General features: G+C 32.5%; 1 protein-coding gene and 2 long non-coding RNA genes across 4 annotated transcripts; 2 read left to right on the top strand and 1 right to left on the bottom strand.

Moving 5' to 3' along the window:
* Positions 1–18,655: 18,655 nt before the first annotated feature.
* On the bottom strand, positions 18,656–20,089 carry LOC138338680 (zinc finger protein ZAT9-like). Its single transcript, XM_069289755.1, has one exon. It carries the CDS (start codon positions 20,087–20,089, stop codon positions 18,656–18,658), a length of 1,434 nt encoding a protein of 477 aa, XP_069145856.1.
* A 7,479-nt stretch (positions 20,090–27,568) lies between these two features.
* LOC138339101 (uncharacterized) lies at positions 27,569–38,178 on the top strand. Of its 2 annotated transcripts, none has more exons than XR_011212153.1 (3): positions 27,569–27,655; positions 27,866–27,992; positions 38,065–38,178. It is a non-coding gene; the product is annotated as an uncharacterized lncRNA (long non-coding RNA). The 2 variants fall into 2 exon arrangements; XR_011212152.1 differs by lacking the exons at positions 27,569–27,655; positions 27,866–27,992 and adding exons at positions 37,647–37,769; positions 37,871–37,963.
* Positions 38,179–38,427: 249 nt separating this feature from the next.
* Positions 38,428–40,008, top strand: LOC138339102 (uncharacterized). The gene is made up of 2 exons (XR_011212154.1): positions 38,428–38,790; positions 39,919–40,008. It is a non-coding gene; the product is annotated as an uncharacterized lncRNA (long non-coding RNA).
* The last annotated feature ends 32,081 nt before the right edge of the window (positions 40,009–72,089 follow it).

The raw sequence follows: 72,089 nt of genomic DNA on the forward strand, positions 1-72,089 counted from the left end.
ATAATCCATTCTAATTTTCACTTCCTTATCATTAAGAAATTCTCCGATGTATTCACAAATAAAACTTCTGGGTGCAGTATAATTTGATGACCTCAAACCCCATCTTATCAATTGGTTTTTAAATCCTTGAAATGGTACCGAAGACCATGTTGTCTAACCCTATTTTTGAAAGATGGAGGACATTTGCAATATAGACCACTCTTGCGAACAGAAAATTTTTCTTTAAACATAGAGATTCTTGGGTTTAACGGAAACTCGCCTCCGTTCTTAGAAGCACAAGATCACTGATCAATATCCGAGCATCTTATTGTGCAACTGCAGCCTTAAGGCCTAATGAAATAATACCAATAGAGATACTACATGTTCGTAATGTATATGAAGGGTGGGGGTCTCTTATCCTATATTTCATTGATAGCGATGATTGATACATTCTTCTTCCCTTTCGAGACATCACAATTCATAACAAACTTTGTCAGTATAGTACATTTTAGTGCCTTGAAAACATTTTTACAAATACGATTGATATTGACTAACTGCGTTATTTCTGGTTGGCCAAGATTCCTCTAAAGTTCAAACTTGAAACCGTAATTTCCAGTTAGACATCATTCTTGCAAACACTTATTTACAATATACAACCCATAGTAAATCTATTTTCCATCTATCTTTTCACCATTAACTCTTGGACAGCCATAATGTAAGACCCCAAAAATGAATTAGGGTGTATAGAGCCTAACATGTTTGTCCTAAGGGTCTAAGGTCCTAAAATGGTTTATAATATGGTATTGAGGCAGTTTGTAAAGTTTGAGGTGATTTGGAAGTCAAACGTCAAGGGACGACCAATACGCTCGACGACTAGTCGCCAAAGGGGCCTTAGGTGCTTTTATGTGTTTACAAGTGTTTCATAGACTTATGTAGTCTTAAAATGTGTTATAATGATGTCTATAGAAAGTATATGGAGTTTCATGAAGTTTGGATGTCAAACATCCAAGAACGTCTTCAAAATGTGTTATAAAATCCATCCTTGAACCCTCTTCCATTCAAGGAGTCATTTCCAAAAGATTTCAAAAAGGGTTTCCAAATTCTATTTTCTTCTATCTTTGATGTTAAGCATGGGACTTCTTGTAAAAGTGCTTTAATGATTCAAATGTGTTTATTCTAGTATGAATTGATGATTTTACTGTCAAAACCCTAATGAACTCATGTTTATGCATATTTCAAACTTCTAGCTTAAGAAATAGGTTAAATGAGCATGTTTGTGTAGGGTATGAACTTTTATTTTCTTGTGTAGTTATTATGATTTAGCTACTTCCCTAAGGGGCCTTATTATTATGAAATATTGATAAAATGGTTATAGGTGCTGATGGCTTGTTAGAATGGTGAATTGTTTATCTTGTGTAATTCTTACGATAAATTGCTCTTGAGTGGTATGGTCCACCTTCTTGGTGGCAATTTATATTTGACGAACTTGTTATTACTTATTATGTAGTGTGAGTGTTGCTTTGAAGGACAAATATGTGAATGAAGTGATATTGAAGATAACTCTTGTCTTGTATTTTGTGAAGTTGAATTGCACGTTTGGCTTAGATTATGCCTAAGCGAAGTATACGACTTTGTGAGTATTTAAAGTGTGTGAATTGATGAATGTAGATCTAAAGCATGTATACAAGCAAATGTGAACGAAATGATGCTTATACAAGATATGCTCACAAGTATACACACACACACTTGAATAAATGTATGAATCTAAGTTGAGCAAATAGAGGAGTTTTGAGGTGGACACTCTTCGTGAGTTGAGATGAAGCGTTTAGTAGCAACCTTACTATATCCTAAGAGCTTTCTATGATAGGTCGGAGGATGAATGCCCTTCGTGAGTTGTGATGTGGTGTTCACTAGTTATCCTTAGCCTATAGTATATAATGTTTAAAATCTGTGTGGGTTATGTCTAGCACCAAGAGGATATGAAGAAGAGGTGGTTACACTTTTTGAGTTGAGATGTTTTATTCCAATGTACATTTTGAGATGAGTACTCCTCGCTAGTAGAGAATGAGTTACTTAGTATCAATCTCCGTATCCCTTAACTATGTGCCCGCATAGGTGTAGCTATTGGTAAAGCCATGTAAAAGCTAAAAAGAATGACCTTACTTTAGGCAAGTGAGGATCCCTCATCTGATAGGTTTTAATGTCAGGATTCCATGTCTAGCTTTCATGGTGTATGTTGGTTAAGATAACCTCCCACAAAAGTAATTAATGTGCTAAGTATTCTAAATGAATGTCCTACTTAGGGTAGGTAGTGAAATGGGACGCTACTTATCCATTACACTAGGCAGGTATTCCGAAAAGGGAGCCTTGGTGAGTCTTATTTGAATTGAATGAACTAAGTCTTCAAAAAAAACGTACTACTTAGGGTAGGTGGTGGTATGAGATGCTATGGGATGCTATCTATCTGTCCATTGCACTAGGTAGGACCTTCCGAAAGGGGAGTATTGGTGCTAAGTCTTCTAAAAGAGTGAACTACTTAGGGTAGGTGGTGGTATGGGACGCCATCTACTCATTGCACTAAGTAGGAATTCTGAAAGGGAATTCTTGGTATGTTGTTGGGTGTTCTTTTATTGTATTGCCATTGAGTGGGTGCTTCTTCTCCCGAGGTGAGTATGCAAAAAAAAAAGAGGTAGTCTTGAGTGTTGCTTTGGTGTGTATTGAAGGAGGCATATGCGTACTTCCTTCATGTACTACCTTAGTGAGTCTTAGGATGACCTTAGATAGGGAAACTCCGACGGAAATTGTGCTTATTTCCTCATTGGCAATGCTTTGGAAGTTCACCATTTTGGAGTCTTTTAGTTCACTTTAATGTTTTAGTTCACTATAAAAATTGGAAAGTTACTGTAAAAAATGCTTTCTTTTGCAAAAATCATGCAAACTCTTCTCTAAGTGTTAAATAATGTCTCTTATATTGTTTTAATCCTATATTCATGAATGTATACTTAATTGGCATGAAAATGTGTTTTCACTAACATGTCCCTTTTTTCATGTTTTTGCATATGCTATACTTAGTAAATTGTTTTGTACTAACCCCATACTTTTCTATACACTATAAGTATAGGTTGGAAGATTTTAAAGTTTTGAAGGTGAAGCTTGGGAAAGTTCCTCTAAAGACAAAGTATGTCCTCATATATTCGAGAGCATAGTTCTTTTGTTAGTTTCTTATTTAAAGATTTATTATGTATTTCTTTTAATGTAAAAGGGTTGTGTCCCTAAGATATATGTCATGTCTTTAAGTTGGCTTGTGGCGAAGAGATTTTTTAAGTATTTATGCAAGATTTCCTTTTATTAATTTATTCGTGAAAAGTTTTAATTTTGCACTACTTTCATGTCTTATGTTAATGAACGACAGTTAAAGGGCTTGTACAAGACAACAAATGGTCAAGTACATCCGATCACAAAACGAGGGTTCTCCCTAACTTCTAGGGGATGCTTTCAGGTCGTGATAAACTTGGTAGTTTAGGTTCTAAAAGTCTCAGAAGCCACATCTAGTAGTATCTTTGTCATTAGTGTGAGTCACGAAACATCCATGGAGAAGAGGCTATAAGATGATAGAAGTTTCACTATCTTCTTTATTCTAATGTCGTGCTTTAGAGTTGAGTCATATAAGGTGTCTTTTCTTAACCTCTTCTTTTTGTGTTTATAGGACATGAATACGAGTACATCAACCGCTATTAGGGAGGATGGAGGTGTAGATAATGAGATGATACCTCCCTGCGTTGTCCAAGTTCCTATTGTTGGCCTAAAGGAAGAGAATTAGGAGGTTCCCCTTTAAGGACCTCACAAGCGTCCGGAACCGCCAGAGCCTCAAGTGCCTCCTATGCCTCAAGCTCATTTTGTTGAGGGTGATATGACTAATGCGGAGTTGAGGGCTGCCCTAATGAACTTGACCCAACTCATGACGGCTAAAGCTCATACAAAAGTAAATTGTACTGTTAACTTGTCACTGAATAGACACGTGGATTGAAAATAAATATTAGTGAACATGTGTAGCACTTAAAAAATTTAGACCATCTTTTATGATACCTGCATTTCACAAGTGGATTCCTTTTTTTTTTTTTGGTGACACACTTCAATTCACAAATTCTTCTTAGTTGCAATTCTCTGTATTCATCTCTCTCAAACAGAATTTTTTCCCCTTTGATGGCGTGAAGAAGGTAGATTACGGGATCTCTCTGCTTGCAGTTTTTTCGATGAAATTTATGCATATGTTGAATTTTATACTTGTACGAGCATGTTTAATTCGGAGTAGAATTAATGTTTGGTGCTTTAGTTCCAAGCTTGATATAAAACAAGAGAAGTTTATCTTTATGCAATTTTTTAATTGTTATTGGCTGGTGTTAAAAGAATCAGTTTGTAACAATTATTAAGCTTTATTATTCTTGAGGTGATTAATTAAATTATACTAGCTAATAAAGATATATTGTCCTTTCTGTTATAGCATTTTGATATTCATTGATAAAGTCATTATTTTATTTTATTTTTTAAAAAGATTGCCTTAAACTACAAAGATTTGCCTAACATGATTTTGAAATGCCAAGTCAATTGCAAAACATAAGATTTCTCACGTCTTTTTTTAGTCTCAAAACTTGTGGCGAACTAAATTGCTAAGAGAGGATTACTCCTAATTGTAACAATACTCTAATTTACAAGGAAAGACATGATCCATACAAGCATATTATGACTTCGATTTCTATGTCAAAATACTATGAAATTTAATCAATTTGAATATTACTTTCAATTGGACTAGAACAATATTGAGCATAATATATTTACATATTTGAATCAAAATCTAGATTCCTCGAAAACTGAAGTTCAATTTTTGGGGTTATCTAATTTTGAGTAGTTTCCATCTTTTATGTACTCGAGTGACTTTCTTCTTTTATATATTTAAGAAATTCACTGGTTATCTAATTTTGAATTATTTTTAGCGATAATAAATATTGACATTAACAAAGAGTGCTAAAATTTTTATCGGCATTAGTTAAAGTGTCATTAATTAAAATCGATACCATTTAAGATTTTAGGGACATATATAAAAAGTATTGATTGTCGCTAAAAATACATATTTAGCAGCAATTAATAAGAATTAATTGTCTCTAACAATACATATTTAGCAGTAATTAATAAGAATTAATTGTTGCTAATCATCATGTAAAATATCTGGTGATCTCAAATATGGTCATTTGATTTTTGTCCATTTACAAGATGCATTTGTTAGAATACTCAAATATGGTCATTTGATTGCTGTCCATTTAGAAGATGCGTTTAATTAGAATACGGAAAAAAATTACGAACAAAATTTGGAAAGGTAAGTACCACAATTATGTTGTAAAAATAGTAATTATGTTCACGTTATAGCCTATGCTTCACATTAGATCTTATAAAATTAGTTACTTAATATTGTTCTATGATTAAATTGATTTCTAAATTTCTATGAGCTCACTCCTGTCTGCAAAAATCCAAGAAACTCTTCCAACTTAACTTTGAATAGGTTGGCTCATTGTTGACACTTCATATTACAAAACACATTTCTTTCCTTTGATAGTACCTTTAATAACAAGGTTTACAACACTCTATGTAAATTTCACAAGTCCTTATACTCCACCTTATTGACAGGTAGCTCTAGGTCTAAAAGTGGATAGACAACTCCTGTTCTAATAAAACATGAAGAAATGTGGACACTAAGGAAACTAGAGAACAATACAAAAGTTTAAACACATGTAAAATCAAGTTGCATTCCTTACAATTACTAGATGAAAAAAATTGTTAGGCTACAAATGATATTATGCTGTATGTGTTTAATTTCATGGTGATTTGATTTTATTATGATGGAGTCCGGAGATGGGATAGCTCCAGATTTGATAAAATTCTCAATAGAAATCATAGGTTTCTCGGTAAGGCAATAACTAAAGAAATATACTGAAAGGGTCGTGATATTGGGTGTGTTTGGTATGAAGGAAAATGTTGTTCTAGAAAATGTTTTCCTGAAAAATAAATAAATAATTAACTTATCTTCTCATGTTTGGTTGAAGTCGAAAATATTTCTTAAAAACAAACTTAATTTTTTTTTGGGAGGGAGAGGGGCTGGTAGTGGGAGGGGGTCGGGGGGGGGGGGGGAAGGAGGGCTATGGGTGAAAAAAATTAAAATTTGAGATTGAAAAATATTTTGTAAAAACAAAATTAATTTTTTTGGTAGGGTGGGGTGGGGGCTTTTGGGGTGATAGGGGGTTGGGGTAGGGGGGAGGGTGGAGGCTAGGGGTGACAAAATAAAAATTTGAAGTTGAAAATATTTTTTAGAAATAAACTTAATTTTTTTTTGTTGGGAGAGGGGGTGGGGGTTGGGGTTGTAAGGGGGTGGATGATAAGTCAAGCGTAGGGGAAAAAAAAGAAATTTTGAAGTTTGAAAATGTTTTTTTAAAAACAAATTACTTTTTTTTGGGGGGGGGGGGGTGGTGTTCCGGCGATGGTGGTGGGGTCCGGGATCGAGGTGAAAAAATAAAGTTTTGAAATTGAAAATATTTTTTAGAAATTGATGTGTTTTTTTAAAAAAAAAATGTAATTTGAAGTTGGAATATAGTTTTGGAAAATGTTTTTCTTAACTTTTGAAAAAAGTCATTTTCCTAAATTTTGAGGAAATGGGTTGATTTTGAAAACATTTTCCAACACTTTTGTTCCAACCAAACATGAGGAAATTGGAAAATATTTTCCAGAAAATGTTTTTCGTCATACCAAACACACCCATTATATTTACAAATTCTGTCAATCTTTCAAAAATTATTTCTCATGTATTAAAATTGAAATTATTTCTCATATATTGCGATTATTATAGATAAGACGTGTTGTGCGAGTTCTTTAACAATGTGAATTTCGTATCATACATTATATCTCTATTTGAGTAGCCTTTATGTATTAACTTTTGTTTCTTGTCAATTACTACTTCCACCTTCATTTTGTCCCTTTATGACAAAAGGTTATACATTAAATAAAGGAAAAATCATCAAAAATACTCGTAAGCTATGTGAAAGGAATAAAAATGTCTTTCGTTTATAGTTTGACTCAAAAATATCTTTATCGTCAATACTTTGGCTAAATTTCCTTAAACTATGCGAAAAGAACAAAAAAGTGCTTCGTTTATAGTTTGATCCAAAAATTCTCTTGTCATCAATATTTTGGTCTAAAATTGTCATTATTGTTATTTAGTAGGTCAAAAACCTCATTTTTCAAATAAATGTATTGTTATTTTCTTTTGACACATTTTTTTCAATTAATGTTTTTAAAAATATAAGTTAATGTTTATCTTACTTTAGTTCAGAAAAAATAAAAAATGAAAATATTTTTTATTGTTATGTAAATTATAGATATACTATAATGTTATATATATGACATATATTATCTATCGAAAGTGTACATGAAATTATTCTATTTTAATTGATAAAATGAGATAAAGTAGAAGAAAAATATTTCCTACACTTTTATTTGTTAAGTTATTTCAAAAGAAAGAAAATAAGAATAGTATTACTTAATAATATTTTAATTAGGAGGAAGATTGTCTTTTTTTTTAAAAAAAAATACATTTATTCAGAAAAAGGGCATTTTTTAGCCATTTTGTATACTAAATTATTGACCATTTCCCCTTAAATAATATTTAAGATTTCAAAATATATAAATTGTTGGGCTTTGTGCCCCGTGCAATGCAAGGGCCTCCCTTCTAGTATATATATATATATATATATATATATACCCTAAATTATATTTCCCTCCGGTAATTGTGCAAAGCGCCAAAATATTTCATCTGATTAGAAAATAAAAAAGAAAAAAACCATTTTCCATAAAACCCTTTTTCAACCAAAGCACACTTTTATCTTAGTCATCATGATCATTTTATTTGAGGTAGAACTTCTGGTGAAGAAATCTCTCTAGTGAAGCTCGTTTGTCTTCTTGGGCATTGATATCTTTTACTTCAGTTGAAGCTCCACTGGTCTTACAACAACAATTTATGGGTATAAAGGTGAATAATTTTGATGTATTCTCTGCTGCTTCATGATTTCCAAGTCCCCCATTGAATGATTTTCGAGAAATTTTAAAGAGTACTACATTGGTTTGTCTTAAATCTACGTTATTTGCTCTATTCTAGGTGTACCATATAATATATTTGTCGATTATAGTTTGTATTTACTGTTTGGTGTTGATGTGACAACTCTTAAGCAAAAGTCTTTGAGAGAGTGAATTTCAATTTCATAAGAGAAATTTCAATTTTTAGTTGATTGTTTTCCTCAAAATCAAGCATAGGACATATTTCAGGCAAAAAATAAGTCTAAGATACTTGTCTTCTTTTTCTATACAATAAACTGAATATAATGGACTTATCAGATTTGAAAAACTCAAGTTGCAAATTCACGGATTGTCCGAATTTTGTTTGTTTTCACAATCAGGTCATTCTATAAACTTAGGGTTAATCTCGCTAACTAGGTCCAGTTTTACTTCATTTGGTACACCTCCCCATTTTCACCAATAATATGCTCAGCTATCGCGATATACTCTACTTCTTTCTCTTCTGTCTATTTATCACCTTCTGATGCACACAACTCTAAGAGCTATGGCCACAGAAATAAATTTTTCTTTTTTGAAAAATAAATAGAGTCTTTTGGCAATCGAGATTGTCCTCACAATCAATATCCAAATTTAAAGGGCAAAATTTGTTAATCTATGTTGAACAGAGACGGATGAGACAATGTATAAGTTATTACTACAAGTGTTTTACTTGAATGGGACAATCTCTTACTTATTAAGTGTCACGATCCGAAAGCATCCCTAAAAGTTAGGAGGAACCCTCGTTTCGTGTCTGCGCATACTTGACCTTTTGGGGTCTTGTAAAGACCTTCAACAAGCATTCATTACATATAACATGAAAAGTAGTGCGGAGTAAAAACTTTTCACGAATAAATTAATAAAAAGGAAATCTTTCATAAATACTTAACAAATCTTATCGTCACAAGCCAAACGTAAGACACGACATATAATATCTTAGGGACAAGACCCTTTACATTGAAATTAAATACATATTAAGTCTTAATAATATAGCTAGAAAACAATTGACTATGTCCTCGGATATATGAGGACTTACCAATTCTTGAGAGAGTGAATTTCCCAAGCTTCGCCTTCGAATCTTCCAAAAAGTCTTCAACCTATACTTATAAGGTATAGAAAAGTATGGGGTTAGTACAAATAATGTACTTAGTATGACATATGCAAAAACATGCGAAAAGGGACATTTTAGTAAAATAATTTTTCGTGCAATTTAAGTAAAATATTCAAGAATATAGAAGCAAAACATCATAAGAACCATTACTTAACACCTAGATAAGAGATTCCATAATTTAAAACCAAAAGGGACCATTTACAGTAACTTTCAAAACTTTACAGTAAACTCTAACCCATATTACAGTGAACAAATTTGAACTTTAACAATGAATCATTTAAGGCACTCACAATGAATTATCCTATCCTAAATGAGTAAACTTCCATGACCAAGCGAAAGAGAAAGTGAACTCATTTTTCGTAAGAGTTTTCTTACCTCGGGATTATCCTAAGACAAACTAAGGTAAGACATGAAGGAAGTATGCATATGCCTCCTTCAATACATACCAAAGCAACCCTAAGGACTACTCCTTTCGGCTTACTCAATTCGGGAGAAACAATCCCCTCAATCAATGGCAAGACATTAAAAGACACCCAACAAACCACAAAAGTCTTCCCTTTCGGAATGACTACTTAGTGCAATGAGTAGATAGCATCCCATACCACCAACTACCCTAAGTAGTACATTCTTTTAGAAGGTTTGACACCAAGTCTTCCCGTTCGGAAGGTCCTACCTAGTGCAATGAGTAGATAGCGTCACATACCACCACCCACCCTAAGTAGTACGTTCTTTCAGAAGACTTAGTTAAATCAATTCTTTTGTGGAGGGTTAGCTTAACCGACATTGACCATGATAGTTAGGCATGGAATCCCGACATTAACCCCTATCAGACACTTGTGTAGAGTAAGGTCATTCTTTTTAGCTTTTACATGGATTTTCCAATGGCTACACCTATGCGGGCACATAGTTAAGGGATAAGGAGATTTCTACTAAGTAATCATTCTCTACTCACGAGGAGTACTCATCTCAAGAGGTACATTGGAATAAAACATTTGAACTCACCAAGTGTAATCACCAATTCTTCATATACTCTCGGTGCTAGACATAACCCCCACAGATTCTAAACACTTTAAACTATACGTTAAGGATTGCTAGTGAACACCACATCTCAACTCACAAAGGGCATTCATCCTCCGATCTATCTTTGAAAGCTCTTAGGATGTAACGAGGTTGCTACTAAATACTTCGTCTCAACTCATGAAGAGTGTCCACCTCAAAACTCCTCTATTTGCTAAATTTAACTTCATACATTCATTTAAATGTGTGTGAGTACTCGTGAGCACATCTTGCATACAAATATCATTTCATTAACATTAGCTTCTATACATGCTTTAGTCCTACATTCATCAATTTACAGACTTTACATGCTTCACAAGTCATATACTTTACCTAGGCATAATTTAAACCAAACATGCGATTCAACTTCTCAAAATACAAGACAAGACTTATCTTCAATATCACTTGATTTCATATACGAGGCCTTCAAAGCCATACTCACAAAACATAGTAAGAAATATCAATTTCATCAAATAAACATCGCCACCACGAATGTGGACTATACCAATCAAGAGCAATTTACAATAAGAACTATGCAATATGAAAAATTCACCATTTAACAAAGCCATTATAAATTATAATCAATTTCTCAAAATTTCATTATAATAAGTCCCTTAGGGCAGTATCTAAACCAATATGGAAACATAAGAAAACCAAAGTTCATATCTTACCCAAACATGCTCATTTAACCCATCTCTTAACCTAAAAGTTTGAAATATGCATATACATGAGTTCTTAGGTTTTTAACATCAAAATAATCAATTCATACAAGAATAAACGCATTTAAACTATTAGAATACTTTTAAAAGAAGACCCAAACTTAAAATCAACGATAGAAGGAATTTGAGTTTGAAAACCCTTTTTGAAATCCTTTGGAAAAGGCTCCTTGAATGGAAGAGGGTTCAAGGATGGATACCATACCTCAAAGGGAAGGAAACCCACTAATTTTGGTAAAGATACATGTACAGACAATCCCTCCTTGCCTTCCTTGAGTCTTAGCTTCAATGGTGACTTTGGGAGAGCTTTCTTTTGAGAGAGAGTTTGAGTATTTGAAGTAAGGGGTCTTGTCTAGGTCTAGGGTTTAAAACAAACTTAATATAACTTAAAAACACTAAAAGTATTGACCTAGGGTTAAAAAAGACTTGGGGTGAATTTACATAAAACACCCCAAGTTGGCAGCAACTTTTCACAGCTTTTCGAAGTGGCCAATCGACGACCCAAGCTACTGGGTGTCGATGATTCCACGGCCCGTGCTGCTGGGCATCGATGGAACAAGGCTGGTTCAAGGGAGGGCTGGACCTTTCACCAAGTATGAACGACGGCCCCAGTCGACAGGGCGTCGATGGGCCCACGCTCAGTAGACTGCTCTGTGTTTTGGGCAGTGTTCTTGGTTGTCTTGTCCGATTCTTGGGCCCTTCATCTAGGGCCCCTTGCGGGTCCTAGGTGGGCGCGTGACCGGATGTTAAACCCCTTAACTAAGTCGTTTAGGTATTAGTAATACCTCACATACATATATTTAGTAATACTTGTACAATACAGAAGCATGTCTCTTTGTATCGAACCAAACCACGGAAGAACACTCCACCAAAGCTTACATACATATATTTAGTAATACTTGTACAACATGTACAACACAAGGGGCATTATAAAAAAAATATATCAACTTCATCGAAGCCCACATACGTATATTTAGTAATACTTGTACAATACAGGGCATGTCTCTGTGTATCGAACCAAACCACGGAAGAACACGGATATTTGCATAATAACAAGGGTGAACGAGTAGATCCCTTTTTTAAAATAATAAGGGTAAAGGATTTTAAAATAACAAGGTTGAAGGAGCAGACAGAGTGCTAGTTTTAATTTAGTTCCTTTCTCGCATACATCTATCACTGCTTCATCAATTGATTTTTCAGCCAGCATTAGCTTCTCCAAGCTACTACTATTTCATTAGTGACAATAGTGATTTTTTGTCACAACACAAACATTTTCTTCAATATGATGCAAAATGGTGAAATGTTCCTTCTATTTACAAAATAATAAAAAATGTTGTTTGAAAAATAGATGATACATTTTATACATATATCATATCAACGGAATGTTCCACTAGTTATAGCAAATAGTTGAAGTAGAGATGCCATGATATTTCACTAATATAGCAAATCTAAGAAATATAAAATGTATAGTGATCGATCACTCAAACTGGACTCTATAAAGTGGTGAATTCATCTATGAAATGGCCATTCATCATTGACCTATATTACATTCAAATTGCTCAATCCATACTAATATTATATCATGCTATTTTGCATTCACATTACTTTCAAATGAATGTGAAACACATTCTTTAGGATTTGTGAGACTGTGAAGTTTGTTGGTGTTCACCTTGTTTTGAACGTGATTCGAAACTCCTATTTCCCAAATTCGTTCTTCTCCCAAAATCCTCGGCGTTAGTTGCAGGCACAATACAAAACATCTAAAATCCTCAATGTTAGCCCCGAGGATCATTCAACACTCCCTCCTCTTTATATGAAGTCGTGGTTGTTAGAGTATACTTTAAGGGAGGTTAGTCTTTGCTGCATTGGTTCTTTTATCTCTCCCTCCTAAGCATAGCTATTTTTATGAGGATTTCTCCACCTCCCTTTTGTTTTAAATTAGGTGATTGCCTTATGTTTTACTGAGTTTATTCAAAAATTTCTCTTTTGTAAATAGACTTGATTTCTTATCACATTTGAAAAGTATTGTTCTTTCATCTAAACAACCTATGGCTGAGCAATCTCAAATGCTCTTATTGGAAGGAGCTTTCCAATTAGCTTTACCTACTCTTCCCGAAGTATTGACTGATAATAAACTACACGTTATAATTAGAATATTCAGAAATCAGAATACATTGTTTTACCCATTCAGAAAGAGAACTCCAAATATTTGTAGGACATATATTGTAGAGACAAAAGGTGAAGATTTATATAAAAGAATTTTACAGGGTGATTAAGACGTGGCAAATCAGATGATGCGATGCTATAAGATGTAGATTCTGGAATCTGGAAGAGTAGTGGAGAAAGTCACATGATGTTGGTGAGCGATTGTCAAGATTTGCTAAAGGCATTTGAGGAAGCTGTTACTCGTGGAGGAAATAGAAGCGGCAATTATTTTATTTTAATCTAATGAGAGATTTCATAAATCCACATATTACAAAGCATAATACTTGTTCATAATGAGGAGAAAGGGACAGTTGTGAACAAATGCTTCATTACTTCAGTAGCCTTTAAACCTTTCAATGATACCTTTATCTCTGGTGAATTTTTTTTGAAATGAAACTTTGTTGCGACTTTTGATCAACGATAGCTAGGTTATAAGTCGCAATCGATTCTATGATTGAATAGCAGAAGTGCTACTTAGTAGTAGAAATTCAGAGAGACAGACAGGGGACTCTTTCATACTTGTAGTTCATGTAAATTAAAAAGTTGCTTACAAATTTGAGACACCATATGGTCAAGATCTGAATAGGAATTATTTGATGGATTTACAACATGTATAATAATTTCTAAGCGGACAGCCTATAGATTTGAATTTCATCAAAGCATGAAGGTCAAGTATTTTCAAATTTTTAGTAGTGTGTCAAAAATAGCAATTAAATGGATCAACGATTAATCAAGTGAAGTCAACATACTTTCAGAATAAGAATCACAAGACAAAAACCTGAAATGTTGTTGTCAAAGAAAAATGACGTAGGAAGAAGACCTATGTGTCTTCCCATAAGAAGCGGCTGCTATCTTCCAGCCATCTTGATCAAGTGATTCCATCGGAACCATCCAAAGAGCCAAAACAGTCCCAGTAGTAGTTGCAAATGTCAAAATAAACAAGAAAGAAACTGATTAGGAAATGGAAAAAAATAAAGCTTTTGATGAGAGAAACTACATGTAACAATCCAACCCCTCGGATTAAGTATTAGCACTCCATTGCTTGATTTAAAACTTCCAGTAGGTTTATACAATGTTTTGGGATATGCTGGGAAGGTCGATTTGGGATTCGAGGGGTTCAGGGTGTGAAATATGATAAAGTTGATTTTTGCAATATCATATAGATTATTCTAGTATATTTTCTAGAATAGTCTAGTGTAGAATCTAGAATTGTTATCTTTAAGTTATATCTAGATATTCTAGAGTAGAAGATAAAGATCACTAAAATTTTCTTTGTAGAAGTATCTAGAAGAATATCTAAAACCATCCATGAACAAGTATAAATATGGGTGGTCTTGTACATTTGTAATAAACCAAAAAGTCTTCTTCTATACCAAAGTTCTTCTATCCAATATACTCTCTCCCTTCTAGCTTCCTCTTCCTTAGTTGAATCTTTCGATCTTAGTTAACGATCTTGGGTTAGCAGAAGGCTTCCCAAATTATACTTTTCTTCTGTTATTCACTACATGGTATCAGAGACATAGTCATAGATTGGCTAGTGGGATTTATTTCAAGATCGGATTGGTGTAGATTCAACTAGTTTGTCTATATGGATTTTAGAGGCAATGTTAATGGATTGGGTATGGAGTTGTTGAATTAGTCAAATTACAAAGTATGAAAAACATGTATGAAATCATATATTGTAGGAGAGGATTTGTGGGATATTGTTAACGGGAATGACACAAGTCTTCCTGCTGACGGACCAAAATATAACAGTGTATACAAGAAGTGGAAGCAAGTTAATGCGAAGGAGGAGTTCATTCTAAAGAGGACAATCTCCTCCAATTTATTTGATCACATTGTAAAGTATAAATAAGCTCACAAGATATGGAGGACCCTCGATCACTTGTTCAACAAAAAGATTGAAGCTCGACTGCAGATATTGGAGAATGAATTGGCCAACACCACTCAACGTAATCTTTCTATTTTCGAGTATTTTTTGAAGATTAAGAACTTATGCTCTGAGATATCTTTGTTGAATCCGAAAGAGGCTATTCCGGAAGCACGAATAAGAAGAATACTAATTCATGAATTAAACGTGAATACATTCCATTTGTGACGTCGATTCAAGGATGGGCTTAACAACCAACCTTGGAGGAATTTGAAAATTTATTATCGTCACAGGAATTACTAGCCAAGCAGTTGGCTAGTATATTTGTCAAAGAAGAAGAAAATGCTCTGGTAGCCAACAAGAGGAACTTTAAAGGAAAAACAAGAAATATGCTACACTCTCGATCCTCAGATGGATCACTCTCACCTAGATAGAAGGAAGTCTTCTAACTATTATGGTAAGAAGCCTCTCAGATGTTATCGTTGTGGAGAAATAGGGCATACAAAAAGATATTATTGAGCCAAAGAGAGCAATATGGCTCAAAAAGTTGTTGAAGAAGAAGAAGACTGGGCTCGAGCAATAGATGCTATGGTTTCCATCAACCTTGAAGAAAACCTGATCGAGGATTCAGAACGTAATACAGTCGATTACATGGAGAAGCAAGACAATGATGTCATCGATATGAAGCAACAAAAACTTGAAGATGTTCATAATGGGGATATGGTAGCTTTTATCAAATAAATCAAGGAAATAGATTCTGAACAAATGTCTGGAGCTATGTATGTTGATGGTGACCTTTATGGAGAAAGTATTGAGGAAGATGTATGGGAAGTTGAAGTCTCTGATTAATCGTCAGCCATATCAAGGTTAGTCATTGGCTTAGATCAAATATTAGAAGTAAATGGAGAAAATGTTAATCAAATAGATGGAGTAGCCAACCTTGAAGGCCAAATTTAAGGCGAAGCGATAGATGATATAACTTTCGAAACTTCTAAACATGATAAACAAGTAATTGAAGAGCTCGAAAGGGAATTTGATGGTGCATCCTACTATGGTGTTGAGGCTTCACAAGAAATAGATGACAATATCATCCTGACTCAGATGAAGGTGCTAATACTAATGAAATCTCTCAATATTATGGAATTGCATTGGAAGAAACATGTTCCAAAATTTTAAGCATCAGAGTTCCAAACTTGTACAACATAGATGTCTCTCCAGATAGTACAAATGTAAGGAAGTTAAGAAAAAGGGGGAGTCTAGGAACTCAGCGACGAGATAATTCACATGGCTCCTTCGATGATAAAAAATATTTATCATTTGAAGAAGGAAAAGGAGTATGGAAGAAAATGTTGAGATTTTCGCTAAGACATGGCTCAATCTTCGTTTGAGTTCTTCCACAACAAGTGTGGGGTAGTTTCCAAAAGTCACTTTAAGGGGGAGTGAAAAATGATAAAATTGATTTTTGGAATATCATAGATTATTCTAGTATAGTTTCTAGAATAGTCTAGTGTTGAATCTAGAATAGTTATCTTCAAAAAATATCTAGATATTATAGGGTAGAAGATAAAGATCACTAGAATTTTCGTTATAGAAGTATCTAGAAGAATTTCTAGAACCATCCATGAACAAGTATAAATATGGGTTGTCTTGTACATTTGTAATCAACCCAAATCAATAGTATTCTTCTATACCAAAGCTCTTCTATCCAAAATACTTTTTCTCCCTTCTATCTTCCTCTTCCTAAGTTGAATCTTCCGATCTTAGTTAACAATCTTGGGCTAGCAGAAGGATTGCTGAATTATACTTTTCTTTTGCTATTCTATACAGGGGGTGTTTCGGCACACTTTGAATAGATTTTGCTAGTGCAGATTTTCTACTGATACAGCATGCATCGTGATCCTAGGTAGTACAGATTTAGCTAGTCCTAGAATCTTGGAACAAATTTAGATAGTATAGATTTAGCTAGGGTAGATTTTGGTCTAGCCTTTTCCGCTCCTGTCAATGAAGGTCTAAGCTTTTGGTCAATCAATCCAATCTGATTTACAAGTTATGGATTAGTCTAGCGCTCCGGTTATAGATATTTCCGATAAACAACAAATAATTCTATTACTTGAAAGGGAATAAAATTTCAACATTCTCTTTTAAGTGGGTTTACGGTGTGAAGTATCATGCTCCTCTTTATAAATTTTCTTGACGAACATCAAGTTGTTTTGAATAATTGCAAGTAAAATATGACTTGGTCTATTTGTTTTTATGTAGGACTCTTTTGATATCTTGTTTAGTGTAGCTTTTGTTGACAGTCTTTACAGTTATGCACTTATTTTGTTCGTAACAACTATGTTGTTCGGATTCTTCAAAAAATATCAAGAGTGTGTGTCGGATTTGCTAAAAATAGTATATTTTTGGAGATTCTATCATGGGTATAACATCGAAATTTAATAAGATAGGTAGAATGAAAAATTATGTTAAAAATACAAGCCATGTGACATAAATTTTGAACGAGGGGAAGTTTTGCAAATTGTGTAAGATTTTTGAGAAATTTAACAAGATAGGTTGAATGAAGAATGTGTCAAATTTATATGACCTATAAAGTTTAATGAAGTCGATATAATTTGTGAACAATGCAAAATTTAAAAGACTTAATACAAGGAACTAAAAAAGGGAAGAAAATCAACTAATTTAAGGAAATTACATGTAATTAACTTTGAAACTTATATCAATAAGAAATAAACTTCTACTATAGGAAAAGTAAACATCCTAAAGATATAATATAGAACCATATAATAAAATTCCAAAATAAAAACATATGAACAATTAAAAATATATATAGATAAAAGATTTTTTTTGTTTTCACTCGATGTTCGGTACCTGCATTAGAATTCGACTAAATCCGAATTCGCATCGAAATGTCCCACATTAGGGGGGTAAAGCGCTCCCTGACAAGCAATTAGTATCGTCAAGCCGTAAAACTTATAGATAATAACAAAAATAGGTAGAATAAGGATCGTACTAAAATCATACGACCTACATAACTTGCAATCAAGTGTACGTAAATGTGGTAAGACTTGTGAATCATTTAACATATAATTAAATTGTGATTATGTAAATATGACAAGACTTTGGAACAGAAAAAATAGTATAGTAGAATGAAAGATTAAATCCAAATCGATATTTTATCAATCCAACAAAATTTCTAACCAATTTAACAATATAACAACCTTAAATTATCCAATTCAAAACATGTTTTTTTTTAAAAAAAAAAATATACAAAGCCAAATAAGTAAAGTCATTGTAATAAATAAGTTTTAACAGACTTAACATGTATATAAGGAACTTAAAAACGAAAGAAAATCAAAACAAAATCAACTACTATGATTAAAGGATATTACATATAACATATATCAATGAGAAATAAACTCCTACTACCTATGGAAAAGTAAACATCCTAATCAAAAGATCCAATAAAACCATATAATAAAATTCCCAAATATAAAACCTAATTTAATCATACTTTTGGATTATTATTATTATTATTATTATTATTATTATTATTATTATTATTATCTATTATAATAATGTATCATCATCTAAATGAGGCAATTCATTAAGATCAAAATCAAGAACTTTACTTGCATTTTGACTTGATGATTCTTCTTGATTATTTGTAAAATGGCTCCTTTGATGACCTCCAATTGCTTGTCCAGTAGGAAAAATCTTGTCACAAAATTTGCACTTATGAACATTATTATTATTAGATCCATATCGATCATTAATAATAATGTTGCCATAATTATTGATTTCTTGATTTCCCAATTGACCATGATCTTGAGTATTATTATTATTCTCTTCATGATTTCTACCCTTAATTTCATCGATCGTGTTCTCAATACTAATCTTGAACTTGTTATGACTCGATCTGTGTCCACCTAGTGCTTGATAAGTCGCAAACATCTTTCCACACACATTACATTTGTATTTGACCTCCACTGATTTCTTGAGAACCAGGCTGGGGACCAAATCCTGGCTCGGTTCCAATTTGACTAGCTCCTTCTCCCTCTTCCTCTTCTTGGTTTCTTCGCGATTCTTTTCTTTAGTATCATCAGCAACAACCCCCTTTTTCTTAGATTTATCCTTCAAATCGCGAAAAGCAACTTCTTTAGGAGCACTACCAACTGAAGTGCTACTACTCATCATGACCTCTGACCTATTATTGTTGTTGTTGTTATTGTTCACGTCTCCATTGACTAAATTTATAAGCTGTTGAACCGCGTCATGTAGCTCCTTATCATCATCCATTATAGTACTACTTACACTTCTCTTTTGAGGGGATCTACCTCGTCTATCCTTCGCACCCCAATCCTTCAAAGGAGGTAGTTCAACCACATTTAAATGAACTCCTCCTCCTCCTCCTCCTCCTCCTCCTCCATCTTCTTCTTCTTCATCTCGAAGACTAGCAAAACGATCCTCAAAACCCTCATTCACATCCTCAAAACTAGCTTCATCAAAACCCTTACTTTTCGATGTTTTTTTACTAGGGGGTTTCATACCTCTCCATTCTCTATCAGGATGACATCTCATATGTCCAAATAAAGATTTCTTAGATGAAAAATTCTTATGACAAATTTCACAACTTACAACCACATCTCCCATCTCTTCTTCTTCTTCGAGAACAACTTCTTCGTCGTCATCAACATAATCATCAATTCTTGATCTTTTTATCAAAGACTTTTTTTTCTTCAAAGGTTCTTCTAATCTTTGATTTGCTTGAACATGTGCACTACTCATATGTCCACCTAAAGCTTTTCCTGAGCTAAACTCTTTTCCACACTCACAACATGTATGATCTTTCTTTTGCTTCATCAACAACATGTTCTTTTCTTCATCTCCGCGACTTTCATCTTTATCTTTCTTGAGCTTAAGATTTATCTTCACCTTAAAATTACTTGAAGATAAACCTTTTTCACAAGATCCATTATTTTCTTGATCATCTTCAGCTTCCATTATTTTGGAGTTGAGAAATCAAGAAAACAAGAGCTAAAATCAAGAAAAGGAGAGAAAAGCAATGAAACCCTAAAAGAAAAAGGGAAGACAAAATGGTTAGTAAAAGAGTAAGGGAGTATAAGAGACATAAATGATATGGTAAGTGAGTAGGATTATAGAATTAAAAAAAATTAAACAAATTAAATTAAATATTTGAGTAATACAAAAAGAAAAAGTAAATTTCATTTATAGAAAATTAACATCCCAAAATTCAAGCTCGGAAAGTTAGCTACTTTGTAAGACGCATAAATGAAAAAGAAGAATATAGAGTATATCCTTTAACACAAAACCTTTTTATTTGGTTTCCTACTAGGTGCTCGGTATCAGTAATAGGACGCTCGACTAATTCAAATTTACGCTAACTAGGTTTCTTTATAGAGATTAAACAGGATTAATCATTCATTATCGAGATTCGTTTTCATATTTAAGGCTCGAACTCGAGAGTAAGTAGCGAAATAAAAATCTCGAGATTTTATTTTTATATATATATATATATATATATATATATATATCTGTGTGTGTGAATAATATTTCTTAATTTTTATACTTCGTAAAATTTTCTATATAAATAATATAATTTTTCGATAAAATATGTACTAGGTAACACAATATATTCTTGTTTGATAACTTATGCATAATTTTAAAAGAAAATTATACTATTAGGTCGGATAAATGACAACTACAAATTAATCACCATGAATAAAACTAAAAAAATTAAAAAAACTACTGATTTAAAATTTAACATTCTTATGTTATAGTAGTGTATATAAGTTAGATATTTAAAGTATAATTCCTAAGAGTCCAAATTATGCAGGATTTGTGCCAACAAGAATATGTATCCTTTCTGTATAATTATCCCACAAAAGGACAAACATCGTAAATTTCTGGAAAATAATAATTTTCCTCATTTAAAATCAATGCATATAACTAAGTGTAGCAGAGAAGATGAAGATTGCAATAAGGAAAGAAAGTAGACAATCAAGTAACCTTACAAACCTAAAGCAAGCAAGAACAAGATTGAGAAAAATAGTATAAAGAAAGAACGAGAAAAGAATTAAACTATGTAGAGAGACCAAATAATGCCAAGTGCTGAAAAGGTTTACCCGGAGAAGGAAGAAGGGGGACAACACATAACACCTTCAAAAATGAATCAGGTGAAACTAGGGCCTAATGTGTGTGATATGAAGTCTTGAAGTCATAAGATGATTTAAAATGATGTTTGAGGAAATTTCGCAAGATTTTGGTGAAGTTAGAAGTCAAACATCAAGGGACGATCAAGACATTCGACGACTAGTCACCTATGTGTCTTATGTGTTTTCATGTTCTTATAAGTAAGTAATGAGTTTATGAGGTCCTTAAATGATTTGTAATAGTTTTTAGAGTCATAATGTTGAGTTTGGTAAGGTTTGGAGGTCAAACGTCCAAGAATGTTTTGGTGACGTTCGAAAGATAGCCTTTAGACGTCTTTGTTATTTTGGATGTGTTTTATCATGTTGCGTGGCTTATTTGATGTTGTACTTGTTTGGAGATATTCCTAATACCTATACGTACGTGTTTAGAGTTTTAACGTCCGTTTTCGACTTCACCTAGGACCCACAAGGGGCCTTAGAAGGAGGACCCCAGCTTGGAGCTCAACATTGCCAGGCAGTGGCAAGCGACTGCCTCGAACGATGGTCAATCGACCAGACAACTTCCTATCAATGGGTGGCATTGATGGATCCATGTAGTCTGAAGGTTGAGGATCTGTAGAAGCAACCAACTAAACCCATCGACGGGGCGTGGTCTCACCCACGGACCGTGGATGTTAGGGCCTCAATGGTGCTGAAAAATCTTCCAGCTTTCTTTTAGGACTTGGGGGGTTTTGGAAAATTCACCCCAAGTCTTATAAAATTGGAGGACGGTTATTTTAGGTGTTTATGATTATTTTAAGAGTATATAAGTCATCAAAATCTCATTTAAACCCTAGCACCTAGATCAAAACTCATTCCCGCCCAAAGTTTCTTCAAAAACCTCCATGAGAGCTCAAAGTGAAGATAGAGCTTGAAGATGGATCTTCAATGGAGTTTCTTCTTCAATTATAATTGGATTCTTCTAAGAAGGTATAGTAGTTCTTCATCTAAGGCTTTCTATCACGTTAGAGCCAATTTTAAAGATGATTTGCAAAGATATCGAAAAGATGAAAAAGTTCAATTTCTACTCTAATTCTTGGGTTCTTGCATAAAACGTTTTGTAACCTTAGTATATGATATTATTGATGTATAATTTATTTTTCCAATGAAATTCTCCATGAACCCTTGAACTTCTCAAATCTCTCAATTTGACTAAAATATGGGTTATGTGATCATGCTTTGATATTATTGAATTCAAGTGTAGATTGTTATGGACTCTTGATTTATGTATAGATTATGATTGTATGGTTTATAGGCTGTTTCAATTTGATCAACTGAGTATTCTATATTCTTCGATCCATTGAATATTAAGCTTATTGAATTGATATTTGACTTAATGCTTATGAATTCTAGTGTAGTTTTCTATGGCCTATTGAATGATATAAGAATTGTATTCAATTGATGTCTAATTGACCTTAGATTGATTAATCTATATTGAATTGACCTAGATTCATTGAGTATTATAGTTTATGTATTGAATTGATTTTCATGACCAAGGGTAAGGGTCTTATGGTATTGAGTTGGATGATTTAGCTTTGGATTGAAGTGGTGAGATTGAATGGGTGGTATGCTGCCCTAAATCTATTAATATTATGCATAGATTTTTTGTTATAATAATGATTGGTATGGTCCACTTATGGTGGCAGTGCTATGTGAATGATATGACCTTGTCATTGTTACTTTATGTATTGTGATGATCATGACCTTGTCAGCACTACTTGAAGTACTAAGATTATTTGTGTAGTTGATTTATGTGAAGTATAAGCATATTAATCTACATGTGATCAATGTGAAAGTATGTGTTCTTCTATTGATATTAGGTGATCATGTTAGACTATGACTATGTCTTTATATGTGTAGTGTTAGAGTTGATACATGATTATTCCTACTTGACTATATGAGTCAATGATGGTTATATTGATAGTGTTATAGTAATGGATAGGATGACATAAAGATGATAACGGTGATTCCTAAGTGCTTCAAAGAATTATATGCTATATGAAAGAAAGTAAAGTATGTTGTGTCTTGTTTTGGTAGACTTGTGTCCCTTACTTGATACATTTATGGAGATATATGAATATGAGATGTCTTGACTAGGTAAGCTTACTGCACCCTTCTAATGTATGAATGAATGGCATGTGAGACCTTAAATGATGTTAAGAAGGTCATGTACGTGGAACCTTAAACCTAGTGATAAGTTTATGAACATTGAAGTCGAAATTAGTAATGCTATCCTTCATGTAATGAATGATGGACTTAAGTTTGATAGGATGGAACGACATCATATTATCCTTAGGAAATTCATTATGAGTTATTTATGTCGCCATTGTAAGGTAGCCCTAGAGGATCTCTTTAGTTGGGTAAATATAATTGGGTTATGAACTTGATATAGAATACCTTTATATGAACCTTTAACGTAAATGAATCTATGAGAACAAAGGCTAGCACTGAGTGAATATGTTACGGGAAGTAGCTCTACTTGAGAAGGAAACTAGAGTACAATATATCTCTACTTGAGAATGAGTCTAGAGTGCATAAAAGCCCTTCATATTCCTTAACTATGTGTCTACATGGGATATGTCCTTTTTCTACCCTTGGAAAGTAAAACACCCTCATCGGAGTAGGTTAGAACTCCGAATTCCATGTTTAGCTATCATGGTCTATGTCGGTAATTGCCTAGTCTCGTCATATGGGAAACCTACTAGCATTAGAGAAGTTCTATGAAGTTTAGGTGGTGGTATGGGACACTATCTAGACATTGCATAATAGACTTTAATAATGCTAGTTAGAGTCCCTAGGTCTTGTCCAAGACCATACTTACTTGAATGTCCTTAGGTGATGAATGAGTCTTAAATGAAGTAAGGAATATAATGACTTAAGTTCAGAAAGTATATTAAATGAATAAGTACTTGTGTTGAGTAGTTAAGGGTTTTCTAGTTGAGGTGTGAAGGGGTTATAGGAATGGTCACTTCGTATTTTACCTAGATAAGTCTTAAGAATGACTTTAGTTAGGGAAGTTGGTTGATTATGTAAACATGATCCAAACTAAGGTAGTCTTAAGGATTACTTAGGTAATCTTGAAGATGCCAATCATGGATGTTATCTTCTTGATTTACTTGAGTAAGTCTTCGATAACTTTTGGAAGGGAGAATGTCATGTTAAATGTATGTTGTTGTATTAAGTGAGATTGATTCTATCTTAGATAGTCTATAGGATCTCTTAAGTGTGTGTGTGAGGGATTGTATGGGCGGTCGCTTCACAACTCACTCAAGCGAGACTTAGAATAACCATAGGTAGGATAATTTCATGTTCATATGTTGGTGCATTGTAAGTGTGTATATCTCATTATAAGTGGTCTTAAGGATCATTCAGGTGTGCCTAGAGAGGGTGTATGGGCGGTCTCTCTTTATCTTACTTAAGTGAGTCTTAGTATAGCTTTTAGTGAGAGGATTGCATGATTAGGAAGTGCTCTATGTGAAGTTGATAGGCTTCACTGTAACAGTTAAGGAGTTTACTGTATTAATGAATTTTCTTACTGTAAAGTTGTTCTAAAAATGTGATAAATTGCTTAAATAATTTCTTATGTGTTTCTAAGATGTTGATTGTTGTTATTATGCTTATAGTATGATGTTTTAATCAAAAATTCATGAAAAGCATGTTATTTATTAAATGTCCCTTTTTCATGGTTTTTGCATGCTTACATACTTAATGCATCTAATGTGCTAACCCCTTTCTTTCCGTTTTTGACTTAAGTCTAGGGAATTGGAAGTCTTAATATGCCATGGAGGATGGTTAAGTTTCTATGTGTTGAAGATAAAGTATTGGTGAGTCCTCATCGATTCGAGGACAATATCCCATGTTCCTTTATGTCTTAGTCTTTATTTTATGGCTTGTATGGGCTTAGTCCAAAGTGTTGTATACTTCAAAGTTTAGATGGTTCAATGAGATGTTGTAAAGGTTTAATGTTTAAAATGAAAGTCTTCCGCTTGCGTAATGATTATGGAAAGATTTCTTCGTGTGTGAAGAAAGTTTTCAATTCTTACTCATTTTACAATGTTTTATTATGCAATGAATGATACGAGTGGCTTTAATGAGACTTCTTGAAGTCTCATTTGCCATGTGGCGACTCAAGGATGCCCTAACTTCTAGGGTGTACTTGCGGGTCATTAAATCGCAGTAGAGGAAGCCACTTAAGCTTTTGTTTTTCAATGAATCAAGGGCATAAATGGAAAAAATAAAGGAAATATATGAATGTTGGCTTGTGGTGGCGCCATGTCACTGGGTTGGTTGTAGATTTTCTTATATATATATATATATATATATATATATATATATATATATACACACACATACACACACACACACACACACACACACAAACACACACACACTCTCTCTTTACTTTACTAGGAGTTTCTGTAACTAACAACTATATACTCTTTACTAGGAGTTTCTCTAACTGTTTACCATCAATATGAGCCTCGTAATGATACAACGTCTTACTCATATTTCCAAAGTCGTTCTATACCTTGTCGGAGTATATAACACAACTGTATTGATGGATTCACTAAAAATCATGTTACATGAATGAAATAAGTAGCATACCTGTAAACTCAAAGGGCTAGTTACTGTAATATCCCGTATTAAAAACAGACAAAAATAAGCTTTTAAGAAATCGGCAGATGCAATCGATGATCACTATCGACGAACCATAGTCTAATCTACGACCCAACTGTGCATCCGTTGTTTGCCACTGAAACTCTCCCAAAAAGTCAGACCAGAAAATGGACTAAGTGTCGATCCACAGACAGATCTATGGTCCTTAAGTTAGACTACGGTCTGTGGTCTATGTTATTGGATTGAGACTCAAGTTACCCAACCCGTGACATGAACTACGAATGACCAGCACGAACCGTCGTTCAATCTACGGTCCGTAGGTCTGAGCGTAGGTGAAAGTGAGAAGTCAGTTATGGGGGGAAATGATGTTGGGTCAACTTAAAATTGTCGTAATTTTTAGCACAAAATGAATCAGGTGCCATATGACCTATGAAATGATATATAATTGAATTATCTTTTCGTAGACACCTATTTTGCGAAAATCTAACCTCTGAGTAAAAATTTATGCCCTTTTTAGTGAAGACCTGTCGAGCATACCCAAACGACGGATCGTCAGTACAGGTCGTCGTTTGGTCCGACAGCAAAATTTCCAGGGGTCTTTTGGTCTTTTCCTAGTTCATTTAACCCCTAAGATGCGTCGTTTAAGTCCTAAATCAACAGATTTTAGTCAGCTTAAGCCTAGAAACATAACAAGAACTTACCTAATTCAAAATCAAAAATAAAAACTTAGAAAATTAGAAGCAAGAAAGTAGAAAAAGGTCAAAAACCCTAGTTCAAGAACACAACAAGGTTTCATCAGTTCCAGCCCCGAAATCTAAATATTTCTCTGTGGAGTTCATCACTAGGTATGTGGTATTTCCCCCGTGAATCTCTTTCACCCATTAGATCCCTAGTTTTCAGTCAGTTCTTGATTCTTTTATCATGATTCACTACACTATTTTAGGTCTACGACAACACTAAATCTGGACAACGCTTATAAAGTGTTGCCTAAAATACTTTTGGGGACGTTTTTAAAGTGTAGCCAAAGATTTTGACTTTTAGTTACACTAATATTAGCAACACTTCTAAAGTGTACTCTTTAATGGGATAACCTACACTTTATAAGTGTTGTTATAGTTGGCAACAACTATTTACATAAATGGCCACACTTTTAAAGTGTGTTATTTTTATAATTGTTAATACAACACATGAAAAATGTTGCCTTAGTGTTTTCCCAAAATTTTAAATTCCCTCTAACATTTTAACATTAAAATTTGATCTCCCTCCATTTTTATTTGGCCAAAAAAATAAAACATTAAAGAAATATTAAAAATAATAAAACATTAAAAAAACAAAATGGGAAACATTACAGAAACTTCAGCTGAAACTTTCACTTTCAGCTGAAGAACACATTTTCATCCAGAATTGAAGAACCCATTTGCAAGAACTGAAAAACAGGATCGAAGAACGGAAGAAATCGATTTTCGTCACAAACTCTGTCAAAGTTCAGTTGAAGAACACCATTTTCAGTCGAAGAATCAAAGAGCAACACGATTCCTCTAAAGCAAACTAAAGAAGAAGATCCTCCTCTCCGAGCTTCGTTGTTCAAGATTGGAGAGCTGAAGAAGACGATTTTCTTCAAAGATTCTTGGGTAAACTGTTGTTCCATCAGATTTTCTTTTGAAAGTTGGAAGAAAATGCTTCACAAATCAACTTGCTTCATATCTTAAAGCTTTAGGGTTGTTGGAATAGAGTTTATCAGGTAAGATATTTTATCTTCAAAAGTCTAAATTATAGCTCTAAGATTTTGATATTCTTTTGTGTCAGTCCAAAATTAAAGTTAGGGTTTTTATGAGTTGTGTTATTGATACGAATTTTGTTGATTTAGGGAGTTTAGTTTGTAGTTGTATGACGTATAAATGGGCAGATTATCTTTGACAGACTAATTTTTTCTCTTGAATGTTGAATGTAGAAGCTGAAGCTAAGTCAAAAGTATCTGAAGAACTGAGTTGTAGCTAAGTTATCTTTCTTCGACGAACTGAAGTTTTGAAGTTGGCGATACCTATAATATTTTGTCCCTAATATAGATTTCGTCAAGTGTAAGTAGCTACTCTACATGAATTTGAAAAAGTTTTAATGTATGTTTTAATGTCACTGTTTTTTTAGTCTTTTTTAGTCTTCCTGAGTTCATGATTGTGCTCGTCTTAAGCTTGGTTTGTTCCTTTGTTAACAACATTGATTCTGTCTTGTAGCTATTTGCTGGTAAATTTTTTCTTTTTTCGACTACATGTCTTGAAGTGTCTAGAAGTCATTTGTTGTTTGTCTAGTGCATTTTTCAAGTATAGATCAGAAACATTGGTTCAATATTGCTTAGTTGTTTTGGGATCAGCTCGTACTATGAATTTGTTAAACTTGTTTTGTAGTTTGAGTTGCAATATATAGAAAATAAATCATATGCCTTAGAAATTGGAGATATAACATATATTTTTAAAGTCTAGAACGGGTGGAGAGGGAGCAGTAACTTGTGACAGTCTTTTCTGCTAACTGTTACTAGCAATAACAGAATAAAAGTAGAAGATTTGTTTTTGTGGTATGGACAACTTGTTGAGTTTTGGATATTGTTGAAAGTGAGGCTTGCTTCATCTAAGTTTTAGAAGAATTAGGAGAAGTTAGTGCAAACAAAATGGAGAGAAAGTCTTGTATGATGCTAAAGTCTGACCTATTTGATGAGTTAGATGCAACAGATGAGAAAATAGCTTGTAACTTTCCAATTTCATTACATGTCAAGTTCTTCCATATAAAATAGTAGTAAATAGAATTGTAAAGACAGTCTATGGTCAAGTGCTTTTTTCCTCACTGACTTTATGTTTCTCCTTCCTATCGACTTCAATGGTTCTGTCATGCTCCACAAAGTGGTGTTTCTTTTGAGCTTCAGGGGGAAGAGACCTATGGTGGTATCCACCAACATGTTTTCTCTGTGACTTCAGTTGTTTGATGCCTTTCCTTTTAGTCTATGTCAAACTGTGGATATTTCAGTTAGTAGTGAACAGGAATAAGCCTACTGAAGAGCTTAATATACATTTATTCTTTTGTAATTTTTGAAGAATAAACATGTTGTCATTTGTACGCTTTCAAGTTTGAAACTTGTGACCATATCTATAAGATTATAGTCTATTCATCTTCGTGATGAAACTAAATAAAAAAATAGTTTTAACATATAAGAATTAACATCAGAAAATAATGTTGTTTTCTTCTTTACATTCCTAATCATAGAGAACCTTCTCACTTTTTAACTATGTTTATCGGACTCTCCAAATATGTTATTACACCATTGCATATTCTGATAAGTGAACTAGAAATTGGACTCTCCAAATTTGAGTTTCACTAGCTAAGTCTACTTTGTCCAAAAAAGTGAACTAAAAATCATCTTTTAAGACTGCATATTCTGCTATCTCCTGATGTTCTGTCCTCTTTAATATGAATTTTGTCATACATACATAAAGCTTATACTTCTGTTCCTTCGCATGTTTTAAACTCTTCCAGCCAAGGACCTATTAAAAATGAGAAATTTGGGGTTGTTCTTTACACTTCTACTCCTCACGATTTTCTTGCTGAATAGTGAATTCAAAAGCTCTAATTAGATGATTCATGCTATGTTACTTACCTAGTACTGATTGGATATCTTTTTTATAGTTTGAAGGTTGATCCACGCTGATCTTACTTGCGACTTGTACCATTTCCATGGATCAGATGAATTGATTGAAAAAAATATAATGAAATATGACTTGACAAGTGTAGCATGTGCTAATGAGATAATCATCTCATTTTGGTATATTGAGGTCAGTTTATTCTCCATGTCTTTATATGTAAACATGAATATATAACTTCTTAAATGTCTTTAATTTATAGGACACATGGTAGAAATAAGGTATTAAAACTAGCATCTCTCACTTTTAGGACATGAAGTAACTCATCAAGTATGTAAAGAATACTGAATCAAAATAAGTGATACATACAACAAATATTATCCATTTCCTTTATCAAATTATGTGAAAGTTTCTGCTTTGTCACGATATATGTTAGATATGATATCCATTTCCTTTATACAGTCAATGGCATAGTGACAAAATTTGCTATAGAAAATGTGACGAAGACTAGGATAGTAATTGCAGATAGAGAGATACATATATTGGGATCGTTTTTGAACATTAGGATTGCTAGAGATTCACTTTGTAGTCTCATTATGGGGTCTTCCGCTGGTAAGGTTTATTACAAGGCCAGAGTTGTTATTGCCGAGTCGAGATGCTTTGAATTATTTTTTTATAGGATGTTTAAGTATCAAAGTTTGATTTTTTTTAAAATTATTGGATCTTTGACCAAGTTCTGTCTTTTTCAAAAGATGAACACTTTAAGTATGGAGTGATTATATGTGTACTAGGCGATGACCATATAATTTTGGTTTAATGGTTATATCTTTGTGTTATCTTATATATGCTAATGTTATATAATTATTCGTACTTCTTATGTGGTTTGTTAGACAATAATATGATTATTTCAATAAGGTTAGCTAGGTTGCCAGTGCACATTGTGTTTTGAAGACTTGATTTTACTTTTAATAACAGACTTAAACTTTTTGATTGCTTAACTACTCATTTCAGAGCAAATTAGAATAGTTTGAGACCATTTTGTTGGTGTCTATAATTTTCAGAATTATTGTGTGGATTGTTCTCGTCTATGTTTCTTCCCTACTGTACATGCCAGATATGATCATAAGAGTCTGTGTTTCTTCTCACTTTATATGACAGATATGCTCATAAGACAACACATCTGCATAGACATATTTTTTTGTGAAGTAAGAAGGATGTCATTAATAAAGCATCAAGCAGATGCACAGATTACAAAAGAATGATTTTTCTGTGTCAAGCAAACAGTTAACAACACTGATGATAAATTCTACGTAAGAATCCACACTAAATACGGGAGAAAGATAAACACAACATAAAGAGTAATCAAACATCCTACTTTAATGGTAATCCAACTGAAACAAATTTTTCTGTGTCAAGCAAGAGTATTTTAGAATAATCCAACTGAAACAAATAAATTTAGGCCGGTAATGGAGGTTTCATATCGTCATTCTGATGCTTTCATTATTTCACTTAAAGTTATTTCTTTCTACTCTTATGCTTGACCTTTTGAATATCTTTGGACTATGACGCATAATGTTTTTATTGATTGGGTTGGGTGTATTGTAGTTCTTTAGTTTACATTCATTCATGCCGAAATCTTAATAACATGATAACATTTATAAAAAATATTACACTCACAAAACATTCACCACAAAAAGTAAGGATAAAAAAGATCTTTCTTCATGTATCACAGATACAACAGTTCAGAAATATAAAAACTTGTTGTGTCACTAATACAGTGAAATTTGGAAACTGTTTTATTACTAAGACAACAAATATAAAAATTATTGTATTTCTAATACAAAGAGACATTCATAAGTCGTTGATCGAATATCTATTATAGGATCATAAGAATGTTTGCTTGAATGTTTAAACATGGTATTAGATATTTGATACTTCTCTGATTTTGTGTGCACAAGAATGAAATTTTAAAGCTTTAACTCTAAAAGCTCATAAAACTCTAAAAGTACTAAAGCTCCAAATTCAATTACAAAACTTTAACTTTTAATCATTTGAGTTATATTTATTTATTTTCTTTCTTAATTGTGTATATCCTATTAATTGTACTTATTTTTTTATTTATAGTATCATCAGCATTGAAAAACATTTGTGGAGGTTTAAAGGTTTGATTTGACATAGTGAACGCCTCATGACTAGGTAAGAAATTTTTATCATCTGATAACACATGATTCTGATAGATTACTCGTGACTTTTAAAACTTATTTGTTAACTGGTTCATGATTATTGCTGAAAGACTAAATATTGATATATTCTTCTAGGAGTTCACATATCCCATCCAAGGATTGGATGAATTTAGCAAGGTATAGCAAAGAGTATATTGATGGCATTGAATCATTTCTAGATTTTGCTTACTCTTATGGAGATCCTCATGGAGAGAAAATTCAGTGTCCATGTGCGAAATGTTGTAATATTCTTTGGAACCGAAAGAATGTAGTGTATGATCATCTAATATGCCATGGATTCATTAAAGGCTATACTAGCTGGATCAATCACGGGGAATGGGATATCAAGTTGAATGTTGATGATGATATGGATTACTCGTGTGATGATATTGATGGGTTGTTGAATGATCAATTTAGAGATGTTGCACAGGCTGGAGGAGTTTATGATGGTCCAAATGAAGATGCCAAGAAATTCTATAGCTTACTTGAAGAGGCAAACCAAGAATTATATTCTGGTTGTATAGGTTTCTCTAAATTATCATTCACACTTCGCTTATATTTGTTGAAGTGTTTACATGGATGGAGCAATGAATCATTCACTTCTCTTCTAGAGTTATTAAAAGAGGCGATTCCCGAGTTGAACATTCCTCAGTCTTACAATAAAACCAAGTCTATGGTTAAGAATCTTGGTCTAGATTATGATAAAATTGATGCATGTCCAAATGATTGCATGTTGTTCAGGAATGATCATAAGGAAGACGAATTTTGTCACACTTGTGGAGCTTCACGGTATATTCAAGCTCCTAAAGTTGATAGTGAGCTTGAGTCTTCAAAAAAGCAACATCGAGTTTCTGCAAAGACTTTGAGACACTTTCCATTAATTCCTAGACTCAAAAGGCTACTTATGTGCTCAAAGATGGCAGATTCGTTGAGGTGGCATGAAGAGAAACGTTCTAAAGATGGAAAGTTAAGGCATCCCGCTGATGGTCTAGCATGGAAAGACTTTGATAGGGTGCATCCAGATTTTACACTAGATTGTCGCAATGTGAGACTTGGCTTGTCAAGTGATGGATTCAATCCATTTCGAACCATGAGTATATCACATAGCACATGGCCAGTTATGTTGATGATTTATAATCTGCCGCCTTGGATGTGCATGAAATCTGAATATTCCATACTTTCTTTACATATACCTGGACCACGATCACCTGGAAATGACATTGATATTTACTTAAAACCATTGATAGACGAGTTAAAATTATTATGGGATTCTGGGGTTGAAACATATGATGCTTCCAGAAATGAAACTTTTCAAATGCGGGCAGCTCTTATGTGGACAATCAGTTATTTTCCTGCATATGCTATGTTATCTGGTTGGAGTACAAAAGGCAAGTTTGCTTGCCCTTGCTGTAACTATGGTACTAATTCTCGCTATCTTAAACATAGTCGAAAAATGTGCTATATGGATCATCGTGTTTTTCTACCGATGGATCATCCATGGAGATCAAACAAAAGATCATTCAATGGAAAAACTGAATTTAGGACTCCTCCAGCTCCTTTAAAGGGAATTGATGTTCTTAATAGCTTACGTGATTTTGAAAATGTGTTTGGGAAAAAGAAAAAGAGATCAAATGATGGCCCATGGAAAAAAAGGTCAATTTTTTTGAATTACCTTACTGGCAGCATAAATTGTTACGTCACAACCTTGATGTAATGCACATAGAGAAGAACATAGTTGATAGCATACTTGGAACTCTTTTGGATATTTCAGGAAAAACAAAGGATCATGCAAAAGCACGGTATGATTTGAAAGATATGGGAATCAGGAAGAACCTTCATCCACAAGATACAGAAGATAGTAAGAGAACAAAGCTTACAAAGGCATGCTTCTCAATGACAAATGGAGAGAAATCCATCTTTTGTGGAGTTTTAAAGACAGCCAAGCTACCTGATGGTAGTGCCTCAAATATATCTAGGTGTGTGCACTTGGATGAAAGAAAGGTGTCTAATTATAAAACCCATGATGCTCATTTCATGTTACATTACTTGCTTCCAATACCAATTAAAAGCATTCTTCCTGATCATGTGGCTATTCCTTTGATTCGTCTAAGTTCCTTCTTCCATCGTTTGTGCCAAAAAGTAATCACATTGGAGGAACTAGATTGCTTAGAAGTAGAGATCATAGAAACAGTAAATCAGTTGGAGCGAATTTTTCTTCTTTCATTTTTTGATATCATGATTCATTTGCCTATTCATTTGGTGAATGAAGTGAGATTAGGCGGCCCAGTGCAAAATCGATGGATGTATTCCACTGAAAGAGAAATGGGTACATTCAAATCATACATTCGCAATATGCGTTTTCCAGAAGGTTGCATAGCAGAGACACGAGTGGGAATAGATTGCATGAATTTATTCTCAAAATATCTGCATCGGGGTGTGCATACCAGATTTAATAGGAGAGCGCGAAATAATGATGAATGTGACCCAAGTGACGCAGAACCTGTGAGTTTGTTTTCTAACAAAGGATTTCCTTTAGGAGCAAAGAAAACTGATCCAATCATTTTAGATGACAAGTCACTAAGTCAGGCACATGCATACTTATTGGGAAATTGTGACGATGTTCAAGAATATATTAGGTACCTTAATTTGAATATAGTATTCTTTTTGTATAATTAATTTTTATCTTACTTAATTTATTATTTTAACAAATAAAATAAATGTTTTGTAGAGAGCATGAGCAAGAGGTTAATAATCAGTCACGAAGATCTAAATGGAGAAAAGCAAAGAATCATTGTCAAAACTTATCTCAATGGTTTGAAACTCGTGCTTTGCAAGAGGATGTGTCTGATTTGATAAAACAATTATCTAGAGGACCAAATTCTGTTGTGAAAAGATATTCTGGGTATCTCATAAATGGATATAGATTCCATGTTAGGCAGCGTGATACAAGGCGTAAAACACAAAATAGTGGTGTTACACTAATTGCCTCAACTACAAGCTTTGCAAGTTCAAAGGATAAAAATCCGATTGCTGCAGATTTGACTTATTATGGTAGAATAGTTGATATTGTTGAATTAAACTATTACAGCCATTTTAAGGTTGTTTTATTTAAGTGTGATTGGTATGAGGTTGAAAAAGATGTTTAAGGCCTTACTTATGTCTATTTTAACAAGAGATGTTCCCAGGAAGAGCCTTTTATGCTTGCATCTCAAGTACACCAATGCTTCTATGTGCAAGATCCATATGATCAAGATAAACATTATGTTATGAAGACTGTTCCAAGAGACCTGTTTAACATGGGTGATGAAGTTGAATCTAATCTCCCACAAAGTTATGAAAATGAGCCATCTGAACATTCGAAGGGTCCATCTATACCAAAAGATAATGGTGAAGTACTCTTAACAAGGACTGATTTACCAGAAACAATCATTGATGTGCCTGTGGAGGAATTTGTCAATCAACAACTTGAAGTCGAGTATATAGAAGAGTTTGAAGATGAGTTCGAAGATGAGTCTGAAAATTAGTATGAAGATGAGTTTTCAGATGCGCTTGAAGACGAGACTGAAAATGAGTATGAAGATGAGTTTGATGATGAAGTCGAGTCTGAAGAAGACACACCATGAGTTTCATATAGTGCTCACTCACTGTTTTTTTTTTGTAATATAATAGTTTTGTTGTGATGATCATATAGTGCTCACTCACTGTTTTTTTTGTAATATAATAGTTTTTTTGGTAAAACACATTAATATATCTAATCTGTAGAATGTAATATGTTGCCTTCTTATCTGATTATTATTTTATTGAGGAACCTATACTTCTAGCTGATTTTTGCTTGATTTGGTTGTTTGTTATTAATATACTTTCTCGTTTAATTTTATTATCAGGCAGTTGGCATTAGAGGCATTCAACTCTGTAGTTTGAAGTTGCTTCTGATTTGGTCGTTGTCCGGAGTTTGTCGCTCCGAGAGAGGTACAACTCTTTACCTTTTATTAATTTAAGTAATAAGAAGCTCTCCAGTTTTTAAACAGTCGCGTCTGCAGTTGTTTGAAATATCTTGTTTCATATGTTATCAATTTTTTCTGTTTGTTCATGTAGTTCTTCCAATTTCAATTCGTCCTGTTTTACTGTGGTATTCAGTTACATAGTGGTATTAAGTTACACTCCTCAGTCCCTATTCATTCTGCTTTATTAGAGCCCATTTCTTTACAATATTGAGTTATGCCTTACAAAAAATTCACTAAATCCCACATGCACATTGTTAGCTAAGTCTATAAGCAGACTAATGAGTCTTATGACAAATACCAAATTTAATTAAATTGTATCAACAATTATGCTTTATATCAGTTTGTTGGTATTGCATATATGAATCCTTTATATGAGAGATCCTGACTCTGTGTGTATGATTTTATGTCTACTTCCTCTTTTAGCACCTTTACTCATTATAGTGTTGCACCTAGATTGTTGTACGTATGTGTGTTTGACTTATTATGTGATTTAAAATGTGTTCTGTAATTACATTACTGTTTTGTATAAGTTCTACATTATTATACAGTACTTTAATGTATAAATTCAGGAAATTTTGGGAGTTCTGGATATTAGAGAAATTCTGAAAATTTTAGAAACTAAAATGTTGCAATCTACTATAAGAAGCTATCCATCTGTGAACCTTATATCAAAATTACATTGCTGCTGCTTCTTTCACTTAAACAATCTTATTATTTTGTAGGTTTACTTACTATTGGGAAACAAATTGAAGAGATTTAAACAAAGCAAAAACAATGAATCAATCAACAATGCTAAAGAAAAAGGGTTTAAATCCAAACAAAGGTCAAAGTCCATTGAAGAATCTGGATGTTGATATGCAATACCGATCAAGTGCTGAATTGGCCAACAAATTCAAGATTAAGAGAGAACAACTTGCAAATGAACGCAATGATAAAGCTAAGAAAGAGCAGGCACTAATATCACATAAAAGAAAGAATTTTGAGGATTTCATTCCACAACAAGGAAAGAGTAAATTGCTTGGGAACAAATCAGTCATTCAATCATCTTCAAGGTTCCATACGTCATTGAAGAAAGATGTTACTGCTTCAGCACATGCGACTGGAACAGCACTAGGTAATGGAGAGGCACGACATGATATTCTTGATCTACCGAATTGCAAACAGGTAAAGAGGAAGCCGGTCATACCAGCTAGTACTCTTGATCAGTTTCTAAAAGATCAAGGGATACACAAAGATGATGAAACAAAACGTGACAACAACACAACAAGTGATGTCGAATTTATGCATACTCCTACTATTAATGAACATAACAAAGGATTGGATGATCGTGTGGAACAAGAAGAATTCAGTAAAGATAAATGTGATGTCGAAAAGGAAATTGACATGGATTGTAGTACAAAAAGTATGTTTTAAACCTTGTATGATTTAGAACTCATTATAAAAGAAATATCTTATTTCACGTCTGTTAAATCAATCTAGAAATGTCGAAGCCAAAAAAAGTTCGAGGACATACAACATGTAAGGATATTCATGCAAGAAATTTGGAAGAAAGAAAGGAGGTTACATTTGATAAAGGACAAGCGGTGGGACCAACTAATAAGATAGTTTCACAATTAAGCAACTTTATAGGAACAATTGCAAGGAATCCTAGATTCATCAGCTTAATGTACACTAGTTGGCACGTGGTGCCAAAGGATACTAAAAAGCTCATGTGGGAATACGTCAATGTAAGAACTACCACTCATGAGAATTCATATTTTTTTTACTTACTGAAACTAAATATATTTTATTTTGCATAGTCCAAATTTCTACTTCCAGTAGAAGGAAAGAAGTGGGTGATGACTGGTCTTCGTGATGCTTGGAGGCGACACAAGTAAAAAATTAAAAAGAATTTTTTTGATAAAGACAGTACCCTTGAGGATATGCTAGCAAAATGTCCTGATGGCATTCCACATCATCAATTCCGCCAGTTGATCGAGTATTGGAAACACCCAACTGTTCAAGTAAGGTTAAAATGGTGCATTTCCACTCATCGACTAATTCTGTGTCATATCTTTTCTTTTTATAGATATCAATTCAATTATCTCTTTGTTTTTAACAATAGGCTATATGCGAGATGAATTCTCAAAACAGGAAAAAACAAAAGTGGAGGCATCGAATGGGACCTATTAATTTTGCTAGAGTACGCGTGGCATTGGTAATACTTAGCTGACATTTCATACAAAATTTGATTTTCATTTTTTTGTACTTTATAAGAACTTACTGATTTTTTAAAATTTCTTTTGATATAATCTATAGCGTGCAGCCAAAGACAACAACGAAGAACCATCAAAGCCTGAAATATTTATTGCAACTCGTACCAAGACGGGAAAGGAAATCCAGGCTGATACCCAAGTTGCAATAGTAAGTTTTTCAAAGAGGATTATTAGTGAACTTTATTCAGACTTAACATTTATATTGTGGGGAGTTCGACTACATTAAATTTTAATCATGTATGCCTTCTTCTTCTTCTTCTTGTGCAAGTTCAAGGAGATATCAATTATTTGTCGACATTGTTTAATTATTTTTTACGAAAAGTTTTCATAATGTTTTAATGCTTGATACTACTTACAATTCACTATGGATGCCAATTTTATTCAATAGGCTGAACTTGAAAGTCGCCAAAATTCTGGGGAAACAGCTGATGATGCATTTAGGGCAGTGTTTGGAAAGGAGCAGCCTGGTCGAGTTAGGTGCTATGGTAGATCAGTGACAACAAGTTCTTTGAAGAAAGATGAGGAAATTAACAATCTAAAACAAAAGCATGCCGATGAAATCACTTCTCTAAAGGAAGAATTGAGAGAAGAAATGCAACATTTATTCACTCGATTGCTGCAAAACAACCCTGGATTGAATTTTCAAGATATACCCGGGTGTGTTGGATCTAACCTTGCTTCACCTATTGATGCAAGTAGTGCACAAGCTGTAAAAGGCACAAATCTTCCATATTCTTCGGGGTCAGCTCAAGATTCGGTTCATCAAAAGGTATTTTATATTTCAAATTCTCTATTAATAGTGTCAATATTGTTTTTCTTCTAGTTTAGTTTGTGTTATTGGTAATGAAATTCAAAACTTATTTTTACTTGTCTAAGTTTAGTCCACCTATTTATAGCTGTTAAGAATGTTTTTGTTTTTGGTTTAAGCATTCGAATCGTTAGTTGAATAATTGTTCCATTAGTATTGTGCAATTGAGGAGTCTGTGGCTAACACATTATGTTTTATGGCATATTCCAATGGTGTTCAATTAAAAAAATGATGACACTATTTTCTACCTTTAGCTTCTGAATCCAGCTCATTGTAAAGGCTATTGTAGCTGGTCTTTTAATGGTCTGTCTGCACCTTTATGAAGCTATTGCTATTTTATTCATATTGGTGTCTGTTAGCTAGGTGGTTGTGGCTGTTAGTATTAATGTGGTGCAGCCTGTGATCTTGTGGGTAGATTTATTATGTTTGATAGATCCTTAATGGTTACTTGTTAAACTACAGACAAGGCAGAGAAAATTGGAGAGGAAAATCTGCAGGGGTTTTTCTTGCTACTGGTCCTCTATTTTTTGTTCATTGTCTGTTAAATCTTTAACTTGTTCAAGATTTTGTTTGTGTCTTTTTATAGCATTCCTTCTCTTCTTACTAAACATTTCTCTTGTCTGTATTTTTTGTTCACTGTCTGATGATGAACCTTGCCCTAGAGATACAGTCTGATGATGTTTGTGTCTTTTTTGTATGCACTAGAGATGCAGTCTGATGATGAACCTTGGCCTATGCTGCAGTTCTTTGAAAATATCATGTTCATGTTGTTATGTATTGATTTTTGTGGACACTTCTAGAGTATGTTATGAACCTTGTTTCTAGTGGTCATCACTGGTTTGTTTGAACTACTTGTGTGTAATTTTTACATTGAAGTTTACAACAGAAGACTGCACAAATTAAACTTTTGAAGTTTAATTTTTGAGAGCCAACAACAGAAGACTGCACAAATGTTGTAGTCCTTATAATGTGTAATTTTTACATTGAAATTGTATTTAGATTTGGATTGGTTGTCTTGCAGTGAATTCTCTATGATTATGCACTTCCACAATTATTTCACAAACTTATAATTTTATTTTAAATGTACAGGAAAATGTAGGTAACTGAATTTGAATTTGGCCAGAAGTAAACTCGATCCATTGTGGCAAAAGATGAAGAAATTTTTGTATTGTTGTCATATACGTTTGAATGACACTTTTGGGTTTTTGGAACTTGTTGATATTAGAGATCTTTAAGCAATCACTTTCTATGTTTTGGTTGTACATGAAATATTTCTCGAAGTTTATTTGAAATATCTCTTCAATTTAATGCTTAATTAGTTCATTTTGTGTTTTAGGTCACTTGTATGTATGTAAATATATTATATATATTTATGCTACATGTAGGCTTATAAATGTTTAAGTTACACTTTGTAAGTGTTGCTCTAGGTAGATAAAATGTTACACTTTGAAAGTGTTGCTCTAGGTAGATATAAAGTTACACTTTGTAAGTGTTGCTGTAGGTGAGATATAAAATCAACACTTTATAAGTGTTGCTATAGATGAGATATAAAGTTACAATTAATAAGTGTTGCTATAGATGACATATAAAGTAACACCTTATAAGTGTTGCAATAGATGAGATATAAAGTTACACTTTATAAATGTTGCAATAGATGACCAATAAAAGGCAACACTTTTTAAGTGTGACCAATTAATCTAAAAAGGCAACACTTTTAAGTGTAGTCTAACAAAAAATAGGTGTTGCTAATGCACGTCTTCAAAGCGTGCCTTTATACCTATTTGGCTACGCTTTATAAGTGTTGCCAAAGGTGGCAACATTTAAAAAGTGTTGCCTAATGTCAAAGGTTACGCTTCTTTTGGGCAGCCCCTAAAAAGTGTTGCTGAATGTCCAAAAGTGTAGTCTTTTATCAAAGGCCACACTTTATGCTAGTTTAGGCTACACTTACGTGGTGTTGCTGTAGGCCGAAAATGGTGTAGTGATTAAACTTAGAGTTCCTATAATTACAGTAGATCATCATGACTTAGTTAGATATATGTTCCAAATTAGATTGTAAAGTTATTATTCATTTTATCGCATTAATTTCAGAACCCTTGCTATGTATTTCTTTAGTTCTTGAATTACACATGCTAGGTCAGATATTTCAATTACTTCAGATATACATGCCTCAGTTATTAATGCATAATTATCAGATAAATTATTTCATTCTCAGTTTGCATGTTAAGTTTTGAGATATCCAGTATTTATAAAAATTCAGTCATAATTTCTTAATATTTAATTCATTGGGAGTAGCATAATATCGAGTTGGACTAGGGTTCAGCGTACCCAAATAGTCCCAGAACTACTACCCAAGTAGGTTGTAAGTCCCCTACGTGGGCATCAACTTAGTGATCACACCACCATGGCTTTACACCTCTTACAAGGTATATTGGGTCCTCACGATGGGGCATATATATTAGACTCCACACTTAACTCATGTGGTTTTATTATCGGTTATTAGTAGCCATCACAGTTCAGCCAGACTCTATTGTATTGACCATATTTACAGCTCGGTTAGTATTTAGTCTCAATATGTTATAAATTTGGTCATTTCATCCAGTTAGCTCAGAATTCAGTATATCATGTTCATAACATTATACTTGCTTTTATACTTGTTGAATTTTTCTTTATTTCAGCTTTACTCTATCCTACATGCTAAATATCTTTCAAGTACTGACGCTACGTGCGTTTCATCTTCTCGTGATGTAGGTTCAGGTTTTTAGCATTGATATCACACTTAGATCAATTTCTAATCTCCAGTTCAGCAGAATCAGTGGTGAGTCTTCATTGTCCGGGGACAAGAGTCATGAGTTAATTTAAGTCTTTTAGTCATTTTGTTTCAGTTTTTGCTAGACTTAGTTGGGCTTGTCTCAAGATTTTTAGTCAGTTAGAGTCTATTTTCAGACATAGTTAGTTTCAACTTAGTATTGAGTTAATAACTTCTTTGTATTAAAATCATAAGTTTTTCATATATCTCAGTTTTAGCATATGGGTATTATCTATCTTTTTATCTTTATTATGATTTAGCTTTCGCATTAGTTTATTATCTTTAGTATGCTCATGATCATGCCAATAGGTTTAGCTTTGGATCACTTGTTGTCCTTGATCACTTGTTGTCCTTTATTATGATAAGCTTTCTGTTATATCATTCGTGTAGATGATACCTAGAACATGTCTCAACATCTACCTCTCAAAAGGAAAATACATAAAGGAACTACCTAAGAGAGACCGAATCAACTTTTCTCTTGCACAAGCCTAAAGTTTTGGCACTGCGATGGCTGATCTTCCTTCACATAAGGACAATGGGAAAATTGTTCCCTTTTGAGCACAACTTCACATTGACAACTTCCTATGAATATGATTGATTCTCATTAACTGAAGGGAGGAAGTTTGGTACTTTACTGCTAGAGGTGTAGACATAAAACACATATTCAACAAATTTTTATTATAGGAAGGAAACACAACTTTGCACTTTCCCTTGGTAATAAAATACATATAAAATATCTCGTGAATGAAACACTTCTCCATAAATGTAAACTTGTGAGATACGGAGAGTCTTGCCCAAATACCTTTCTAGATCTGCCAAGTGTCAATAATATACTAAAACCTTTTGCAGTCAAACGATGCTTGTGTTACTTCCAGAGCTCTATAACATATTCTATTCCGTCAAATTTAGGGTTGGTTCCACCATATAATATATAACAAAATCCTTCCCCACCAATATTAATCTATTTATTACATTCTATTTATTACATTCTATGAATTGACAAATGGATGTGGGGAGTGAAAAGCTTAACTTCAGCCTCAAATCATTTGCTGAAGCCGAGTGAGCGACGACGGCGCGAGGGGGCCCCTTCTTCTTAGCTCTTTAAGAATTAAAGGAAGTGTTTCCTTATATAAGGACAACAATTTCTTTTTTTTTATCGATATGGGAGAAATGACTTTTCATTTGCACTTTGCAAATCACTTTTCATTTTTCTTCCAAAATAGTTTTCTCACTTTTCATATTCTTTCTTTTCTTCACACTTGCTAGACCCAACAATACTCAGACAAGTATTGAAATTCTGATATCTTAATTTTAATACTTATCTTAATATTTAGATGTGCATTCACATGTAAACCTCTAAATTTTAATGAAAACAAATGACGCCTTATTCTCATTAGACTCTTTCTGAGACACTTTTATTATTAGAAAAAAATTATACGCCATATTTTTTTCTTCAAAAAATATTCAAGCTTGTCTCATTTTTCAATTTTATTAGTCATCCAAATTATTTCCAATACACTTTAATTTTTTTCTTTCTATTTATTTATGAAGAATTGATAAAATTTATTGCAATTTTTTTATTTGATTAAAGTGCAAAAACAACTTTTCATACATAATGTGATTATATTCTATGTAAGCTTCCCTATATCTTACTTCTTTATTTTGTAATGGTTTCTTTGTTGCTTTTATTGTTACTAGTACTTCTTAAGGTCCAAGTCTTTCTGATGATATACCTTAAAACCTGTACTTCCGACAGCAATTTGAGCGACTTTTTCAGTTTGTTCGAAGAATCGAGGATTGGATGTACACAACCCCACCTGAAGAGGTTAGGTTATATTTTTTTTTCATCTAAGCTTCTCCTCAGTTACAGCATTTATTGTCGGCTCTCCTCTGAAGGATATCTTAATTTTCCTTGTATGAGGACAATATTGCTTGTTAATTAGTTTCCTGCTTTGTTATTAAGTTGATGCAAATTTGAACCATTACATGACATTAAATTACCAATACTGGAATAAAGTTGTAATCTCTTTTGCAGATGGAACTTTAGGTTTGCATTACCGATATTTTAAGTTGACACTGAGCAAAAATTTGGTTCCCTTATTTGTAGCTCAGTTGTTCCCTTTATCTGATCTAATTCACACACCACAATCACAATCACAATCATAATCACAAGTAGAACATCATGATCATATGTGATCAACATTGCAACATTCATACATATACAAGTATTATAATGAAGCACGGACAAGCATACATGGCATAATAATGAAATAACGACCATCACCTACCTCGAAACAAGCTTGAAACCCTAAGAACTTGATCCTCCCCTTTCCGGATATGTTCATCTTGTTCATGGTCTACAAACAATCAATATAATGCAGGAATCAATAAATAATAACTAATTATCTAGATTACTAGAAATTCTAGAACCCTGGATCAAAACCATGATTCCAATCATCAAATTTAGGGTTGGTTCCACCATATAATATATAACAAAATCCTTCCCCACCAATATTAATCTATTTATTACATCCTATGAATTGACAAATGGATGTGGGGAGTGAAAAGTTTAACTTCAGCCTCAACAGGAAAATTGTGACCCGAGTCCAAATCGTGAGCCCATCTCGACCTTGTCAATGTACCGTTGAGAGATTGTACAATTTAGTACAAATTCAAGCTGTTTGGCAGCATTATCTTTGGGGGGGGGGGGTAATTACAGAGAGTTGAAAAAAAAAAAAAGGATACATTAGAGGGGCAAAAGAAATAGAGTAAGAAAGGTCAGAAGAAATATATATATACATAGAAACATGCAAAACAGAAAAAGGAGATACTACAGTGACTGGGGGCCTAGAGTTTTATGTTTATTTTCATTCTCCACTCACGAAAACTCGTCGAAGTTTCATTGTAGCAGCAGTGAGGTCGTCTTCCACTCGTTTCTCGTCTCGGGTCGCTGCCCCGAACAAGGTAAACAATTCATTATCCCTTTGTTTCTTTTAGTGTTGACTGAGTATGTAGCTTTTTATAGAATTTAAAAGCGAATTCATGTGAAGTGTTTGGTATGATACTATTCCCTTTGTCTTATTTTCCGAGATGGTTGGTGTTCTTGTTTCCGGGAGAGTTCAATGCACTCTAAAGCTTATCTTTTGTTTGCGTTTTTTTAGTTATGGTTGTGCTCTTTTTCTTGCGGATTGAGTCTTTTAAATGCATTTTAGCATGATTCGGGAGTGCTCGTTTTAATTGTTTGGAGGGTCCGGTTCAAATCAATGTTGTTCCTTGTTGCGTATGTATTGTACTTAGGTGTTAGATTTGTTTCAGTCTCCAAAGTTAGTATTTGGGTAAAATGAGTATTAGCTAGTAATATCCTTTCTTTGTACATGTGTTACTTGTGTATACATTCTGTTTTGGAGTAATTTAGTGTTAGCTGTTAGCGTATATATCTCACTCTTCCTCGACTATGAAACCTTTATGGATCATTTTCTTATTCCGATAATAGCTTAATGTAAAAGGATTATCTAGTTGTTTATAGTCTTTGGTTCTGATGTTTTCTCATTGTTTTCTTTTATAATATTATTTAAAACTTAGTAGAAGACTACTCTCACTTACTTACATATCACAACCTTAACACGCAATTTTCTTCCTTTTTCACTCCTTAAATCTCTCCCTAATTTCATTCCATAATCTTATCAGTTACAAATTTCATATCAATTTGATTTACAAGAGCATTCTCGCTCCACTAAATCAAATTTAAACTACTCAATAGTTGTCTTCATCAATTTTATTTTTCTTCTATATTTCTTGATATAGTGTGTTACCTCCATAGTCGTCTTCTTCAATTTTATTTTTTTTCTTATTATTTCTTGATACATACGAATTAAGATTCTTATTTTAGTATTATAATTGTTCAACTAGTCGAAAAAGGATGCATCTAGGACTTCTAAATAGATTGTGAAAATAACGTTCAAAAAGACGGAAAAAACTCATCTACTAGTGGCTTTAGTAAGGACTTTGGATCGAGATCCATGAATGATGTCTATGTTAATAGTTCAAAAAAACATACAAGGGTAAATATAGAAAAAAAAACTACATTTATCTTCTTAAGTGAATGTTGAGAAGGAGAAGTCGAAATAGATCAAATTGTTGATTTTCTTGTTCATTTTTTTCTGATATATATGGGTTCAGATTTTTGATGTATAATGTTGTTTTTGTTTCTTAAATTAATATATAATACCTTAATTTCAACATTATGATACATTACAATTTTATCATGTACAATGTATCGTGTTTAAATACTAAATTATCTTATGATTATAGTTTGTGATATATTGATTGTTTTTTAATGTATCTAGTTAACTTTGTTTCTCAAATTAATGTATAATGTCTTTGTTTCAACACTTCGATACATTAGGATTTTATAATGCACAATATATCGTGTTCAAATATTAGTTTTGATATATAAATTTAATTAGTTTTCAAACTAGAAAAAAAAATTCTACCAAATGTATCATGTATCTAGGTGTTTCTATGTATCTTCTATCTTGTTCAAATTTAGAAGGATATGTATCCGTACACAATACATGATCCATTTAAGTGTCACACAAGCATGTATCAGATTCATAAATTGTGATACGTAAATGTTATTATCAAAAGTCTATTTAGTTTGAGGAGATATGTGAAGACCTTGAAGATCATGTACACAATATTTTGTCATCTAAACAGTACTATATCAAATATATTTTTATCAAACACAACTGTACAAATTGTGTGTTAGATGTACAATTTTATAGAATACAACATGATACTCTATATTGTATCAGACACACAACTTTTTATTTTTGCATGAGCAAATACACAATTTTTTAGACATGATACGTAAGTTTGAATTTATACTAATGGTATCTGATACGTTGAAACTACCACAAAGTAATGTATCAATCTCAAACCTAACATTTGTATGGAAAACAATTACTTAATGTATCTAGTAGAATTACAACACATATCAATTTAAACGAGATACATAAATAGTAATGTATTTATAAATCTATTCATATCAAAAACAAAATTCAAAAGAACGATTACACAACATTACAAAAGGTATGAATGATATATCAAAGTTATGCATCTCTTTAGCATTTGTATTTGTTGTTTCAATGCATAACGAATACATTGAAAATCCCAACTCTTGTTTCTCCACCGCAACGATGTATTAGATCTCCAAATTTTTCAACAGCTTATCGATCTTTAATTCAACTGCAAAGGTAGATTTCTGATTCACAAACTAATATTTTGACCACCAACAATTTCATCACTTTTGTATCGTTCATATCTCACCTCACTTTCTCATATTTCGAAATGTCTCTACAAGATCGACATGTTCAAGTTTTATAAGTACAATTTGTCGATAATTTGATTTAAAAAATTGAGATTTTTTTAGAAAGAATCAGAAGAAGAATTTTGGGATACATTAATTAGATTTTAATGTATTATCAAGTACAAATTGAAATGGATAGTAGCTTCTTTGATCATCTCCTACTGGTGTCCATGATCGAGATGAGATGAAGAGAAGGCCAAGCAACATAATTCACTGATTGTTCTTTCTATGGCCAAATAAAAAATTCACAATCATTTTCTCACAATCAAATTCAAACATCACACTTCATAGTGAAATCTTGAAACTAAGTGAATTTAAAATTTTGAGATTTACTTGTGAGGCTTGAGCAGTGACAGACTGAGAACCTGAGACTGGAGAGCCGAGTAGGTCTGTGCAGAAGTCATGAGAACTGAGAAGAGTGAGACTCAAAGCCTCGAGCAGTCAAACTTCTAACTTCTGAAATTTGAGCTTGCTCACCTATAAGACAACCAACAAATGACATTTAAAGGAGGAAATTTTATCACCAATGCAAAACATGTTGCTGAAAATGAACTCCATCATCGCGAAAATAATCAATTAGACCATAGTATAGTACACAAATGCACTGAATTCATATCTCAATCCGACTAGATAACAAATTGGTATAGCATAGAGAAGATACACTATCAGAAGATACACCAAAAGTACGCATCAATATGCACTTCTTCAGAGTAACTGAAACTCGACTAACAAGCCAATATTTTGTTCCTTCGATTGAATCATGAAAATAGACATACATAATGATTAGTGGAACGAATAAAAATATTGCAGGCTTGATGTATAATCGTTAGTCGTTACCTTGCGAGTTGCGTCCTCGCCTGAGTGACTGGAGTAGTCGTTGCCTTGCCTTGCCTGAGTGACTGGAGTAGTCCGTAGGCGTCGCCTCGCCTCGCCTGACGTTGGAATTTGGAGAAACGAAAAGTCCTTAAACGAGAGGAGTTTGGAACCGAAGAGTTTTCTAACCTTAGTCCTAATAACTAGATTTGTGAAATTAGAAATTAGGAAAAAAATAGCGGGTCTTATCGGGGTATCGGGCACCCGATATTTTTCCTTCCCAACCCAACCAGGGAACCTTTATGTCAATAAAAAAAAACTAAACCGAGCCCCAAAGCAATTACCTAATATGCTGACCCGTTAGCCCAATAAATCAAAAATTGATTCGAGTTGATGGTTTGACTCGATTTTGCACAGGTGTTATTAACATTAATTAAACAAGTAAAAAACTTTTATGAGTTGTTGTAATGTAATTGAATTAAGGTAGGAGTCTTATTTTTAGTCTGAATGGTGTTAAGAGTGTGTTACAAATCTGATTCATTCAGATGTAGTCAGATCCATTAAGAGGCTTATAAGAAAATAAAACAAAAAAATTTAATGAACTAAATCTTAATAATTAAGATTTAGTCCTAAAAACAAACAACCTGAATGAGGCGAATTTGATTGATTAAGATTCAGACACCCATTAAGTGCAAACAAATGAAGCCTTAATATCATTCAAACTCTATTAAAATAATAAACATTCTTTTCATAAAAAAATTCTCTTCTTCCTTGTTTTTCTTTTGGACAAGTTTCAAGTTTCTTCCTCTTCTTTTCCAATCAAGTATCATTTTTTTCTTTCGAATAGATAAGTTCTCATAATCTTTTACAAGTATTTATATAATATTTCTAATATATAAAATATTCATGGGTGCATTGATATTTATGAAGAACTCTTCTTGTCACACAATTTGTTTGTTGTCAAAATTTCTTTGGAAGAAGTTATCATTGTTTCTTGAGAAAAAAAATTATTTGAAAACACAAATAAATCTTTTTTTTCTGGGATGGGTTATAATCTTATTCTTGAAACAACTGTTTGGAAGAAGTATCTTGGTGTGGATTATAACTTTTATTGACCAAAGCAATTTTTTAAATTGATATAATGTTTAATTTCTAATTTAAAAAAATATTATGCACATTCAGATTTTGAAAACAAACAATCTTAATGATTAATTTATTGTTCAGACCTAGAAACTGCATTTTAATATTTGTTATCAACCTGTATTTATAAAGTTAACCAATAAACATAAACAAAAATAAGATGAAGCAGAAAAAGTATTAAATAATCTGAGTCCATAGAAACTATTTTGTCTCCTTAAGAAATTTAATCCACTCACTGTACCCGAGGTTATGGTTTAATTTCTCCCAAGATAAAACGGATTAATCCTGTTAAAGAAATAGCGGTATCTCAAACTTCTTTTACGTCAGTGAACTTAAGAAAAACAACAAGTCACACAGACTCAGTTGATCGACACTTTGATTTTGAGAGAAAAATATATGCAGAGAAAGAAAATTTCAATGTTTGAAAAAACGAAAAATGACCCATTCAGAAAAAATCTGTTCAAACCCGTTTTATCCAGAAAGTGTCTTTTGAAAAAAATAACAACTTTTTAAAAATTGTGTCTGTTAGGAAAATAACGATTTTTTCGAAAAGAGTAACAACTTTTCATAAAATTTGTCCAAAAAATTTATCAATCAAATCATTTGATGAAGCCGAGCAAGCGACGACGGCGCGAGGGGGCACCATCTTCTTAGCTCTTTAAGAAGTAAAGGAAGTGTTTCCTTATATAAGGACAACAATTTTCTTTTTTTTTTTGCCGATATTGGAGAAATGACTTTTCATTTGCTCTTTGCAAATGACTTTTCATTTTTCTTCCAAAATAGTTTCCTCACTTTTCATATTCTTTCTTTTCTTCACACTTGCTAAACCCAACAATACTCAGACAAGTTCAAATTCTGACATCTTAATTTTAATACTTATCTTAATATTTAGATGTGCATTCACATTTAAACCTCTAAATTTTAATGAAAACAAATGATGCCTTATTCTCATTTAGACTCTTTCCGAGACACTTTTATTATTAGAAAAAATTTGTACGCCATATTTTTTTCTTCAAAAAATATTCAATCTTGTCTCATTTTTCAATTTTATTAGTCATCCAAATTATTTTCATTACACTTTTAATTTTTTTCTTTCTATTTATTTATGAAGAATTGATAAAATTTATTGCAATTTTTTTATTTGATTAAAGTGCAAAAACAACTTTTCATACATAATGTTTGTGGCAATATCCGAGGTGGATATGAAGGCGACTTCATTACCATATATGTATCCAAGACAACAAACAGATGATGTATGGTTACCTAAAAACAAATTAAGAGTTAGAAATGCATCTGGTTGCCACAATCAAGATATTCATCTAGGCTAAACTCCAAACATTCTACAATACTTCATGTAAAATCCAATTCGATCATGGATCCTATCATCATTACATTACATCGAAAAAGTATTTTTAGTGGCAATTATTTAACGATAATAAAATGATTGCCACTAACTTATTCTCTAAAATGAAAAATAGCGGTAAATGCACACTGGCTGTAAAAAAAGTTCTCTTTTCAGTGGCAATAAAATACAATTTGCACTAAAAGCTAATTACTAAATTCAATTTTTCTATTTTTACTCATTCCCACAATAAAAAATGGTGGTCATTATTTCTCGTTAACTAGTAAGTATTTAAATTTCTTCATTTTTACAAGTTAAATTAAGTTATTGATAATTTTATTCGTGGTTTGCAATATTGAGAGAAATTTTAGTGCGTATGATCGTCTCATGAGAAAAGTAAATTGTTAGAATTGAAACTTAAACCATTTCACATTTCAGTATATATCTATATATATCTTTGTTTTCTCTTCTAATTGGATTTATGTATTCAGGTCCTAGCTTGAATGATTTGTAGAAACAAATGATTTTGTAGGCATGTAGATGATGATTTTGGAGTTCGTTTGTCGTATAGAATTGAAGTTAAACTTGAAATTGGGTTATTATTAAAGAACAAGACAAAAACAAAAAAAATAGATGAAGCTTTAATAATTGGCATAATTATATAAATACACACTCAAATTTTGATATTCTAGTAATTGAATTTTTTTATATATGTGCCATTTTTCTTTAACAAAATTTGACATACTAATTAAACTATTTAAAAAATTATATTTATAATTTAACAAAGAATGATAATGAAAAATATGAGTCAAACTTTTAATAAATGTAAAATTTACAAGAATCTTTTTTAACCTTTTCCCTATAAGAAAGTAAAGAACTCAAACTCTTATCAAGATTAGGTTAAGCATTATAAATATACTTTTAACAAATTTAAAACATAAAATATATAAGGTTCTTATATATTTGGTTGCCAATAAATAAAAAAATATATAATTTTTTTTCTATATGTGCCCTTTTATTTAATAAACTAACATCTCGATATGATCATTAATAAGGCGCTATCATGTTCCGTCATCAAGATTCATTAATGGTAGGCAACTCCACCCTTCCCAGGCGTCAATATCGGAGGAACGCTTCGTCTTAAGATAAAAGTTTTTCGATCTACTTTTATAATCATAGCAAATAAATATTTTCTCCATTGCTTTCGTCTATTCAATCCATTCTAACTAACATCAAATTTACTGGTAAAAGTGAAAAAAGATACAATCCTTAATTGGAAAAATAGATAAATTTAATGAAATGATATTGCCAAAGAAATTAATATGCTATTTAACAACCATGAAAAAACAAATATATTATTTAATGAAAATACTTAAAAGGAAAAATACAAATTAGTTCTCCATGAGGATTGATGTGGGTTATAGTTCCCCCTAAAACATGTTCCTTGTAAAATTTAAAATTCATAGAATTGAACTCTTGCAAAATCATCACTTATATAGTTGCAATTATCACAATGTCTTCATTCTTTTTGTACCTTCGATTCGCTTTGTGAAAGCGGACATACTAGACTTTGAAAGAACTCTGTCAAAACACTATAATCAAATTTCCTAGTCTTTGAATATCTAATTGAGTTATCCTTTGGATCGTATATCATCACACTATCATCAAACATAATAAAAAATTCACCTCTTTTTGACAAACAAAATGAGTGAGAAAACAAATAATCCACGGGATTTAGAGCACAATCGATTGCAAACATCTTTATCCAAGATTCTTTGTCCTCGTACTCCTCCATAGTCCACACATCTACGTGAGTAGTCGAATTATTACAAATCGCGGAAAGATTATTTCCCAACACCCCCAACACAAGAGCTTCACTCTCTTCTCCATTGTAAAGTCGTTCCACCTTACTCCATTTCTCATTAATCAAATTGAAAGAGGTTATGCTCCAACCGCTTTGGATATTAATCCTAGTAGTCCAATAAAATTTTCCATTCACAAATTTACCCGAACCAATTAATCGTATCACGTTTAGTGAACAATGTATTATTTGCCAAGAATCTTTCTTTAAACTATATATATCTATCTCTTGAAAATGAGGTGGACATCCAACAATAGAAAAAATACACACTACCATGTAATTATCATGGATCTCATCATATCCAAAGCCATAAGTGCAATAACCCTCATTCTTCAATTGAGTTCTAAAATTAGGCAATTTCTTACACTTTCTTATTGTTGGATTCCATAAAAATACATCATTTTCCTTATTCACAAGACAAACCAATCCATTGATAAAACCCTCAATCGTATAAGATATACCTGAGTTTTTCATGTGATAATCCAAATCAGTTTCCTCCATAACAAAACAATCCTTAGGTTTGAGTTCTGGTTGGGTTAAACTCAAAATAACATTATGGTTGGTGAAGTATTTGTTATGATTAGCCGATAAATTAAGATGGTACTTGATAAATTTAGGACTACTAATCAATGAATGCCAAGATTTTGAAACAAACCTGATTTTCAAGAGAGATTTTATCGGAAGCTTTAAAAAAATTTCAATAACAATTTCAATTGGCAGATCAAAAGGGATTGTTGGGTTGCTCTGATGAGATACTCTATGTTTTTCTGATAAGTTTAAAACCTCAAGTTCGGAACTTAATTGTTCCTCTGCCATGCTTTAGAATGAATAGGCTTGTTCATCTCTTTGCTAAATTTATAGCAAACTCATATCACTAAAATAAATAAATAGTGTACTAAAATTTAATGTTAGATCATCTCTCGTAATACTTTGGAGAAAAAGTCAGAACTGATAGTCGTTACATGAACAAATTTCAAAATTGTAACAAAAGTTATAAATGCTAAGTCACTCTTTTTTCAAAATGAAAAAGTCAGTCTTGTAAGGAAAAAATAGTCAATAATGTAGTTAATTCATTTTATCAGTTATCACTCTTGGTAAAAATAATCATCATAATAAACATAAAATGCTACCTTAGTTTTGTAAGGAAAAATAGTCAATAATGTGGTAAATTCATTTTATCAGTTATCACTCTTGGTAAAAAAAAAATCATAATAAACATAAAATGCGATCGCCTTGAACGATAACAATGAGCACAAAGACAAATATATTCTTAATTTCACCAATTAAAGTGGATATATTCCTCGTTAAAAAAATGGTATAAAAATATTTTTGTTATTTAAGAAAATAAAAATAATTTAAAATTTGTGGTTGTATACCTCTTTTGTTTTTTTTTTTGGTTTGTGGAGTTGCAGCGTATAGGTCATATTTTGTACAGTTATTATCGGATATAAGTGGACTATAATTAAAAGCATCGGACACTTCAACAATTATAAAATATTTGCTAAAACTATTTAGCGGCAATCATATAATTGTCGCTATATCATATTTTACGTCAATATAATGTTTGAGTACTTATAACAAACACTCCATAAGTACCGTTAAAGGCTAAATATTTTTTTTTGGCAAAAGTAATTATAGCCATTAAATATCTCTTTCGTTATAATATGATTACGAGTTAGTCCTTAATAATGATTTGTATCTACTATGCATATCCTTCTGTCCTAACTTGTAATATCCTTTGTATCAGATTCTTTTTAACTTCAAGTTTGAATAGTGATTTTGGTCCATTAATTAGTAATATAAGCCTTTTCACTTGAGAAAACGTTTTCTCTTATATAAGAGAAAGAAATCTACTAAGCTATATAATCCTCCCTAGGAGCTCCCACTCCTTACTACAACAAATATGATATATAACTATAAAATTATTTGTTACGATATTAAATTTAACATTAATTATTCATTTTTAGTGATAAAAATTTACTTTTCGTACATAAATATATGAGACACATACTTTTCGTGACCAAACATAAGAATTTGTTTGCCCACTAAAGTTTTCCACCAAAAAATTATTTGGCGTCATTTTATTAAGTAATGTTATCACAAATTTAAATTTATCTGTGACACATTATTTCGTCACTAATAGTGAATGTAATTTAAAACAAACTATGACATCAAATTCGTCACTAATTATTCACTTTTAGTGACAAAATTTACTTTTCGTGCTTAAATATATGAGACATATACTTTTAGTGACGAAACATAAAAATTCCTAGAAAAGTTTCACACCAAAAATTTATTTGGCGTCATTTTGTTAAGTAGTATTAGTCATGAATTAAAAGTTGTCGGTGACACATTATTTCATCACTAATAGTGTATGTAATTTATAACAAACTACAACATCAAATTCGTCACTAATTATTCGCTTATAGTGACAAAATTTACTTTTCATGCTTAAATATACGAGACACATTCTTTTAGTGACGAAACATAAAAATCCATAGCAAAGTTTTGTCCGCTAAAGTTTTCCACCAAAAAATTAATTGACGTCATTTGTTAAGTAATGTTCGTCACGAATTTAAAGTTATCAGTGACAAATTATTCCGTTACTGATAATGTATCTAAATCATGAATTTTTTTTTGTTTTATGATTTATTAAATTTTGACACAAAAGAATTTCATCTAAAAAAATATGTTGTTTTAATATCAGCAAATTAGAGTTCGTAGTTAAATATAATGAATTTTAGCTATGAAAATTTATATTTAATTATGACATTTACTTTGTCACTAATAATATAAATAATTGGTGACAAATATTTAATTGTCTCTAATCAATCTATGATTTAGTGATAACAAAAAAATTATCACAAAATATGTAAGGTGTTAAATAGCGACGACCTAAAATTTGTAGTGACTAATTAAACTATTAGCTACAAAAAAAATTCATAGCAAAAAATAATTTTTTTTCTGCAATTGTTCATAATTACAAGTGACGACTTACAAAAAGTATAATACAAGTGCTTCATAAGAAGTAGACAGAGTCCATTCGTTAATTGACAAGTGAAAATATTAAAACCAATGAATTTAATCGATTTTGTAAAAATGAAAAAGTTCAATACATCAATTTTCTTAAATTACGCAATTATAAAATGCATCATTTGAAAAATACAATCGGGGTTATAGGTATTGTGAGTGGGCACAGTTCTACCACTAGATGACTAATATTTATTTGATTAGCATTTTTATTTTTTATTTGATATACTTTCATTGCTAAGCACGGTAAAAAAAAATAATTTGTCAAGTCTTTGTGCTAAGTTTTGTACATGTCTATTGATTTGTGATTGGTAAACTACATAGATTAAGTCAATCTATTTGCTTTTGTATATAAATATGTACATATCTACTAGTAATTGCACATATGGACGTAGAGTAACTATACAAAGATAACATTGACTTACAAAGTTAGACTTTGCAAAGGTGCAATATATCTCATTAATTTTCATTAACTTTTTCCATCAGTGTAAAAATTGAAATAAACTAAAAATAAAAACACAAATAAAAGAAATGAACTAACGAGGATTTCAAATATGTTATGATGAAGTACTATAGTTACTGATATCGATGTTCAACTTGAACCAACTATTCATTTTTTAAATAAAATCAAAAGTTTAATTTTAAATAAATTTATTATTGTACTGAATAATTTTAAAAACTTATAAAAATAAATAAACAAAAAGACATAATTGTAATGAATATATTTTAACATATTTTTAAAAAATACACAATTTAATTCAAACATATAATATTAAAAAAAAACCTTTTTATGATGATAAATTTATCAAATATACATTTAAGAACAAAATAATTTTCTGTATATTCCCTCCGTCCGAAAATGTTTGTCATGATACACTTATTAAAAGTCAATTTGACTAATTTCTAAAGATAAATTAGATCACATTAATTCGATATTTTTAACAAAAAATTAGATATTCTAAAACTATATGAAAAGTACTATAAATTACAAATTTTTGCATATAAATATGATGAAAAAAATGCATCTTAAAATGTTAGTCAAAATTTTTATAGTTTGACTCTAAAAATAGAAATCGTGACAAACAATACTCGACGGAGGGAGTATAAAATATAATCATTAGTGACAAAATTAGATTTTGTTCAACTACGTATATATAACTTTAGAGACATTTGATTTTGTCACTAATTGAAGTAAAATAATTAGCGATGATATAAATTTGTCGATAGTAATAACATTTTTAGTGATAAAACATACTATTAACTACAAAAAAATATATTTTTTACAACAAATAAATTTGTCACAAATGTTTAAGCATTTTGGAACAATTTCTATTTTTGTAGTTAATAGAATACTTTTAGCGACGAAGCTTTAAATCGTCATTTTATATTTCTAGAGACACACATTTAATGACGACTCAGTGATAAATTATTTTTCGTCACACAAAATTTTTAGTGACGAAATATGATTTATTTATGACGAAATTATTTGTCCCTGATAATCAAATTTGTTGTAATGCCTTTTGCTCCTTGGCGACTGAACTCACAACCTCTAAATTGAGAATGAAGGGTGCTTACCATCTGCACACTTCCTCTCGTCATAACTTGCTAATATCAATCTTACTACTATAGTTAAAAAGAATAATTCAATCTTTGATTGACCAAACAACTAAATTAATGGAAAGGCAGCACCAAAATTTTTTAATAATCTATTAGAAATAATGAAAAAATGTTCTTTTTATCATTGAAATATGCAAAAAGAAAAGATTTTTAAAAAAAAATAAACAAGATCTCCATAAAGAAGTTAAACATCTCCTTAAATATATGATGATTATTCGACTAAAAAAAAAGAAAATATAACAACCCTTTGCAAAGGTTGAACAATTTCAAATAATTACTTGTACAATCATAATTATCAAAGCTTATGCCGCCTTCTTTCTTGTAGTGTTCTTGGTTCATCTTATGAAAGGGGACAAGTTAAACTTTCAATGTAGATAAGAAGTAGATAATTAGAGTTGATGTATTAGGTGTTTAGTATTAATGTGACAATTAAAATCTGTGCGTCCACTATCAGTCAATGGATCAGGTCCCTTGACACACAAATAAGAATATAGCAGAAAGTAAATGCAGTTTAACAACAGAGGAGTTTTACGTGGAAAACCTCCTAGCTCAAGGGAGACAACCGTTTCACTAATCTTCACAAGGTCCATTAGTTTGTTACATCATCAAAGCTTCTGCCGCCTTCATTAGTTTGTTACAATGTGACCTCCTTACTTCTATATCAAAATGTAAATGAACAAAACCAATATTGAATCTAGAAATCACAACTTAATGCAACTGAAAATTGAAATCTTTTTTTTTTAGATAAAGTGCAAGTGAATGACGTTGATGAGAGATTTCAGATTTAATTAGAATACATTCAAATCATATGAGACTTGATAAAGGTAGGGCTACAGATCAAAGCAAACCAAGTTTTCCAAATAAAATTTTACCGGAAGCCTTAAGAGGATTTCAATAATGAGATCAAAGCAAATCAAGATTATTTGTTCATCATATTCTGAATTTTCTTTCATTCCTTCACTATTCTCTCCATTGAGTTGTTTACCAAGTAGCATTGTGATATGGTGATTCTTTGAGAAAATGTTGGAACTCATAAACAAAGAAAGCAAATATAAAAAAAATTTTGGAGCTGATAAAGAATAAAAGTAATTATAGTATCAAATTAAAAATAAAAAAAATCACATTTGGAATCACCCCATGATCGAAGAAGTAGTGATAGATCGACTTCAAGATAGTTACATCCTGATGATAATCATAATTATCTTGTTTTTTCAACTTAATTTCAATCGTTATTCCCAGTATAAGATTGGAAAATTTACGATTATTCATGGACTTGAATTCATAATATTCAGGCATGGGAGACTTTCTTTTTTCTTCAATTTTTGGACATACACACTTCATTTCATACAGGTCAATTTTTTGGGATTTTTTTTTGTCAACTTTAACTTTTGCAAATTCAGAGATGACTGATTCTACATTTTGTAGATCGTTGTTGAAGTGATCATGTGGAGGAGAGAAAATAGGTGATCAAACTTCAGATTATTGATTTTGGTATGAAGGTATCATTTGTAACATGCTATTATTTATGAAAATGTTACTAAGAATGAAGAGATGGTTTTTTCTCTCTTGCTATATTTATACTGCATACACTTGACAAAAATCACTAAATATTAATTATATTAAATCTCACTTTAAATTTTCATGCAATAAAAGTCATATTTCTTTCCATAGCTTGATTTGTTAGACAATAAATGACCTTTTCAAGTAAAATATTTACTAATCTGTCATGATTTATGGCTAGTCAAAATTTGACTTATATGATATATTACTAACGCATAATGTCCTCAAGCATAGCCATATGTCCTTATCGTGATATCATCATGATATCACATATTATATATACTACATGGTCTTAGCTATCAAAGTTGAATTACAGATTTAATACTGCACTGAATTAAAAATTAATTAAATGGTCATGTTTTATTTACTTAAAGGTAGAACTAGAAGCCCAATATTTGCATTTAATTCGTTAGTTATGACATTATAAATTTTCGTAGTTATATCTAATAATGTAAACTTACTTGAAAAAAAACTTTTCTTTTTCATTCCATAACTATGATGAGTATAGATTATAGGCCGAAATCGTTTGCATATTAAAATATTATATGGCATCTCTTCATTTCTATTTAGCGATGCATGAAAAGTTAGATAATTAAAGAAGTTACCATTAGTCTTTCCCAGTTCATTTAAAGTGGAAATATTGGTATGATTCTTAGTTAATTCGTCTCAGAAGACAATATATATATATATATATATATATATATATACACACACACACATATATATATTAAAACTGGTCATTTTGGTTGTGGTGATCAACTAGCTCCAAAGATAAGGTCTTAATGGACGCCCGTGTAAAGTTTTGGCAAAAATAATCTCATAATTTCGAATCACAAAAAAAAGATGAGGACTATAGCACACGAAAATCAGTAAAATGGGAGGTTTACATGGTCTGGACTCGTTTGACATTGAAAATGGATCGTTTTGGCTTTGGTGACCAACTGGCTCCATAGATAAGTCCTTAACGATGTCCGTATAAATTTTTGGCAAAAATGATATTGGAATTCTGGATCACCTTTAAAGATGGTGGACTATAGCACACGAAAATTGGTAAAATATTGTATTTACCTGCTCTTGGGCTCGTTTGACCTTGAAAACGAGACATTTTGACTGTAGGACCAACCGACTCCATTGATAAGGTTTTAACGGATGTCCGTGTATGTTTTTGACAGAAATGATCTCAAAAGTTTTGATCATAAAAAATAATGGTGGATTATAGCACATGAAAATTGACAAAATTGGGGGTTTACCTGCTCTAGGGCTCGTTAGACCTTGAAAATGGGTCTTTTGGCCGTGGTGAAAGGTCGACTCAATAAATTAGGTATTAACTAACATCTGTGTAAATTTTTGGCAAAAATAATTTCGGAATTCGGATCACTAACAAAAGATAGTTGACCATAGCATACGAAAATCGACAAAATGAGGGGTTTACTTGCTTTGGGCTCGTTTGACCTTGAAAATGGATTGTTATGGCAGAGGTGATCAACCAAATCTATAGATAAGGTCTTAACAAACATCTGTGTAAAATTTTGGCAAAAATGATCTCGGAATTTTGGTTCACCAAAAAAATGGTGGAATAATAGCACACGAAAATCGGAAAAAATAGAGGATTTACCTATTCTAGGGCTCGTTTGACCTTTTTGATAATGAGTCATTTTGGTCGTGGTGACCAATCGACTCATAAATAAGGTATTAATGTACGTCCATACAAATTTTTAGCAAAAATGATCTTGGAATTTCAGATCACCAAAAATGATGGTGGACTAAAGCACACGAAAATCAATAAAATATGTAGTTTACCTACTCTAGGCTCGTTTCACCTTAAAAATGGGCCGTTTCGGCTATGGTTACCAACCAGCTCAATAGGTAACGCCTTAACAGACGTTCGTGTAAATTTTGGCAAAAACAATCACAGAATTTCGGATCACCAAAAAAATAGTGGACTACAGCACACGAAAATTTACAAAATAGGGGTTTTACCTACTAATTTGGGGCTCGTTTAACCTTTAAAATGGGCAGTTTGGGCCGTGATAACCAACCAGATCTATAGATAAGGTCTTAGCTAATGTGTATGCAAGTTTTTTGAAAAAGTGATCTTGGAATTTCGAATTACCAAAAAAGATGGTGGACTATAGCATATAAAATCGGTAAAATGGGGGGGGGGGTTACCTTCTTTGGCCTAGTTTGACCTTTAAAATTGATCGTTTTGGCTGTGGTGACCAAACAGATCCATATATAAGGTATTAATGGACATCTGTGTAAATTTTTGGCAAAAATCATTTTGAAAATCCGGTATACGAAAATCAACTAAATAGGTGGTTTACCTGCTTATGGGCTTGTTTTACCTAAAAATGGGATATTTTGGCCGTGGTGACGAACTGATTTCATAGATAAGGTCTTACTGGACGTCCATGCAAATTTTTGGCAAATATGATCTCGAAATTTCGGATAACCAAAAAAGATGGTGGACTATAGCCCACAAAAATAAGCAAATAGGAGGTTTATCTACTCTAGGCTCGTTTGACCTTGAAAATGGGACCTTTTGACCGTGGTGACCGACCGTTTCTATAGATAAGGTCTAACAGACGTCCATGAAATATTTTTACAAAAATGATGTCGAAATTTTGGATCACCAAAACAAATGGTAGACTATGACACACGAAAATCGACAAAATAGGGCGGTTACCTGCTCTAGGGCTCATTTGACCTTGATAATATGTCATTTTGACCGTGATGAAAAACCAGATCCATAAATAACATATTAACGGATGTCCATGCAAGTTTTTGGTAAAAATGATCTTGGAATTTTGGATCTCCAAAAAAGATGGTAGACTTATAGCACACGAAAATCGACTATGTATGGGGTTTACTAGCTTTAGGGCTCGTTTGACCTTGAAAATTGATCGTTTTGGCCGTGGTGACCAACTCACTCCATAAATAAGGTCTTCACGAACATCCATTCAATTTTTGGCAAAACTGATCTCAAAATTATGGATCAACGAAAAATATGGTGGACTATATCACAAGAAAATCGGTAAAATAGGGGTCTACTTTCTCTGGGCTCGTTTGACCTTGAAAATAGATTGTTTTGGTCGTGGTGACCAATCGACTTCATTGTTAAGGCCTTAACAGATGTACGTATAAATTTTTGGCAAAAATGATCTCAGAGTTTTGGATCACTAAAAAAATGGTGAAAATCTGGAAAATTATGGATTTACCTGCTCTTAGGCTCGTTTGACCATGAAAATAAGTTGTTTTGGCTGTGATGACCAACCGACTCAATAGATAAGGTCTTAACGGACGTCCCTGCAAGTTTTTGTCAAAAATAATTTTGAAATTTCAGATCACCAAAAAATGGTAGACTATAGCACACGAAAATCGATTAAATTTAGGGTTTGCCTGCTTTGGGGCTCGTTTGACCTTGAAAATGGGTTGTTTTGACTGTGTTGACTAACCAATTGCATAGATAAGGTTTTAACGGACGCCCGTGTAATTTTTTGGCAAAAATTACCTCAAAATTCCAGATCATTAAAATCCCTTGAACGATAGCACACGAAAATTGACTAAATTGGGGGTTTACCTGCTATGTACTCGTTTGACCTTGACAATAAGACGTGTTGACAGTGGTGACCAACCAGTTCTATTGATAAGGTCTTAATGGACGTCTCTGTTAATTTTTAGCAAAAATGATCTCGAAATTCTGGATCAATATTATACTATAGCACACGAAAACTGACAAAATGGGGTGCTTACTTGATTTAGGCTCGTTTGACCTTGAAAATGGGTTGTTTTAGTCATGGTGTCCACCCCAGTTCGGATTGCACGCTGCAACTCGCCTACATAAATCCGGATTATCGCTAGTAATCACCGGTAAGCTATACAGCGGTGAATTCATTCCCAAATATTATGGGCTATAGCACACGAAAATCGGCAAAATATGGGGTTTACCTGCCCTGAAGCTTATTTTACCTTGAAAATAAGGTGTCAACGGACATCCGTATAAGTGGTAGACTTTAGCAAACGAAAATGGGAAAAACAAGGTATTTACCTGCTATAAGGTTCGTTTGACCTTGAAAATGAAAAGTTTAGGCCATGGGGATCAGCCGACTCCACAGATAAGGTCTTAATGGATGTTTATGTAAGTGTTTGGCAAAAATTATCTCGTAATTCTGGATCACCAAAAAAGATGGTGAACTATGGGACACGAAATCGGCAAAATAGGTTGTTTACCTGCTCTAGGATTCGTTTGACTCTTAAAATGGGTTGTTTTAGCCGTGGTGACCAACAAATTCTATATATAAAGTCTTAGCGAATGTTTATGAAATTTTTTGGCTGAAATAATCTCAAAATTATGCATCACAAGAAAAGATGGTTGATTATATCAAATGAAAATTGGCAAAATGGGGTCTACTTGCTCTAGAACTCATTTGACCTTTAAATAGGCCGGTTAGGCCGTGATGACCAATCGAAGCCATAGATAAGGCCTTAATGTACGTCTGTGTAAATTTTTGATAAAAATGAATTCGAAAATCTAGATCATAAAAAAAGATGGTAGACTATAGCACACGAAAATCGGCAATATTTGGGGTTTACCTGCTCTGGACTCGTTTGACCTTGAAAATCAATCGTTTTGACTGTCATGACCCACCGACTGTATAGATAAGGTCTTAATGGATGTCCATGCATGTTTTTGGCGAAAATGATCCTACAATTTCGGATCATCAAAAATAATGGTGGACTATAGCAAACGAAAATCGACCAAAATAGGAGGTTTACCTTCTCTAGGCTTGTTTAACCTTGAAATTGGGCTATTTCTCTGTGGTGAACAACCAGCTTCATAGATAAGGTCATAATGGACGTCCATGCAAACTTTTGGCAAAAAAGATGTAAGAATTTTTTATCACCAAAAAAGATAGTGGAATATAACACATGAAAATCAACAAAATAGGGGGTTTATCTTTTATGGGGCTTGTTTGACCTTGAAAATAGAACGTTTTAGCCATGGTGACCAACCGTCTCTATAGATAAGGTCTTAATGTACATCCATGTAAGTTTTCGATAAAACTAATCTTAGAATTCTATATCACCAAAAAAGATTGTGGACTCTATATAGCACACGAAAATTGAAAAAATATGGGTTTACCTACTCAGGGCTCGTTTGACCTTAAAAATTGATCGTTTTTACCATGGTTACCAACAAATTCCATAGATGAGGTCTTAACGACCCTTTGTATAAATTTTTCGCAAAAATTATTTTGGAATTCTGGATCAACAAAAATACCATGGACTATAGCATACAAAAGTCGGCATAATAGGGGGCTTACATACTCTTGGCTCGTTTGACCTTGAAATTGGACCATTTTGATCGTGGTGACCAACCGACTCAATAGGTAAGGTTTTAACGGACGTCCGCATAAATTTTTGGCAAAAATGATCTCATAATTTCAGATCACCAAGAAAGATGTGGACTATATAAGACACGAAAAATTAGCAAAATGGGGGGTTTACCTTCTCTAGGCTTGTTTGACCTTGAAAATGACCCGTTTTGTCTGTAGTGATGACCAATCGTCTCCATAGATTAGGGCTTAACGAACGTCCATGGTAATTTTTGGCAAAAATGATCTCAAAATTCCGAATCACCAAAAAAGATGACGGACATAGCACACAAAAATTGAATATATATATATATATATATATATATATATATATATATATATATATATATATATATTAATCACTTCTATATAGAAGCTAGCTTTGTTACTGGTAAACTAGCTGGCATTAGAGAGGAACCTTCTTGGAGGCTAAGGTTTATATAATCTTTTGTGTTATGATATAGCACTGATTTGGTTCTTGAAGTTGTACAAGTGGTTACCAAATGAATTATAACTACGTGCACATTGATTTGGTTTTTGAAGTTGGAACTTAATGCTTGTGGACTTTATTAAGATATATGTATCTTATGATAAAAATCTTTATTATTTATTGAACACGACTATATATATAGCCATGGTACTAATCAAACTACAATCTTATTATTATAACTTCATTTTATCGTTGATCTTCGCATTGTGCGAGAATAAAACAAAACATATAATGAAGTTATTACATAAAATTAGCTGTCAAAAGACCTTTAGTTGCCGCAATCAAGATTGTCACCAGTACTAACTCCAAGAATTCCGCAATACCTCCTGTAAAACCCAATTCGATTTTGTACCCTGTTGTCATTACCACAACCACATTCTATGCCACCATTGATGATGTTTGTGTTGACACAAAATCAAGGAAGACGATTGGCTGACCGGTCACCGGCAGATGGGTTCCATCTTCCAATGATGACATCGTGGCAAGAAGGCTTTGGTGATTGAGGGGTCATCCAAAACCAGATAGTTGTCTTGAATGAGATGACTGAGTCTGTGGCTACTAAATCAGGATTGTTTAAAAGGTCCACTCCGATGGCTCTTCCACATGGCCCATAAATGTAGTTGTTGTTTTGAAATGTCAAAATACACGTAATTAGACACTACAAGTTCATCAAATTTTACCATATATAGGACAAATAGATTTATGTAGCTTACTGTGAAATTTGGATTGGGCCTCGTCCGAAATATTTCCTTCTAGGTGCACAAGGCCATTGACCACTTGGTATACCTTTTCAGCTGTGATTACAGGGACATATGGTACCACGTTTTCCGTAATGTCTACATTGATGGCTCCACGAAACCACAAGGAAGTGGCCAACGATGATATGATTTGCAAAAATTTACTTGAATTTCATTTTTGCAAAATAGAAGGATTGAGAATAATCTCAATTAAATTTTACTTAGCATTATTTTTGCACATAATGTAAAAATATTATACGAATGTTGTACACACAATTCTAATAATTTATTTATTTCAATGACACGTTAGGCCCGTGCAATGCACGGGCATCATCCTTCTAGTATTAGTATAAACAAGAGTTTTGTATTGTGTTATTGGTACACCCTTTTTCCATCTTCCTCTAATATTTTGTAGATAATTTGGTTTGATAAAATTTTTTGGATCTCAACAAGTAAACACATGGATTCATACTTAAAAGTAAGTTATTTATTTGCTTGGTGTTTTGAAGTTATTTACACTTTGTTTGGATCATTGTTACCCATTGTTTCATAATCTATTGTATTATATTGTACTGTATTGTATGGTAGACACACAATGTTTGGCTAGACTGTATTATTTGTTGTTGTTTAATAACATTTTAATTGTTTGGTTTGATCGTATCGTATTGTATTGTAATTTATAAATTTACTAAAATATCCTAATTATTCTATTGTATGAGGTTTGACTAGATTCAAATAATTAACATAAAGGGTAAAATAGTATTTTGAAATATTATGTAAATATATAATTGAAAAAAGAAATTAAGTAACAATAGGAACACACCAAATTGGTTGTTCCATAAATTATGGGTTTTCATTGTTACGTAACTAGAGGTGTGCAAAAATCGAACCGACCAATAAATTAAACCGATAAAATGTTATTGGGTTATTGTTATTGGTTATTGAGTTTTTAATGGGTTTAGAAAAAATAATTACTGGGTTATTGGGTCGGTTTCGGTTTTTCCTATTGGGTTATTGGGTAAACCGATAAACCAATAAGACGATAGTTATTTACTACTTTACCCTTCCTCAATATCATATATACATAATTTAATAAATAAATAGATTGAATATTAGCTTTTCAGGCTATGTGACTTTGATTAGGAAATTGGTGAGAACTTTGTTGATTATGTGGTGGATCAAGCAACTCTTCAAGATTGTCTCATTGAAATATTTTATTTTAGTTTTAATTTTAGTTCGTATTGTAGGAGAGAGTTTATGAAAGTTTGTGAATGTTAGTAATTTGATCAACATTCAAAGTTTTCTATTATGTTTTGGCGGTAAGTTGGTAACATGTAATTATAACATACGTACTATTATATATTATTTGATAGACATTTTTTTATTGGGTTAACCGTAACCGAACAGATAACATCAAAAACTGATAAACTGATAAAAAATTTCTTATTGGTTTGTTATTGGGTTAGCATATTTTAAAACCGAAAATCGATAAACCGAACTTATTATATGTAAAACTAAACCGAACCGACCGATGCACATCCCTATATGTAACAACGAAATTTAACAATACAATATAATACATTTTAAGTAACAATCGAAATAAACATTGTAGGTATAGTAACAATACAATACAATACAATGGATAACAATGATCCAAACATAGTGTTAGTTTTATTTCTCTCATGTTTCTTAATGTTAATCCTTTGGTTTTCCTAACTTTGTTTCATATGCTTAGATGAATTTTTTTGGACCCGTCTCAAGTTAAGCAAAACACAAAGTCATGAATTTTTATTTTATAAACATTCATTAAAAATTCTTTTTTTTGCCTTCTAAATTAATTATTTTTGGGATAATGCCCAAGCACCCCCTCAACCTATGCCCGAAATCTCAGAGACACACTTATACTATACTAAGGTCCTATTACCCCCCTGAGCTTATTTTATTAATAATTTTTTACCCCCTTTTTGGCCTACGTGGCACTATCTTGTGGGCCCAACGATGGTTGACTTTTTTTTCAAACTAGTGCCATGTAGGCTAAAAAGGGGTGAAAAATTACTTATTAAATAAGTTCAGGGGGGTAATAAGACCTTAGTATAGTATGAGTGTGTCTCTGGGATTTCGGGCATAGGTTGAGTGGGTACTTGTGCATTTTCCCATTATTTTTACATACATACTAGTTTAAAAATAAAAATGACGCCTTAAGCTTTTTCCTCAATATGTAACTATAGTGGATTTCCCTTAGTAAGACCTTTGAGAAACACTTATGAGAAATGCTGAGAAATAATGAAATTTTGAAGATTTGTTTTAAATTACTCAAACCACATCAACCCATTTTCTTCTTTCATTAGAGAAAATTGTTCCTGTCTTAAAAGACTATTTTGCGCCAAAAGTTTAATTATAAGGATCATAAGTTTAATGTAGAGTGTTAAATCTTTCTATTTCGACTCTTTCTATGACACTAATCCCCCCCACCCCCACCCCCAATTAAAATTATTTCAAAATTTTTCTCTCCTTTAACCCTAATATGAGTTTCACTATTCTTCTTCTTTTCTTGTTAGGTCGTATTTTTTTTTGATAATGTGTTTTTTTCTGCTTTGATATAACATTTATTTCCAGTTTGATTCAATCATTCATAATGCCTTGTCGTGTTAGTGTTAATAATCATGTAATGTTTATGATTGATAATCAGTTGTGCCGGTAGAAACAAGTTTCTTAAAGAAGTTACGGAGGAAGAAACTTCGTCACATGATTGATAATATATCTCTCTCGGTATGTTAGAGCATAGGAGATGATATTAGCAATAATTTTCCTAACAACTCTCGTCCATCCATCCGTCAAAACAATGGAAACAATGTTAAATGACATTATGTCTTGATTAATCATAAGTTTAATATTTCCAAAATTTAATCAATTTATTCAAGATGTGAATGGTTTTCATAGAGTGGACGTATTATAAATGAAGCTAAATTTCGCTATATTTTGGAATATGAACATATCAAGAAATGAAAATAAGTTAGAGAGACTCTCAAGATTTTTGGTGATGAATATACTAAGCTTTTGTGAGAAAAGAAAGAAAAAAAAACAAGGTAGACACATCAAAATAGAGGTTGCAATGATTTTGAGAAAAGAAGGAAACTAGTTAAATTCTCAGTGGTCCTTTGTCCATGTACCTTGAGTTGAAATTGGTGATCAATTTGGGTTCAAGGTAGAACTTGCTATGGTCGGACTACATCACAAAAATTTTAGGGGAATTGAATATGCGCATATTAATAGAAAAGATGTTTCAACTTAAATTTTTGATTTTGGTGTATACGAGAATAAGACTATATCTTCTCAAAAGTTCATTTATGAAGATAAAGGAGTGAATTCTAGAGTATCTGTTAATGTGAGAGTCGTAATCAGAAGCTTAAAAGGGATACTCTTTCCTTGATGAACTCAATGGATTTGGGATATTTAGTAATGGTCATTTCTGGCCGTCAAAGAATTAATGGTGAAAAGACCGATTACATTTACTTTGGGTTGGACGTTGTAACTAAGTGTTGGCGACAAAGAGGTCTAATTGTAAAATATATTTTCATGTTCGAACATTAGAGGTATCTTGGCCAACCATAACTAACTCAGTTATTCAATGTCAATCATATTTGTGAAAATGATTTCAAGGCACCAAAATCTACTATGCACACAAAGTTTGTTATGGAGTATGATTCTCGAAAAGGGAAGGAAAATATATCAATCCTCTCTATCGATACAATGGATGATGGAGACCCCCCCCCCACCTTTCACATACATTACTAACATGAAGTATCCTGATTTGTACTATATCATTAGGCCTCAACGTTATTGTTGCACAAGAATATGCTCGAATATTGAACAATGCTCTTGTGCTTCTAAGAACGGAGGCGAGTTTCCATTCAACCCAAGAAGCTTTATTTTTAAAGCAAAATTTTGTGTTCACGAGTATGGTCCATATTAAAAATGTCCTCCATCTTTCAAAAATAGGGTTAGCCAACATGGTCTTATGTACCACTTCGAGGTTTTCAAAACCAAATAGAAAGGATGGGGTTATAGGTCATCATATTATATTGCACCAAGAAGTTTTATTCGTGAATATATCAGAGAATTTCTTGATCATAAAGAAGCCAAAATTAGATTTGATTATGACAAGTACTTCTTCGATGTTGGCAACTATAGAGAATGTATCCGCAAAGGAAGGTTGTAAGTAGTAAAGTTGACTCAAATTCTTTTAAAAAGGAGGATGGAGGTGGATTTACTATTGATGCGGCAATATATGGGATGTTGGTAGATTTATCAATCATAATTGCTCACCAAACCATTGTTCTCAAAACTTCATGTATGACCATGGTGATAAAAGAGTATATCACATAATGTTTTTCGCTTCCAAAAGTATTTATACATTAGAGAATCTTACTTATCACTAGAACCACAAGATTGTACGTGTTCATGGTACAAATGACAATTTGATGAGAGAGAACGGTGGTACATATCTCATAAGTGCAGTGGGAGAATGTAGTAAATTATTACTTGATGTATTATACATAGAAATTTACTACATTCTACCACTGCACTAATGAGAGACACATCTACCCTTCTCTCTCTTCAAATTTCTGTTTGTATCATGAACACGGACAATTCAGATGTAATAATAAGTAAGCTCTTCTAATGGATAAATATTTTGGAACCAAAAAAAAATTATATGAGGTAATCTTTTGTTTCCATGGTCATACATGCCATTTTGAGCACAAAGGATTGTAGATAATGACATGATACCTCCCTGTGTTGTCCAAGTTCCTATTGTTGGCCTAAAGGAAGAGAATTAGGAGCTTCCCCATTAAAACTGAATATAATGGACTTATCAGATTTGAAAAACTCAAGTTGCAAATTCACGGATTGTCCGAATTTTGTTTGTTTTCACAATCAGGTCATTCAAATATACTTAGGCTTAATCGCTAACTAGGTCCAGTTTTACTTCATTTGGTACACCTCCCCATTTTCACCAATAATATGCTCAGTTATCGTGATATTCTCTACTTCTTTCCCTTCTGTCTATTTATCACCTTCTGATGCACACAACTCTAAGAGCTATGGCCACAGAGAGACCAAAATAAATTTTTCTTTTTTGAAAAATATATAGAGTATTTTGGCAATTGAGATTGTCCTCACAATCAATATCCAAATTTAAAGGGCAAAATTTGTTAATCTATGTTGAACAGAGACGGATGAGACAATGTATAAGTTATTACTACAAGTGTTTTACTTGAATGGGACAATCTCTTACTTATTAAGTGTCACGATCTGAAAGCATCCCTTAAAGTTCGGAGGAACCCTCGTTTTGTGTCTGGGCGTACTTGACCTTTTGGGGTCTTGTAAAGACCTTCAACTAGCATTCATTACATATGACATGAAAAGTAGTGCGGAGTAAAAACTTTTCACGAATAAATTAATAAAAAGTAAATCTTTCATAAATACTTAACAAATCTTATAGTGACAAGCCAAACTAAAGACACGACATATAATATCTTAGGGACACGACCCTTTACATTGAAATCAAATACATATTAAGTCTTAATAATAAAGCTAGAAAACAATAGACTATGTCCTCGGACATATGAGGACTTACCAATTCTTGAGAGAGTGAATTTCCCAAGCTTCGCCTTCGAATCTTCCAAAAAGTCTTCAACCTATACTTATAAGGTATAGAAAAGTGTGGGGTTAGTACAAATAATGTACTTAGTATGACATATGCAAAAACATGCGAAAAGGGACATTTTAGTAAAATAACTTTTCGTGCAATTTAAGTAAAATATTCAAGAATATAGAAGCAAAACATCATAAGAACCATCACTTAACACCTAGATAAGAGATTCCATAATTTAAAACCAAAAGGGACCATTTACACTAACTTTCAAAACTTTACAGTAAACTCCAACCCATATTACAGTGAACAAATTTGAACTTTAACAATGAATCATTTAAGGCACTCACAATGAATTATCCTATCCTAAATGAGTGAACTTCCATGACCAAGCGAAAGAGAAAGTGAACTCATTTTCCGTAAGAGTTTCCTTACCTAGGGATTATCCTAAGACAAACTAAGGTAAGACATGAAGGAAGTATGCATATGCCTCCTTCAATACACACCAAAGCAACCGTCAAGACTACTCCTTTCGGCTTACTCAATTCGGGAGAAACAAGCCCCTCAATCAATAGCAAGACATTAAAAGACACCCAACAAACCACAAAAGTCTTCCCTTTCGAAATGACTACTTAGTGCAATGAGTAGATAGCATCCCATACCACCACCTACCCTAAGTAGTACATTCTTTTAGAAGGTTTGACACCATGTCTTCCCTTTCTGAAGGTCCTACCTAGTGCAATGAGTAGATAGCATCCCATACCACAAACTACCCTAAGTAATATGTTCTTTCAGAAGACTTAGTTCAATCAATTCTTTTGTGGAGGGTTAGCTTAACCGACATTGACCATGATAGTTAGGCATGGAATCCCGACATTAACCCCTATCGGACACTTGCGTAGAATAAGGTCATTCTTTTTAGCTTTTACATGGATTTTCCAATGGCTACACCTATGCGGGCGCATACTTAAGGGATAAGGAGATTTCTACTAAGTAATCATTCGCTACTCACGAGGAGTACTCATCTCAAGAGGTACATTGGAATAAAACATCTCAACTCACCAAGTGTAATCACCCCTTATTCATATCCTCTCGTTGCTAGACATAACCCCCACAGATTCTAAACACTTTAAACTATACGTTAAGGATTGCTAGTGAACACCACATCTCAACTCACAAAGGGCAGTCATCCTCCGACCTATCTTTGAAAGCTCTTAGGATGTAACGAGGTTGCTACTAAATACTTCGTCTCAACTCACGAAGAGTGTCCACCTCAAAACTCCTCTATTTGCTAAATTTAACTTCATACATTCATTTAAATGTTTGTGAGTACTTGTGAGCACATCTTGCATATAAATATCATTCCATTAACATTAGCTTCTATACATGCTTTAGTCCTACATTCATCAATTTACACACTTTACATGCTTCACAAGTCATATACTTTACCTAGGCATAATCTAAACCA

The sequence above is a fragment of the Solanum lycopersicum genome, chromosome 10 (genome assembly GCF_036512215.1).
Source record: "Solanum lycopersicum chromosome 10, SLM_r2.1".
Taxonomy (NCBI): Eukaryota; Viridiplantae; Streptophyta; class Magnoliopsida; order Solanales; family Solanaceae; genus Solanum; species Solanum lycopersicum.

Coding starts and splice junctions, on each gene's coding strand:
- LOC138338680 (XM_069289755.1), bottom strand. CDS start 20,089: ATGGAAGCTGAAGATGATCAAGAAAATAATGGATCTTGTGAAAAAGGT.